General features: G+C 38.5%; 1 long non-coding RNA gene across 1 annotated transcript; it reads right to left on the bottom strand.

Moving 5' to 3' along the window:
* Positions 1-39,314: 39,314 nt before the first annotated feature.
* Positions 39,315-58,099, bottom strand: LOC127061091 (uncharacterized). The gene is made up of 3 exons (XR_007780544.1): positions 57,993-58,099; positions 49,990-50,091; positions 39,315-39,480 (listed from the first exon to the last, which is right to left on the bottom strand). It is a non-coding gene; the product is annotated as an uncharacterized LOC127061091 (long non-coding RNA).
* Between the last annotated feature and the right edge of the window lie 13,990 nt (positions 58,100-72,089).

Raw genomic sequence — 72,089 nt, 5'->3', positions numbered from 1 at the left:
TTGTACCTTCTTCCAAGTGATTTCTTGTCCCTGTTGCACAGTGAGACCAGAATGACCCCAGAGTGAGCAGATCTTCCTTCACAGTGTTGAATGATAAGACAAACTGAACAAATAACTCAGATTAAATTTTGGCTTTGGCAGCTGTTGCAAAAGATAACACTGGATATTGCTGTTCCGTGGTGTTCCTAGAGCAGACTGTTACATGGTGTCCTTCTTGGGGAGAGAATTAGAGGATGGAGGGCTCTGTGCAATCCCTGTAGTCTCTCCCTTCCTCTCATCTGCTTTGACAGTCCTCTGAGCGTGAAACTGTGGCCTGTGCAGGATATTTACACCATGCTGCTGGCTTTGCTCACACCTGAAAATATTTAAAAAGACATCCTGATCTTCTGTAGCTTCTTTCATACAAGTGGGTGTTATAGGACAACTTAGGACCTCTGACCATCATTTTCTGTCCCATTAGAAGATGGAAAGCTGAAGTCTGAGACTTTTTTTTATTGATATATCTGAACCCAAGGAGTAGAGATACATATTTCTCTTTCCATGTGACTGTAATGGAAGGAGACAAAAAGTGACAGCAAAATAATACAAATGGATTATTACCCCTAAAAATAAGGTAAAGTGACCTTTGTTGCTGTGGTATTGAGTGGTCTTTGTTATGGCAGTGTTTGAATCAAGAACCGAGCTGCACAGCAGGTTGTGACAGTTGTGCTGCTGTTACACAGAATCTCACAATTATGTTCCTAGCAGGTTAACAAGCTTGTGACCTTCATAGGAGTGATGGACAATGTGCCACAGTGTGCTAGCAAGTCATGCAGGATGTGTGGGGGAAGATTCTAACATTGTAAATGCTGCTTTTTTAATAACCCCTGCAATGGAGTAAATCACTCCAGTAAAAGGTCTCAGACATGAGATATCATAATGGTGGGGAACAGAGAGCGAGGAGGGAGAATACAACATCTCTGCCTTCAAGCAGAGCTCCCTGGAAACTTCAGTGACTCTTGTCCAACCAGCTTGATATGATACTAGGCAATATTATGAGACTCAATTTGTTATCGTTGCTACCAGGAATTCAAATGGCAGTGCCCCTATCTACTCTGAAGATAAGCTGTATTGTTTTGTTATGCAAAGGTCCTTGAAATAAGCTGTGGCATCCACAAGAACTCCTTTTTTTTTTTTTTTTTCTCTATTTTTTTTTTCTGTTTATCCCTGCATTTGGAAGAGGCTGCTGAGATAGAAAAGTTTCCTGGGAATTAGACATTGCTGTGTGTGGAGACTTTCAAAAAAGGAAATTTCTTCTAATGAGTTTGTGGTTGCCTCCATTACCAGGCTGAAGTGAATGAGTGAATCAAATTAAACTGCAAATATACTTCCAGATCTCTCTCCCACTGATTTTCTCACCTGAGAAAAATAGTCTGCTACATTCAATAACTGAATCTTCACATGGTAGGAGCATGGCACTGGAGGAACCGTTCTGGAGCCAGGACAAAGCTTTCTCCCATAATGCAGGCAGGAAAGAAAGTAGTCCCAAAGCTGCCTGCATAGAAACTTCAGAAGTGCTGTGCTTTGGCCTTCTGCCATTACTTTTGAAGTCAGGGACTTCTCCCGTTGTGTTAGATTTTAACAGAGTCAGAACAATTTCAACCCCTTTAAAAACATCTTACCCACTGTTTTCAGTGCATGGATTTATTGAGTCAGAAGATTTTGGTGCTGGAAAGATATATGGCATTTTATAAATCCAGGAGGTGGCCAGTCTATTTGTTCATGTTAGCGCTGTACTTTTAGGGTCCCCTTGATTCTCTTCCTGACACAGTAAGATGCTGCAGCTAACCCACTGGTATTTCCTTATTCTGAGTCCCACAATGGTAAAATGGAAGGAGGGGCATGTGAGAGAAAGGCAGAAGCAGAATTCCCTCCAGCAGCTGCACTGCCTGCAGGTCTCCTGGTGTGGCTTGCAGTGTGTCATGGAGGAGGGTCCCTTCCTTTGTGCTGCCTCCCTTCTCCTTTCTGACATGAAACACTGTGCTCACAGTGCTGTGAGAGCTTTTCTGGGAAGGTTAGTCATGTAGTACTGGATTTGTTCTTATGCCTGTGTTTCCAAGAACAAACTGCTGTTTGCTCTTCCTCACTGTGTGTGCTGAGTACAGCATCTGGTTTTAGGTCACTGCCTTATGCACAGGTTTTCTTTTTTTAAGAGTAAATATGGGTTCATGTTCAAGGGATTTGGCTGTCACACCTCTACTTAAATTACCAAGCTTTATGAATACTTTGAAACAAATAGGATTTTCTTAAGTCTTACTGGTTTAGTACTCAATATTCAGTCCTGGACTAACTAAATAAATGAAATTTTTGATATATTGAGATCTGCCTGTATTCTGTTCTCTGTTCTGACTGGTATTTTTTGAGACACTAAGCTTTGTTCTGCCCAAGTTATTTTATTTATATAATTTTAATTTTTTTATATTGATATTCTGCAGCTAATTCCAAAGGGATTTGTGCCTGGAAAAATTAGAAAAATGAGCCATGTAATTCCATGAGAGAGGTTATAAAATAAACATTATACCATGTGTGGGGTAACATTTTTTACTGCAAGTGGCTGCTCTCACTTTTCTGGCACTTACACACACGGCCATCTGTTTGAACACTGTTTGAAGTGGCTTTATTCCAGCATTTATGTAACTTTCTTGTAGAAAGGAAATGACATCACTTAGTTTCCTGAAGAATATTACCAATGTCAGAACTGAGGAAATAAAATCTGCAATAAATAGAATATGTATTTAGAATATGTTTTAAAATACCTTTTCCCTTTTACATTAGGAATCTCTCCATGTTGATGAGCACTGTTCTGCTCGTCCCTTCAAAGCCCAGGAAACCCCATTAATTTCATGTGGACTTACACACACACTGCTCTGAGCAGGCTGCAAGCCGCTGTAACTTCCATGTTACATTGAGGAAATGAAATCTGGCAAGACAGGAATGAACTGATACAATGGCAAAGCCTGCAGTGTGCCTTCATGTAAAGATATAGGCATAAAATATCAACAGCAGTTTCATAATTAGACTGTGTGAAGCTCCAGCACTTTCAAGTGACCACTGAAGTGCAGCAGCTGTTTGTCGTGCCTGGGAAAAAGGGAGCTGAACCTGTAATGCAGGTATGAGCCGTAGGTCAGGACCTGAGCAGCTGGCATGAACTGTGTTAGGGGACATTTAGTCTGGATATCAGGAAAGAGCTTTTCTCCCAGAGTGTGTCTGGGCAGGGGAGCAGCTCCTCTGGGCAGGGGTCACAGCACCAGCCTGATGCAGTTCAAGGACTGCATCATTTTTGGACAATGCTCTCAGGGTGTGACTGTCGGTGCAGGACAGGGCTTGGACTCCATAATCCTTGTGGGTCCCTTTCAGATCAGCATTTTCTGTCATTCTGTGTTATTCCCTTTTCTATGGAAAGTTTACCTTATTAGAGTCTTCATAAAGGCTGCATGTGTTCTGAGACATGTACTTTAAATCTTTGCCAAGCTATAAAGTTTCTCTGCTGGCAATTTCGACTGAGCCATGTTGAGTTACATCACACGAGGGCTTCATCCTACTCTGTCCTGCCAGGAACTAGCCAAAAATTGACTTAGCTGATAACTCCTGTTTTGCTGTCTGCTTTTTCTACAGCAAGTTATCAAGTGTATTAAGGACTACTGAAAAACCTAGCTAGCAGCCCAAGTAAAGTAGAAAGGTCTCTTACTTCTTAAAGAGAGTTTTGGCTAGAGTTTGCTTTTTAATTTCTTTGTGTGACAGATGTTGCAAAATAGAAAAGTCGTATTCCTAGAAGGCCAACATTGACTGTTGTCAAGGTTCTTCATATTTAACACAAGTATGAGCTAATGGCAAACAAATTGCAATTTCCAGAAATTGTGTTATTTCCTATGCTTGACTGTTGTTTATATAAATGCTTGTTCAATACTATTCAGACTGTCCCATAAATTGCAGCACAGCTGGACTTTAATCTGTCTTTATTAAACAGATTTGGGCTGCCTATTCTTCACAATCCTATGCTTTTGAAAGTTTTCATAACGAAGTCATTATTCCTCTCAAAAGGAAATGAGAAGAAAGGTTGGCCAATGATGACCCTTAATAATTTATGGAATTCATATAATCTTCTCGTTTATGACTGGCTTTGGATATTCCCCAGAATATGTTGAAATCTGAGAAGCCACTCCTATCCACTTAAAAACAAGACAAAACAGTGCAAAAATATTACTCATCTTTGTGCCTCCACAAGGAAATTAAATATCCCTAATATCAAGGTAGGGATACATTTTAACTAGGATATTGGTTAAAAAACGATGACATTATATTATAATAATAATAATAGGAAAATCTCATGTAGTCAGAGAGGTGAGGAACAAAGAAATTTATTTCCACCTGATTATTTTTACAGATTTTCCAGGCTGAATCAATAAAATCTGAGATTAAATGCTGAATTTAATGATTTTTTTTTTCTTTTAATAGATCAGCTCACAGAAGGAGCTGAGACCTTTTTTTTTGTTGAGTACTCACAAATAAAGTTAATTTTTTCCATGACTTCCTGAATGCCAAAATTTGCCTAAATCAAAGGATAACTGAACGTTACTGGGAGATTATACTGAAACTTGCTATTCATTTAGGCAGCACTTGGGGCAGTGTATTAGAAAGGAACAGTTTAAAATACATTATTTTAGAACCAATGTGAAGAGATGGTGATTGTTATAGTGAGTTTGGTCTTACAGATTCCCATCATGGAATTAATCAGTAAAATTAGCATTCCTTGCAGATGTCCATTGTATTCCCATAAACTAGCAGTAAGCTTCTTAAATCACCGAGTCTCCTAAATCCTTTGGTTTTGAAGGGTGTTCATATTATAGTCTTAAGGGAATGTCTGAAAGTTTGAACTCTGGTTTGACCAAATCCCCAGAAATGAATGCCTGGCTAAATTTAAATCTCTGCATTTCCTCCCAGTTACAAATGTGTGTAGGTTGGCCTACTGAGTCTGAAAAAGCCAAACATGATCAATGAAATAAGATCTAAAAAGTCCTTCAAAGACACTTATGCAAATGAGTGTAATCTGTAGACACACAGGCTTTAATAAAAGTAGTGAGAATTAGAATGAAAACTTTGTTTTTCCACCTAATATTTACACTTTTTTTGCTAATTGTAATTTCTTAAAAATCCTTCTCTTTTTCTAGTGGAAATAATTTGTCCTTAGTCAAAAGATATCTCCTGTGAGTATCCCAGTTGTTAGCTGTTGCTGTGTGTCTGATTTTTAACTGCTCTAAGTACCTATTTTTGTGGAACCACTTGAATGATTCCAACCTAAAATTATGTAGCCCACTGTGACAGCACAGTCATGTTGGGTATCTAAGGGTATCAATGCATCTGCTTTCGTAGGCTTAGCTAATTTTAAATTTTTTCTCAATAACAGAAACAAAAAAATTAAACAAAACAAAATGAAACAAAAGAAACTAAACAAATAAAACCAGTGTAACCACAAACAAAAAAAAATTAAACCAAACCAAACAAAAAAACCCCTCCAAATAAACACAAACAAACCCACAACCAACCTAGCAAACAAAACCCCAAAAATCTGGAGACTTCCCTGAGGTTTAAAAACATATAAACTATGAAGAAGTTAATTAGCATTTCTTGACCCTAGGAAGTTATTGTAATTGGAAATATACACATATAATTTTATTGAAATTGTTATAGTCCCTTCAGAGAGGGAGTTTATAGAAATGCATGAGTTTATAGAAAAATGTAAAACATTTTTGGTCTTTAACTCTTTTTCCCAAAAGGAACCAGGAAGAATTGGTGTTCCTCAGATCTCCCACTGCTTTGGAATCTTGGCTAAATAAGTGACATTAAAATTGAAAGGCCACAGACGAAGGATCTGGTAATGGGAACAGAAGTTTCTAACATGATGAGGGTTCAAACTGAATTCATGAATCTTATGGTTTACTGGGTTGCCAGCTAATGTGTGGGAAGTGTCCAAACCCTAGGGTGCCTGGTTTAGCTCTGCCACAGGGCTTCTGCAGCTTGGTGTGCACCCTGAGAGCCCTCAGTAGCACATGGCTCCAGCTGCCTTGTAATATCAAAAACTGGGCATCCCTAACATTGCTATGATCTTTGCTATAAGTTTGTCTAAGAACAGAGAGCCTCCACAGCCAGCAGATGAGCTGGCAGGAAACAATGCAGGCTTTAAAAAAAGCCTTTCCAATATATTTGGCAGGAAGAATTGATTGTGAAAATTATACCATTTTAAAAAAAGTAAAAAAAACCTAAAGTATAAAAAAAATGTGCACCATTAGTATGTCTTCAAGGCTTCTGTTTGAATTTCTAAATGACTGGTTTTATGTCAAAAGCACACTGAGGATTTTATTGAGGATTTTCTGATGGATTCACCTCTGCTCTCATTATTATGTTTATGGTCACAAGCTAAACAGGCATTTAAGTAAGGCTTTATTCACTCTGAATTCCCAGCATGGATATGTTCAAGACATGAAAGTCTATTCTACAGGAAAAAGCCTTATTCTTAACACTATCAGAGGAGTACTGGTGGAATGAATTAACTGTATATCTGAAAATGGGGAATAAAATATGACAGTAGAGTAGAAAATATTAACTGAAAATATGAATGTCTAGCGTGGTGTGGGGTGTATTTCCAAGCAGCATGAGCTACATTTCTACAATGCTATATAATTTTGAGTTTTCTGTAAGAACATTTGTGGTGTGGAGGACCTAGTATTTTGAAATTTGATTTAATCATGGGATGAAACCCCTAAATGCCAAAACTGTTGGTGAAGGAGAAAGTGCCCTGGAATTCCAGTGCCAATGTCAGTCCCACATGAGGGATCCAGTTATGAGGACATGGAAGTCTCACTTTTTGATCTTGGTCACCTGCAACAATCCAGCTGGAGAAAGCATTGTTATGGGAGGATGCTTGTGTTTGAAGGCCTCAGTTTCCAAAATGCACAGGTCCTTTCCCTGCCCATTTTGTTTGTTTTCTGTGGGATGGGACAGTTTTTGCAAGGCCATGCTCCTGCCTGCCTCACCATCCCCTCAACTCTCCCCTTAGCACAAGGTCACCACCCTGTCCAAGCTGTCCTGGAGAATGAGGGACCTTTTTTGGAAATTTGGCAGCTCTGAGGCTCTGGCAAATGCTTTGCTGGGTTTTTCTGAAGCAGGCAGGTGATGTGCAAGGAGTTGGGTGAAATTCTCAACTACTTGCCCCAAGGGAATGAATCTCTGACGTTCTTATTTGGGTTCCCTTGGAACAGGAACTAAACTGGATTTGTAGCAAACTTTATGAAATCATAAAATCGTTTAGGTGGGGAAAGATCATCAAATCTGCCTGTTCACCCCTAAGCCATGACCCTTAGCACCACATCTACAGGTCTTTTAAATATTTCCAGGGATGGTACCGCCACCATTTCTCTGGGCATCCTGTTCCAATGCTTCTTTCCATGAAGAAATTGTTCATAATATCCAATGTAAATCCACCCTGGAGTAAGTTGATGCTGTTATCCTCCTCACTACAGCCTCCTTTCAGGTAGAGACTGATAAGGTCTCTCCTGAGCTTCCTCTCCTCCAGGCTAAACATCTCCCTCAGCTGCTCCTTATCAAACCTGTGCTCCAGACCCTTCATCAGCACCATTGCCCTTCTCTGGACTTGCTCCAGCACCTCAATGACTTTCTTGAATTGAGGGGCCCAGAAATGAGCACAGTGCTGAAAGTGCAACCTAACCAGTGCCCAGTACAATGGGGACAGTCTCTGCCCTGGTCCTGCTGGCCACACCATTGCTGATCCAGGCATATGTATTTTATACACACACACACACACACACCTACACACACACACACACAGACACTCCTCTATGTATATATATAATAAAATTTTATATATATATATATATATATATGGTTTTATTATATAATATATACACACAGATATATATATATATATATATGCATATAAATATATAAATATCACATACATGTAGGTTCTATTTTGGAACAATTTGGTTGCAGTGAAAAGCAGGTATGTAGCCTTTTTGGTTGTTTTCCTTAGTGACATAGTAATACAAAAGCTTAAAAATAGTGCTTAAGGAAATGTATTGAAGAAGATAAAGAAAAGGAAGGAAGGAAGGAAGGAAGGAAGGAAGGAAGGAAGGAAGGAAGGAAGGAAGGAAGTGGCGGAAGGAAGGAAGGAAGGAAGGAAGGAAGGAAGGAAGGAAGGAAGGAAGGAAGTGGCGGAAGGAAGTGGCGAGGAAGGAGGAAGGAGAGGAAGTGGAGGAAGGAAGTGGCGGAAGGAAGGAAGGAAGGAAGGAAGGAAGGAAGGAAGGAAGGAAGGAAGGAAGGAAGGAAGGAAGGAAGGAAGGAAGGAAGGAAGGAAGGAAAGGAAGGAAGGAAGGAAGGAAGTAAGGAAGGACGGAAGGAAGGAATGAAGGAAGGAAGGAAGGAAGAAGGAAGTGAAGGAAGGAAGGAAGGCAGGAAGGAAGGAACTGGATCAGGAAGGACAGGACGGAAGGAAGTAGGAAGGAAGGAAGCGAATGGAAGGAAGGAAGGAAGGAAGGAAGGTAAGGCTGAAGGAAGGGAAGGAGTAAGGGAGGTATGAGGGAGGGAGGGAGGGAGGGAGGGTAAGACCAGAAATGTACACAGTCACCACGCATGGCTCTAGTGACAAGACTGGGTTGCAGAAATTTCATTGGCCAAAGTGGTGGTCACTGTCTTAGCCCAGTGGTGGTCACTGTCAGCCCAGTGATGGTCACTGTTAGCCCAGTGATGGTCACTGTTAGCCCAGTGATGGTCACTGTCAGCCCAGTGATGGTCACTGTCTTAGCCCAGTGATGGTCACTGTCTTAGCCCATCAGGGGTGGGGGAACCCCAAGAAGCACAGAGTCCAAGGGGTTAATATGTGCTCATGTTCAGGTAGGAATGCCCAGGTACTTCCCCTGGTGAGGGCACCTTTCAGTTCTCTGGTGGAAAGCCTGAAGGATTAATCTGGGGGCACTTTTGGGATTTTTGGTTGCTTAGGACTCCTTCCAGGACATGAAGGCCATCTCTCAAGGGGATGTAGTTAAGCCAGCTATGCCCATCAGAAGGATGAATGTTCTCAGGCCAGCCTGTGATTGTGAATATCTCCAGTGAATGTGGTCCTCCCTGGGGACAGGGTGGGAGTTTTACAACTGAGCCTGAGTTTGTGTGAGGGAAGGCAGCTGGCATGATAAAATGCACCATCCCTTCTCTGCAGGGTCTGCCTCTTTTCTGGCTTGGAACCTCCTCTCTCTCTTGTGTGGACCAGAGACTTGCCTCTACATGCCCAAAATCTTACCTTCACCTCAGGGGCTGCAAACCTGGCGTCAGCAAAGCACCCTGCCACATCCACAAATAGGCAAGGCTTTTGTGTCATTAACCATTAACTTTTCAGTCTCTCACCGTCCATTTCCATCAGACAGCTTTCCAGCTCCTCTTCCTTGTGCAGTTTTGATATCAGAAAGACAATCACAATTTAACATCACCACCACCAACAAACCGTAACCAAAACATAATATTGAGATTTTTCATCTGATCCTTGTCCTTTTTCTCCTTCTTTTTTGACTATTTAGAAAAAAGCAGCAAGAAAATGTGGTAAATAAAAACATAGAAAAAAGCAAGAAATTAAAAACTCTGGTAAATTTCTCGGTTCAATGGGGCTCTCCAGGAAAAACATAAAGAAAGCATTTTAAAATAGTTCTGAAGAATTTTATGCAATTTTCTTGAAGTAGTGTTTCTCTGAAAACAGTTTAGGCAGTACTTACTTCACAGAACATTTTCTGACTTTACACAACATCTGCTCACTTTGGCAACACGTTTTCCATTGTCAGCCTTTCAAAACCAGCAGCACTGGCTTCCCTTTTATGCCTGATCTGGTGTTCTTAGGTCATGAGGTACAATTAAACATTCAAGTGTATTGCTTTGTGATTTAAGTATGTTTCAGGCAGGCAAAGCATGATCAGCTAGACACGGAAGCTCACCTTGTCGTGTTTCTGAGAGGGGTGAGGAATTTCACAGAGCTTTCTGCTGCACTTTCCAAAAGAACAGAGGTTGGTCCACATATAGGGTTGGGAAAGCATTCATGTGACGCCAAAACTTACTGCAAATTCTTATTCAACAGCTTGAAGACTGCTTATAGAGTTGAAATATCCTTTACACTAACACCACAGTTCTTTCTATAAGTAGCTTTCTCTTAGGCTACTGTTGACTTAACCCGTTCCTGCCCTTTCTGCAGCCTACGTTCAAGCCCACTTTGGGCTGTCACTTTGGTAAACCTGACCAAATACTGCATACAGCTGGAAAAATTCACCCCAAACATTAGGGGGAGAACTGTGTGGTGGGTTGTTTTTCAGCAGGATCTACTGAAAAGGGTTATACGGATGTTTCTGAGGGACAAAGGGGCAGGGACTTCTGACAAATTAAACTCCATAAAGACTGGCAGTGAAAATTGGCCTCTAATTTGTATAAAACTCCTTCTACATCAAAGCGCTCTTTCCTAAGGGAAAAGTAGCAGTCTTAGTGGAAAAAAAAAAATATCCCATTAACACAGGTCAAATGGCATTTATAAGTCCCCAGAGGAAGATAGATTGTCACCTCTGGAAGCGTAGGAGTGTTTGGCCGAGCGGCACGTCCCCGTGTTCCTGCTGCCCCCAGCCCAGCAGCGCCGGCAGCGCACACGCCAGGGCCCCTCGGCTTCACAGCACGGCCCAGAAGGGTATTTATTCTTCTGTGGGCTTCAAAAACAGGAAGTGACATTTCAAGTAACTGCAGATTTAATGTGAGCCCGTGGCTGGTCGCTCTGCATTGTCCCTGCTTTCCTGTTTGAGCTTGGAGGAAGTGGCCAGAAGGATAGGGGGAAGGGAAACCTTCCTATGATGCTTCTGCAACTGCAGCCTACTTTACTTAGGGGAAGAGTGACAAAAACATATTCAAACCTTTGCCAAAGGCTTGCAAGAAATATTTGACATCTAACCTTTTACAACAAGTGGGAGTTAAAGGTTAAATCACACACAACCCAAGTGTTTAGGAAAAGGATATGTTTAAGTCATCAGCTTCTGTTGGGTTGTAAAGGAACAGGGGAATGGGCTCTAGCTATCAGGAAAATACACGATGGCTACTTTTTATGAACATAAAAAGAGCCAGTTGGTTCTACCCATTGATGTTTTCACATCCAAATGCCCATTTCAACTCAGATAGCTGAAGTGGAGAGAGTGCAGGGTGGACATCACTGCCTACTTGCTTTGCCTCTGTGCATCTAGACATAAGTTATTCCCCAAATATTTTAATTTCCCAGGTACTATCACTTCTTTTGTGGAACTGCCATGAAAGAATCTGACAATCAGCTTTGCCCATTGCTCACATGTAATTTATGGAGCTAAAAATCCAGACTAGGCATGTGTTTTCTAATATAAGATATTGATATTCTCTAAATTCAGTGACGGAAACACCATTTTTGTTGTGAAGTGCCAAAAGGACTCCATAGGCAATGTCACTCTATGTAATGCTAATGCTTCACTGGTTGTATTTCTGGAAAAGTGATTTCACCAGCCTTTGCTCCTTCAGTCAGCTGAAAAAGCAGCTGAATTCAGGAGGAACTGTTCCATTAACTGAAAAAAGACTTTTTCCCACTTAATTCTAATACTTGGTAGGAATTTACTCTACAAAGACTCATGACCCTCAGGAAAGAAAATCAGTCATCCTCTCCTAAGATAGTGAATATAAATTGGTATGCTGCAGCTTTCTCTGGGTAGAGATTGCCCAGCCATTGTCAGGGATCTGTCTCACCCAACTTTGGCAGTTCAGAACTAGTTCCCTCCTCTACCTACATTGGAGATGCATGGGACCTGTTGGAAGCAACTTCAGCTCATATACCTTTTTAGATGGATAGATCACTGATTACAAAGGAAAACTATACAAGTGTTTCATACTAAATTTCTAATTTGAGATGGCTATTGTAAGGTAAGCAAAATCCTGCTGTGCAAACTTAAGCTCTATATTTTGCAGAAATAAAATTAAAAATAACTTTGGGAGACAAATTAAAGGTTAGTATTAATCCTCTATGAATGTGCCTCATTCATTAAGAAAAAATGCAATACTGCACAGTCATTCCGAGTACTTGGTATTATGTGCCAACAAGTTGTAGCATGAATATAAAAATTGTGCTGGCAGGGCAAGAGTGACTTTTGGAAAATTTCCATTCAGAGCAAGCAAAGCTGCCAATATCACCCACAGAAAAGAAATATAAAGTAGAACAATATATAAAATAAGTGTTCCAGCATGGGCTTTCCTATTCATACTCTGTCAAGCTAGACGTTACTGATGTTTAATTTAGTAAACAGTACGCCTTAGGATGCAGACATTCTGCCAGTAGTCCTCATTTATAAAATGGAACAGTCTGGAAGTTATTCTAGGGTGCTTAATTATTTTATTTTTAGATAAGTCCTTCCTCATTGGTGGTGTTTTGTTCCTTAGATCACTGTTAAAAATATTTCCTCTTGATGATTCTGTTTTTCCTACAGTTAAGCAATTGTGATTTGAGTCTCAAAGGTCAGAGGCAAAGACAGAGCTTAAAGACCAGATCCAGAGGCTGGACAAAAGGAATGAAGATTGTCCTCACTGACCATCTTCTAGACAGCATTCCTTCCCTATAATATTGCCTTTCCCTTATGCCCACTGGGTCAGCTCCTCTGTAACAAGTTTAAGTACATGTGTCAATGTCACCATGGTGTCAGTTGTCACCTTGCAGTTTGAACAGCCAAGTCTTCCACAGAATGGGGTGATTTGAGTTTTTCATACTGGCATTTCCATTTTTTTCTCTCATACCTCTTCTGAATTTCGTCTGTGCTACTTCAGCCTACTATTTTGCTGTCCCTTCAGTAGGGAAGAAAATTTAGGAAGCTTGACTAACAAATATGATATCAAAACTTTCCTCCAAGCTGGTCAAAGGAGTTGTGAATCTACACCCTGGGTGCTGCTTTAACCATTGGATTTATGCAGGGTGGCAGAAGATATTGAAAGAAGATATTGAAAGAAAATGTTTTAGCAATTATGAAAAAAAAAAAACTGAAACCAGCAAACTAATGTACCTGTTGTCAGACAGACCCACTAGTTACTTAGGAATGATCTCCACCTTTTTCATTGTGTCACAAACTGGCCCCTCAGCATCCTTCATTCCAGGTGTTAGTGTTGTTGTTGTGGGTTTTTTTCTTTCCTCTCTTTATTAATCCCTTTCAGCCACTCAGAGGAAATGGGAGCAAGGTGAGAGTGCTTGGCAAAGGACACTGCTCACTGCAGATTTGAGTCTGTGTAGATTGGCATTTAGTGTCTGAGATACGTTGGCTGAACTCAAACTATTCCTGCATGGACCATCTCTATTCACTGCTTACTCTGAGTTTCCTTTGCTCTGAGAGGCCTTGATAAATATTTTATGTTGCCAAGAAAGGAACTATTAATAATCAAATAAATAAGTTTTAAATACCAAATAAATAATTAATACTAAAAAAAAATATTTTTTCTTTTGTGTTAGGTTGGAATGTGTCCCAGGTTAAGAGAATAAGCCTGAATTGAACTTCATCTTTCAGATGTTTGAATGCTGTAAGATAATGAGGTCCTCCCAGGTCTTTGCCCTCTCTTTGCTGGGTTCCAGAAATAATCATGGGTCTTTTGTCCAGGAAGATGTGTCCCAGAGATGTCCACATAAATGAACTCCAGCCCACCAGACATGGATGTTCTGAATATGATGGTTTATTTTCAGCAGAAATATTAAATTTTTTCACTAAATTTCATAGGGAATATACTGTCATGATTTTACTTTGTTATTCAAGAAGATGTTCTATACTATTAACAACCGATGACAACTGATAACACCACATTGTCCTCAGTTTTAATTTTTTAATATATTGTTAAATGACAATTCAGTGTAATCTAAAATCCATTTGGAGGAAATTTTGTGAAATACCTTCCATATTTTTTCCCAATTCTTTTACAGACTGCTACTATTTAAGAACAGTTCTTCAGGTTTTTGTAATGATGACACTTGAAACTATTTTCTTAACATGCTCCATTTGGAAAAGTGGAAATAAATGTCTCTGAGAGTGCTGTCACAACCAGCTGCACAAATGTTGCTCCTTAAAATAATATATTTCAGCTGAAATTTGGGGAAAAGGTAATTATTATTAATAATTTGCTTTCCCTAGAAGACATTTGACATACAAAATGCTTGGTATTTTTCCTTACTCTCGTGGTCTGACCATGCAGCCACACCTTGTCATTGTGGTATAAGTTTAGAGTGTCTTAAAAGTGCAATTCAAGCTCTCAGATTTGATGGGATACAGAAATCAACTGCTCTGTCCCTTGAACTGTGACCTTAAACAACCAGGCCTTTTCCTTCCCCATGGGAATCATGTGATTGCACTCTCAGCGGATAACTTTTACAGATTCTTTTATGGTATTTCCTTCAGAGGAAAACCATCCTGTTATCTCATGTTAAAAGATTACTAATGAGCAGTTTCATCTTCAACTTTTTTTTTAATATATTTCTTCTTCCCTTTCAGCATACCTAAAACCATATGCTTTAGAAGAAGCAAGAAGGGATCACAGATGTATTTTTTCCCCCACAGGACAAAAGATAAACTGCAATAAATATGATAACAAGCTATTAATCAAGAAACTTCACTGTAATATAGAATAAAATATAGTTCAACAAAAAATTTATGACTTTCTACCAAAAAAGAAATAAGTTACAGTTTTAAGTCATCACAGAAAAGGTTCTGTGGTATCAGACAATTGATTCCAACAGGATGCAGTTTTCAGGAAGGATTTATGTTCTTTTGTTCGTGCAATCCCTCACAAGGACACAGCTAATATGCCTTCATAGACTATTACATTTCTACAGCAGCATTTTGTTCAGAAAACAATTCAAGCAGGTTTTCAAAGGCCCATGAGACACAGGAAGTTCAGAGAAACAGAACCACGATGAACTGGACGCTGCTCTGAGCTACTCCGGCTTGTCACTAAAGCAATCAGGAATTTAGGCTGCTGTACCTGACAAAAGACTTTTGACTCACCATCACTCATAATTTTTGCACCATACAAAGCAGGATGCCTTATTGTTGAAAGCAAATCAGTGGCAATGTCAACTCAGATTTTGTCTGAAAAAAGCATGGATGTCTTGTATTCAGAGACACGGTCCGTTTGTCACACATCATATGTACTCTTGAATGACATGACATGTTTTTACAAAGGAGAATATCTTCCCAGTATTGAAAAAAAATCAACTGCATGAGTCAAATATTTATGTAGTGAAAAACAAAGGCTTCCAATAAATAAAAATTCTGGTTCAAGCTAATTTGTTGTTCTGAGGATATGTACTCACTACTCTTTTATTGCTTGTGAAAGTGCTTATTAAATAAGCATCTGCTGACATACATGAGCAAATACAAACCATTAATTCCTGACTTAGCTTTCAGGTTCTGAGAGTGGAAAAATCATGAAAGAAAGTACTTCTCACAAGATTTTCCTTTGTGGCATCCACAAAAGACTGCTTGCTCCTGTTTTCCCTCTGTGGATTATGATTACTTATGTTTCCAGGCATCTGACTGCAATTCCAAGATCCTAGGGCTCCTTTACAAGTTCTAAAATGAGTGACTTCATATTCTTCCTGCATGCCTTTGCAATTCTTTTGCTATAGGCATTTTAATTCTACTCCAGGAAAAATTAAGACATTTTTAGCAATGGAAGTAAATTCAGCTCACCAAAACTCAATGAAGTAATGATACAGGTCAGGTGGGAGAATTTCATCATTACAGGAAAGGTAACAGGACTCACTTAGTAAACAAATGTGCTTTTTTCATCTACTAATGGCATGTTCTGGAGGATCAGAAGATAAGCTATTGCAACTACTTCTCTTTAATTCAGATAATATGGGGCTTTGTATTTAGAAATTAAAGTTCTGAATTTAATATAAAGATATTATATCAGAGTATAAATTGATTTTTATACCCCAACTGTTCATTAAAATTTTCTTCCATTTCTCAAGACATGTGACAGGGAACTTTTCAAATGGTAGAGGGTTGGTAGAATTTTTTGTACTTTAAAATCTATGCCAAAATAAAAAAATACTCTTTCTCTCTACAACAAAGAGGGAAAGAGTATTTTTTTTTTTATTTCCTGAAGTGCAGAGTCACTGTTTGTCAGAAAGCTCTTCCTTTGATATTTGCATGGAATTGAAGAATTTGCCTCCTGATTAGTTCCAGCCAAAAATTCATAGTGGATTTTGAGTGTCCAACAGAAATTTAGAAAGCACTAAATGGTTCAAAAGTCATGTTTTCACAAGTCTGGAGTTCAAGTAATTTTTTCATGTGTCATAAGCCTGGACAGACTGTATCTTTCATGATGTACCATGCCCTCACATGCTCTGATCCTATTGGAAAGTTTTCTGCCCTGCCTATTTTGTAACATCTTTTGAAAAAGCAAAATAAATTGAGGTTCCTCTGTCTCTTATTGTAATTCACTGAATCACTACTGCAGACGTCTATGTAAATTTTCAAAGTTGTCAGCTTCCTTATTAAAAGAAAGTGTTGACACCAGATCTGGAAAGGGTATTGCAGTAAGAGGCTCTGCAATTTCTGTATTAAATTACTTCCCTACTCCCACCTTCAGGTTTCCTGCTGATGCATCTGTGAATTGCATTTAGCTTCTTGCACAGCATCAAAGTTCCAACGCGCTTTCCAGTGTTGCTGCTTTCCAGGATACCAACTCCTACCCTAACACTGTGACTGGCAGCTGTGTTTCTTGGTATCTGGCACAGAATTTAGCTGTGTTAAGGTGATGCTGCTGAAACAAATGTACCTTAGGAAGTCACACAGCCAGCCTCTGTAACTGATGAGCTCAATCTCATTTACACCTCCAGTGAATTATACTGATAAATGCTTGATATTGCTAGGATTTTTTATATTTTCCTCAATAAGGACTAATTGCATTTAGAAACACCCATTTCCTCTCCTCTGATACTTTTTCTGATATTTCAGCTATTCAAGTCTCTCATAAGCCAGGATTTTTTTGCATTCATTGTGTTATAACGTTGCAATACTTTTCTGATGGAACAGATTTTCTTTGATTTTCCTGTGGTTGCTGTTTACTTGACATTTTGGAAGTTCACAGACACGCAATTGCAGTGTGTATAAGACCATTTTGTGAGCAAAAATGATGCAATTTTCACTGGAATAGGAACTTATTCCAGACTCAACTCCATTCCGATTCAAAGCAAAAGATGCTGAATTTATACATCGATGTATAAATTACTTTGTTGCTGGCTATTAGCAGTTATCAAATTAATAACTATTGGCTAAATACTTTTTTTCCTGTAGCAAGTTCAAGTAATTCTATCCTTTAATATTTAATTCTAGTGGCCAGGGAATACCACTGACTTATTTCAATTCCTTCTTCTTTTGTCAGTATTTTTAGCCACTATTGTCCTTTCTAGTGGCCAAGTGTTTTCCATATCACATTCATACTCAACAATTACAAATGAATTAATTCCTCTTAATATTTTTTTTTTATAAGTACAGCCACCTTCAGGAATCATCAGTTTGGAGCATTTAGGAAAGGCTTATTTGGCCAATTTCAAATACTTTTTTTCTTCTGACATCCCAAGAAAAGTTTGAAGGATTCCTGATCAGCATTTGTTCTGGTAATTAAAACAAATTGTATTGGTCCCAGGATTTCTACAGGACTTCTACTGATCACCCTGAGATGTAGGTGACAATTTTTCTTTCTTCATCATTTGTGAGCTGCAGAAAGAGCCAATGAATGCCATCATCTAAATACTTACTAAATGGCTTCGACTTCAGGAGTTAAATTTGGCAAGGTGCAGTTATTATTACAGACCTTATAGATGTTTAATATCTTCTCAAGTACTAAAAATTATTTTTTCCTCCAGGTGGTCAGTTAAGAAAGAATTTCCCTATGTATCAGATTGGCAGTGCATTGGCACTGTCTGCAATATGTAGAGTAGGTGGAGTTGCATTCACAGATGCATTTGTGTGAGTCATGCCCAACTAACTCAAGAATTTGGTTGCTGGAAACACCATGCAACAGCAAAAGTAATTCCTGACTGTTTTTTGTACTTAAGTATCTATTTACATTCAATTTTTGTCTTCAGCTATGAGAGACTGGATTTTTTAGAGGACCCAGTATGTATATTAATCATAACTGTATTCTATTTCCATATGAGGAAAGCATCATTGAAATTACATATGATTGATTTACTTGTATTTGTACTTGTGGAGCACCAAAACCTTCTAAATTGAAGGTCTGTAGCTGAACACATGTTCACTCAATATTTTAACAAGGAAGGGATTGCTATTTTATTTCCTTAGGCTATTCAATAGTCTATTATATTGTCTTAGCATTATCCCATTTTGTGATTTGTACTTCAGTATGTGAATTAGTATACAATCAAGGTTCTGTTTTTCTGAACTCTTTGCAGCTCTAAACCATGTAATATCCCCACTGTCTTTCCTAAATAGTCTGTAACCAATGAGTTTAATATCCGGTCAAGTGAGTCATACCACTGCAGCTGAGTAATACCAAGTAGCTTGAATTTCTTTTCCTAAATTTGTATTTTGAATCTCCTAGATTCTCAGAATGCTGTTAAGAACAGATTGTATTTCTTATTCTTGTCCTTAATATTTCAATCCTTTTATGTTTGTTCATACTTACTTGCAAGGTCTTATGCACAGGCCACATGTTCTTCATTTACAAAAGTGGAAATAGGCCAAAAGCCACCCTTTCTACCTTCCTAGAAGAAGCATCCCTGGTCTCTATCCTTTTCTGGAGTAGTTTCTCTGAAATAAAGATGGTTCTCCTCATTTATGTTACAGCAGAAATGACCCTGTTGCATGAGTGAGTCCAAGAGAGGATTGAATACAGGTAGGGAAGCTACACATGCCTGTGCTTGACCTCTGTGTAATTTCATTTATGGTAGGTAGTATTCAACTGGTGTAAGGATGCAGCTTCCCACCTGGATATACGGTAAGTAAAACTTCCAATTTATGCCTAGAGTAGATGAAGCAGAAACTCCTTGTAAAAACAAAAATTTTGTTATAGTAGCAAGGTGACAAGCTTGTCTTAAAATAGCCAGACTGATGGTTTGGGATTAATAATAGTATTTTCTCACCTGAATTTCAGTGAAATGGAGTTTAAATGTGTGCCTGGTCATGTTTCAAATCTCTTGCTGTTAAATGGATATTTTCAAATGTTGTCCCAAATGAGAATTCAGAAATTACTATTTTTGAACTAACCAGAGAGTGAGAAGCTGACTTGGTCATAGGGAGCTAGTGGAGGGCACAAATAATTACATTTTCTTTGAGAAACCAGTGAGCAAGTTTCTTAAAAGTGGTAACATTAGTACTTTTGCTTCCACAAAAACCTAGATATACTTTACATTTCTTACTGATGTATAAAAAGACTGTGCTTTTACAGAGTTTTACGTTACTTCACTAAGCACAGAACATCACATATGGGATATGGTATGCACTGAGGAGGTTTGACACTTTGGGAAAGAGAACTTTCTCTCCTCCCGCTTGTAAGAGTGGTCAGTCAAAGCCCTTGGGCTTCTTCATTTCCTCCATAGGCTCATTTCATAGGGGCTAATACTGAATTCAGATCTCTTTCTAGATGGGTTATGAATTTAGGTACACTGTTATGAATTTACAAACACTGTTGCAACAGAACTTAAACTGTTCAACCAAAACCTACTCATGGAGGAAATTGCCTTTGGTTTCATACACAGTAAATCATGTATATGTTAAAAACTAAATGCATGCAAACTTGAAACTTTTATTACCCTGCAGCAGGGATTCTGAAGCTGGTGGTGAATAGAAGGAAGAAGTGCTCCTGTGGCATTGTGCAGACTCTGCAGCCTGGGGAGGCAGAATGTGTGTTTGTGAACGTGGTGGGATGACTAAAACGTGGTTTGTCTTCTCTGGAACACCATGCAGAGTAGTTCTGAAGCACTCTAACTGCAGCATCCAGTAGCAGCAAAACAAAAATGTCTTTCTGGTCAGCAGCACAGACCACATGCATGGTGTGTTGTTTGCTGCTCCTGCATAAATGGAAAGGGGAAGGAACTGGATGTGAAACACCTTGTGCATATAACAGCATTTAAGGAAGATATTTATACAATACAGAAGTACAGCACTCTTTTCTGTGTATGTGTTGCTGAATGGAAAGATCTGTTATTTTCAGGAGGAAGCTCTTTGGGTCTTGTATTAGCTTTGAGGGAGAAAAATGTAACTGTAATGGATCACATAGACAGGATGTTAGAGTAAATCCATGATCAGAGCCAGTGCTGAGATCAAAACCTCATCCCATTATGTGCCAGGGGTACCCCAGACATCTGTGCAGTTGTCAAGAGAGCCAAAAGGTTGTAGATATGTTTCCTGGTTCCTTCTGTTTAATGGAGGAGGAGTTTATGGGAGCCCCTAGTAAGACAGCTCAGTAGTGCTTTCTTGGTCATGGAAGTTATTTTTGAACAGAGATGTATTAAAGGCCATCACTTTGTTCTCTGTGCATAAGTGATGTGGCTTTAAAAGCAGGCTTTTCTGCTTTGTTTCACAAAGTAATAGCATCCTTGTAATATAGATGTAATTGCTATACATGAGCCCATTATTTCTTAACAAGGCCTCTTTCTTGCAGAAGGAATCCATAATTTTTAGGAAAAAAATTCTTTTGGATTTACCCTTTAATTTGGTTGAGTAGTAGTTACATCTGACAAGAGATTAATTAAACTGTGATAACTTCATAAATCCAACTGGACTAAGTTGGCCTTTTTATGTGAATGTCATCGTGAGCTTGCATGAAACTTTTCTTTCTTGATTACATGCTTCATAAAAATATAAGCTAACTGTAGTTACAATAAATAGCATTTTTCAGTCTAGGAAGGTCCCAATGAGAACAAAAGTGCCAGTACCTTATATGCAATATAAATACAGAATTCCCATTAATTTGTCTCCTTTGCCTTTTGTTCCATCCCTGAGAACAGTCAAACCCCACCTTCTCTGGAGCTTGGCCTTAGGGTCCTGTGGAGAGCATGAGGAGACAGACTGAGCTTTCTCAAGGCTGGACATCCTTCACACACCTCCTTCAGCCTCTCCTTGGATATCATATATTCTGGGCCCAAACCATCTTGAAGTTGTTTTCCAGACCTTCTCCAAACTTTCAAGTTCCGTCTTGCGCTTCCTCCAGTTTTGGGCTTGTCTGTACTGCATTGTGGCCTGGGGAGGAATCTCCTCCTCATCCTAGTGCCTGTGTGCTTGCTGAGAGAGCCCAGCCTGCAGTCAGCCTTCTCACTGTGAGGGCACACCACTGACCCTGTCCCCCCTGAGAGCCTCTTTTCCATCCAGTCTGATCCTCTGCCATGCCAGCGTGGGGACCATTGCATCCTACCTGCAGGACTTTGCCTTTCACTTTCTTGAACTTAGTGAAGTTTTCATCACCTGCCCTCTCCTGTCTGTCTGGATCCTTCTGAGTAGAAATCATTTCCTTCAGTATGTAAACTGCTCTCCCAAATACTCTGTGAGCATGTCTGAGACTGCTCTTTATCCCACTGTCCAGCTCATTAGAAAAATGCTAAACAGTATCAAATGCTGAGGAGCTAGACTCCTGACTGGACACCAGTTTGTAGGGTGGATCATTCCCAAAAACCTTTGGCCCTAGCATTGCAGGCAGTTACTGACTCACTGTACAATACACTTATTCAAACTGCACCTCCACAGTTTTTGTGATATTCTATGAAAATATGCAGAGCCAGCATATTTAAAATCCCTTCCACTCTGTTTCTGTACATAGTTTAGATGTGTGGGTCTCATGAGGAGTTTCTCAACTTGATCATGCTTTATGCATGAATTGTGTCAGAGTAAAAGACTATGTTTACTCTCTGGTTTTATCAGATTGGTAGGGAAAGCTTTGGTTTAGTGCTTATTCCCAAATTTTCAGGCAATGACTGCAGTCAGACTTGTCTGTTGGCTGCTCACCTAAGACATAATTAGGGCTGGAGTCACAATTTTCAGTGATTTATAGGGCCTGTGAGATGAAACAAATTTGAAGGCCAGATTTGATTCTAACAAATGCTGATTGTGTCCTGAAAAAAGACATCACTGATGACTTGGCCTGCCCAAGCTCTGCTTTTCCAGTCTTTGCTTAAGGTTGCAAAGCCATCCTCAATAATTTCTTTGTGGCTGACTTGCAAGAACCCTCAACTTCTTGCAGGAACAGTGGATTTGCTTTATTTTTAAGGTGTCCAGACTTGAAGAGGTTTTTTTATTAAATAGCCTACATCCTGTTAACTCAGGTGCTTATACAGCAAACTACAAAATATGTGCAAATTGAAGTCAGGCTATTATGTCCTGTATTGATACAGGAGTCACTAAGGTGCTCTGCCAAGAGGATAATAATGCATTTATCTAGACATAACCATCTGCAAGGTGTGGGGTCTCCCGAAAGCTTCAAAAGTGAAGTAACCTGATTATAAAATCAAAGTATTTGACTATTCCACTGGAAATCGGTGCTGAAATTACAATAGGTTTCTTTGTTCTACTGTTTTATTTTCAACCAAGAGTGTGGTTGCTGAGTTTATCTGCTTGCAGCTGGCTGTTAGCAACAAGCACCTGTATGTACACCCACATCACCCGTCTGCCCACAAACTCCAGCTGCCTCCTCTGTGCATTTGCTAAACACTTCAAATGAATGATTTAGGGAACATCCAGTTTCTCAGCAGCAGGCACTTGTCACCAGATGGGATATTTCAGTTCTTTGTCCACTGTGCTAACAATGGGGTGAGCCTAAATTGTCTGGATGCTTGTGCTCAGGGGGAGAGTTTAAGCATCGCTACCTGTCCTTGTCTTTCCAGTGAAAAGATGCTGACCACAAAGTGCCTGTGGAGAGTAGCCAGGAAACCTTGTAACACCTGTTAGCTGCATGGCTCTGTGGCAGACAAGCTGCCCTGATGGTGTGACTGTGGGCTCCATGTCCCCCTTAACCTCTGCACTTCATTCCGTGGTACCTTCAAACCAGTAGGTACCACACTGACCCAGCTCTTGATGTTCCTCCAGCCTTATCTAAAGCAGTGTACAGGAGAGGTCATGGGTGCTGCATCTATCAGTCCTTCCCAGACCAAACATTAGTGTTTGAAGGCCAAAGATTCTCTGCAATGTCCTTGTCTGTCTGCTTGCTGGGAAGGATGAGATATACTACCTCTCTACTTACTCCCTCACATTTGCAGCCCTTAAACAGCCTGTGAGAATTGTGTAGGGGGTGCTCAGTTATCTGGAGGTTTTTGAGAGTTTACCTCATCGTGTATACCTTTATGTAAATGCAATAGTTTCTGTTATTTTGGAGGTTTTCTCACAGTCCCTAAATATTTTTACAAGTCTGGACCACTGTGGCACCTGTGAAATCATTAAAGATTCCAACTGCTGCAGATAGGGATTGTTTTTGTCCTATAATAAAAACACAAAGGCTCCACTAATCTTGCAGTTTTCCCAGGTGATTAAATTCAAGAACGTAATTTATATTATGATTTTTCAAGGATAAAGATGTTTGTGGTCAGGGTTGTTAGTGTCTGAGAAATAACTAGATTACATTGTGTTGAAGGTAGGGTGTTACTTATTCAAGTAGTTGGATTTTGAATATTTATGTAAACATCTTGTTTCTGTTTAACTTTGGCATTCATTAATTTGCAGCAAAAGGAAAGTGTCGATGTGTCACGCAGATGCTGAACTCCCATCTGTTCCATCCAAAGGGAATGCCTGAGGAAAGGCAAGTGTGTTTGATCCACTCTTTTCCCACGTGTGTAAAGCTGCCCGTTTGGAAGTTTGCCACAGCAGGTTCAGTGGGAATGTGTAGGGCAGTGACCCTGTTAAAGCTGTGTATAATAGTAGCCATTGTGAACAAATTTCTTGATGTAGTGAGGTTCAGGTCAGCAACAGTGAACTATGTAATGCTTGTAGTGAATTCAGTCAGCTTTTTTTTTTTTTCTTTTTCTTTTTTTGGTGTGGACTCTGTCACATAAGATTTCATAGATTCTTAGAAGAAATTAGGAACAGCTGCAGTCAAAAGGCCATCTATTATGGATAGAATATTTGAGCTGAAACAACTTTCTGTTTTATACCATCTCTATTAATTTGTTCCAGAGTAGCTGGAATTACTTTAGGACCTGTTTGTAGCAGGTTGTATCAAGCTTTCCTTGCTGAAACAGAGAAGGACAACCTACAGGCTGTGCAAAAACACAAAGAAGCAGTTCTGGTATCCTGGCTGAATCAACCAGGAGCCAGAGGACTGGGACTAGGGAGATTTTGTTGCTTTTCACAGAACCACATTAAAATAAATAAACACAAGTATATGTTCAAAAAGTACCTGGCAGAGCCTCTGAAATACATTCTCCCTGGTTATGCTATAATGGCTACTAAGTTTGGAGATTCAAAAATCAGTTTGTGCTGTGGAGATTCTGGGGAAAGTGGGAGGTTAAATCCAGGTCTTGGGCTTGGCACAATAGCCCATTGAGTTTCTTTTCTGTTTGATATTCTAAGGTATGAGTAGCTCAGGATCTGAACTGAAAAGATTCAGCACTTGGCTCACTTGGAGAAGGTGATGCAAAGGGCTGGAGGGGATACAAGGAGCACGAGCAAGCCTCAATCCATTTAGTTCTGGGTAAGTAAGATACAGAGCAACATTTCCAATTTATTTTTTGATTAGGGGGCACTACTGTAAGTCCAGAATTAAAAGCCTTTTCGAGGACTGATAAATCTCTTTGATATTCCTCAAAGCAAATGTACAGACTGTAAACTGCAGTAAAATTCCTGCCGCTTCTCCAGGGCAGAAGGGAAGGCAGTGCCGGCTCCGCTGCCTCCTGGGTTATCCGCGAGATCCCTCTGTGGGCATCGGCACGCAACTGCAAAACCAGGCACAAAGTGTTAGATCCCTGCAGCCTGACAGAACTCTTTGCGTCCCTCAGATTCAAACGATGCTCCCCAGAAAAGGGCTGGGAGACACATTTTGTCCTTTTACACCTTCAGGTGGGGCTATGAAATCTCACTTCTCTTTATGTGCTTCTGCAGACAGCTCCTACTGCTGTGCAGAAAACAGGTACACTCTGAGCCTGATGTTCCCATAGTAGCAATTAATGTATGCAAAAGAATCACTTTCAAAGAAAAAAAAAATATTGATTATTTTATAAATCAAGCAGTTGTAATGAGAAATGCAAATATTTCTTTTCAGGTTGCATAGTTAATCTTTGTAGGACATGAGAAGAGGAGACTTTTTTCTGCTTCCTTTTGTATAAACCTATCTTGCCAGGGCTCCAGATGTTATGAAATTGCTGTCCTTTAAAACATTTTATAATGATGACACTTGTGTAGTCTGAGATTATTGCCTCCCTGTTTTGGTCACAGTCTGTAAGAAGAATTTTATTGCTAACATGGACATGAAAATCACTAGGACAGATTAATAGTGACCCATAATTTGAATACAACTCACTTCCGTGTCACACGAGCGTAAGGCATGAAGCTCCATGTGAGAACAAAACGAGGGAAGGTTGCTCTGAGCGCAGCTGCAGCAGAGCTGCAGGTTGAGCTCTGCATGGTAGGAGCCAGACGCAAGAGGATGTTCAACTGTTCAGCTAGAACAGCTGAAATATTGCAAAACAGGTACCTGGGACCTGTGGCCCAGCCAGAGCACCAGACACATCAAAAATGTGGCAGAAGCTGAGGAGTTAGCAGGAAGAGACCAGACTATGCAGCACACAGACTGTGAGGGGGCAAAAGCTCAAGCAGTCATTTGTTCAAGGCACAAACTTGAGTTATTCTTTTTTTTTTTTTGCATAATAATGAAATTATTTTAAGTACTTCTGATTCTCTGCTATGGGAACCCGTTAGTCAGTAAGGAAACCTGGTCTGACTGGGAGAGGGAAGTGAGCAGGGAGTGAAAGGAGCACCTACCACCTCACTGGGGTCACCTGTGGTGAAGGGGCCTCAGTGCCAGTAAAGTCTCTGGTGGAGTGAGTGTGGCCCCCTAAGTGCCTTCTGATGTTCCCTCAAGACTGGGAAATTAAATGTGTGAAGAGACACATTTGTATCACCTTACTGAAAAACAGTTCCAGCAGAAATAAAATTCAATGCATTATAAAAACAACTATTACTTGAAAATTAATAAGCAGGGATTAGGAAGCAGGGATTTGTATGCTCACTGTAGGTTCAGTTCAGACACAGGATCTGCAATTGAAATTATGTTGCCCAAGGTGTTGCTTCACAATTCATGGCAAATCTAGGAGGTGAATGAAAGATCTGGAAAAATGACATGAAGAGAAGAGAATTCCTGGATCAGCAGCTCCAACGCCCATCAGTCATGGGCAGATATATTCTGTGAGCACTTCAGAGCTGGTTAGCTTGTTTTTCATTCCACTCTGCAGGCAGGCTATCCTCAGACCCAGGCCTTGGAGGGAGAGACACCTGTACAGCTCATAACATGTTCCTGAGTGGATTATTCCTATTTCATTACTTGCCCTAATTGTACTCCAGTCTTTGATTTAATGTATTTGTTTGTTTGCTTTGTTTTTTGTTGTTCATGCAGTAGTTTTGTTTGTTTGTTTGGGGAGGTTTTTTTTTTTTTTAATTTTGGTGAGTTTTTTGTTTGCTTTTGTTTTTATTTTGCTTTTTTTTTTTTTTAATTGGTCCTTTTTTTCTCTCCCTGGAAGTCCAGTTACCAGATCAGCTTGGCATGATCCTCTTCCAAGCACCATCACTCCACATTGAGCTGTATTCAATTCAGTTTTCAGTTATCTGTTTCAAACAGTGACTTACAGGTCTTAAAACTTCAGATACTGAGCCAGCAGAGCAGGTTATTCTTTCATAATGCATTGCTTGGCATTCACCAGCTCCTTGATGTTTTCAGCAGCATTTTAAAACAAACATTTTTGGGATGCAGGGGGGATGATTGTTTCCTCCCTTCCTTGAAACTGTATTGGTGCCTAACACCACTTTGGTATGGAAACCATCCTTCTCTCAGGTGCCACCAATTTACTGCTGTAGCATGACTGCTGTTAGAGACCCCATGGAGCTTCCAAAATATTTGTGTGCTGGGTGCTTTTCCTTGCTGCATGGATACATTGGCATGGTTAGAGATCCAAACTCTCCTGCTCTTCGACCTGTAGGTTGCAGTTACTGTTTGTAAAACTGTTGTTATTCCACTAGGTGGTACCACAATCATTCCAGACACTGGGATCCGCTTTTTTGTTCTGTGATTTGAGAATAGCTTGCTCATCTTGTAATTTTAGCATTTTCCTTTTAGTCATACAGGGTAAGTAAGAGCAGTTGGGAAAACTGAGGAGGCTATAGAACTAAATCCTGTGGAATCTGTCTGTTGTCTGTATAACAGATTGAGGGTGCTGATATAGTCAGGAATGTCAGAGCTACAAAATGAAGCAAGGAGTCCTCATTTGAGGCTGGGCAAGACTTGTACTCAGTCAGAAACAAACAAGCTTAGATTGACTCAAATATACTCTACCTTTTTGAGCTGGGACCACTAGCTGATGTTAAATCTCATAGATTTTTATCTTACCTGTTAAGGAAATATCACCCACAATCACCAAGCCAAAAAAGAAAACAATTTTAAAAACTATTCTTTGGAGCATAATTGCATAAAGGTGCATAAATGCACTCTGAGGTCCTGGGATTTTGCCTATTTTATTTAATTGGTAATTTCCAGATACAGATTTATTCAGAAAACATATAAGAGGAGTCCTTTTCATGGTAAAAAAAGCTCAAGCAACCAAATCAAAACATCAAACATGTGCCTTACTCTTTAATTTGCTTAAGAGATATAGCATAGATATATGAGATACAGGAGCAAATATATTTTATTCTGGATTTGGGTAATTTTAGAAAAAGTATCAACCTTATACAGAGATGAAGTAGAACTTAAATCAGTAAGAGTAGTTTATGTCAACATTTCCTTCAAATATAGTCTGTGCTCCCTACCTTGACTACCTGTGATTATGTATGTGTGTCAAAACAGTTCTGTGACTACTCACCCTTCAGTCCATCGCTGGCACTCTGAAATACTGTCAATGCACAACAAAGTGTCTGAATAGATCCTCTATTTATGCATAAGACTAGTTAAACTAACCAACCAAAAATCACTTTTGGAAGCTAGCAATACCAACAAATGTTATGTAAAATAGCATTTTACATAACATTTTACATGTTATGTAAAATATGTCCTTTGAGTCAGTATAACAGGTATAAGAAATGCACCAGATTCCAAAACCTTGCATTGAGATTCTTGTCAAGCTTTTTATGGCACCTTTTGACTTCAACTTACACTTTCAACCCTACCAACAATGGGATCTCTTCCTCACCTTGGCCAATCTGGCCATTTGTCACTGCAAAGGGAAGGGAAAGGTGCTTGGACTGGTACAGCTTGGGTCAAAGCTGCACTAGGTGGCATCCAGTGGCTCCACAGTTGGCTTCAGGATTTTCTGTGGGCTTCTGAGGGTGTTCTGTGATGATCCTTTATCCTTTTCCCCCTGCCTCACTCTGCTCTTGTCTCATATCAGGACCTCAATGCACTATTACAAAGCTTCCAGCTGACTTACATTTTTTAGTCAGTAGATCAAAGTGTACTTACCATACCACAACAGACACAGTAGTAAAATGCAATTAAGTCTTACTTAAATTAATTTGTTTTCAAGAATATTTTATTAGGTCTTACCATTTCTGAACATATTTTGTAATCCACAGGGTTTTTTTTTAAAGTGCTGCAATTGATGATTGCGTTTCTTCAGACTTGCATTGTCCTCTGCAGGCCACAGACAAGCAGCAAACCTTAGAGATGTGACTTTTCCTCTGTCAGTGCCTCACACTGAAACGTGGTACTTAGCAGCAGTACCTACAGTAAGTGCTGCCCTTCCACAAGTGGTGGTAAACAGGGATTTAAAGTAAGCTTGAATACCTCTCACAGTGTTACAGTGGTTTTGGTAAAGTAATCTTTCTAAGCTGTTTAGTAACTTCATCCTGCACCATAAATTCTACCTCATCTCTGTGTAAGAATGACTTTTTACCAACAGTCAAGCAAACTCAAATCCAAGGTTTCTTTTCAAGCTTGTTAGTACACCTATTGTGATTTTTTTCCCTCTAGTATGGACACACTTCCTGCACTCTAAGGAACTGCTGGATTCTTTATCCCCTACTATCTCTATCCTCTATTATCCCACTGCAAATGAACCTCTTCTGATAATTAGCCTTTGAAAATGAGTTTTGAAAACTGTTTTTTCTGAAGAAGTATTAATTTTTGTCCACCTGAGTGATTTTTATTGCTTAGGGATTCTTGCAGTTACAGAGTAGCAATTTGGCTAAACACTGTCATTCAGCCACATAGAAATGAAGATAAAGATTAAAAATATCCTCTCATTTCAAAATTGCCCAAGAAATATAGATGAACATAATTTATTTGCCTATTTGTGATCTGGTCATAAAGCAGTGATAAAGTCTTTTGTCATTACACACAAATGGCATTTTATTTCTTATTTTTATAGCATAGATAAGAAAGGATTTTACATCAACATGGATGAAGAAATTAAAAGTGTTCATGAAGGCCATAAACACAGCTCCTTCTTTTGATTTAAAGCAGTTTTGGCAATGACTGCTGAAGTTTATCAAATCAGAAACTCCAGAGTCTCATTGCATTAAATGGCTAATCAGAGGAATCTTTCCACAGTGATTTTTATTATGTCAGTTAACTCTTTATATGCTCTTCAGAGAGGCTAGTGACATCCCAGTGTAATTAGATGCTCAACAATGAAAGCTTAAATCACTAAAATTTAGTCAAATGTGAAGTACTAAGGCTGAGAGGTTTAGTTTGTTCTGACATTAGCTAATTTATCTAATATGTCACTAAATGTCCTCTGCTCAATTCCTTGATTGAGTTGAATGATGGTGATGTGATTCACTGTACTACCTTATGTTTAATCATCTTGACTTGTCTAAATGTCTTTGACATTTACAGATGTCTTTGCTCTAGCATACCTCCTTGTGTTTTCCCAAAAGATATGGCTTGAGAGACATTCTAAAGAGTCTCAGTGATTATTTCTCAGTAGACCTTCAAATGGACTCTGAGAATTAAATACTTTTCCCACCGCTTCATGGTTTTTTCCATTGTGAGTAAGGAAAACGATTTAAATTTAGTCAATTTTCCTCTTTAAGGTCAAGCCTCTTTAGACTCATCATTTTCCATCCAGAACTGATCTTTTATTATCATGGCAAAGGGAATATTATTAGCTTATATGCGCATAATCATAGGATATTCCTGTCAGGTTTCTGGTAGTGGATGTTTGTTTGTAATACAGGCCATTACAGTTAGTTAGAGTCAGTAGGAAGCCTTTATTTTACGTTCCTTCACATTGCCCAACTTTGACCATGTTGACAGAAGCTTTTTCCATTCTTGGTCTCTGTTTTATTCTGGTTTGATTTTGACAGTTGGGGAAAAGCTTTCCACTTGTTCCTGCCCTGAACCCTTATTTTACTGGAGTGAAGGTAGCACAAGCATTTATTTTTTCTCCCTGGTCCTGTGTCAGTCAATTTATATTTGAAAGTTTTGACAAAAGGGTCCTATAATCCAAAATTGGATTGTGGGGATTAGCTAGAAGTAATATGAAGGAATACTTTATATGAGTGCCAGATGATCATGCTAGTCTATAATTTCTTTTTGGAATCCTGTCTGGTTGTTCACACCCTGGACAACACAGTGAAGTAATAGTTTGTTTTTTAGGTGACAGTGGCTTGGTTTGAATCATGCTTTCAACCTCACTTAACATGCATGTGGGAAACTACTATTGTTGGGCATCTAAAAATCCATAATTTACTTAACTATACAATGCTGGATATATGTACTTACAAAAAGTAAGGGCTGCAAAGGAAAATGAGGGTTGAGAAATACTCTTAGTGGGCTTTATCCCAGCTTTTAGAGTGGCAGAATATGAGAATTGCTTCTTGCTTAGTGTGTGAAATGGGAGTTAGTCGAGGCACGTTGAACCTGGGGCTTTGTCTTCCTGGCTCTCTGCAGTGAGAACAGAGAGGAAAGCAGAGAGGAAAGCAGAAGACAGCAACTGGAGGAAGACAGTGTGGAATGGACCCTGGACCACAGGGTCCATTCTCTTGTGGTTTTTCAGGCACTCTCCTTGTATTTTTAATCCCTAACCTGTTGTGCTTTAATTGACCAAAGAAAAGTGTTGTATATGGTGTATTTTTTTCTGCCATCCTCTGGACACAAGGCTTATTTACGGTAGTTTTGTTTTGGAACATCGTGTTATGCTTATTGCTTTGTCTTAGGGAATGTTGGTCAAAGATGTTTGCCCTTTGCTCTGGCTTTGAGTTGGGCTTTACAGTAATTATTAATTTTATGGGAAAAACTCAGTTCTCTGTGTCTGATTTTTGAAATGTCAGCCTAAGCTTCCTATGTGAGGTAATTTGTTTGTAAGACAATAAAAATCAGGTGAAAATGCAAAGTCAAAACCATTTTCTTGAGATGCAATTGAGAGTACTAGGCAAAATGTCCAGAATAATGTGAAAAACAGTGTGATGAACATTAATAATCTAACAGTCCAGTGCTCTCTTTTCACTAGCTTTATGTTTTAGCTTTTTTAAACAGTTTTAAATAATCTGCTTAATTTCTTTTTTCTGTGAAATCTGATGAAGAAATTAATTTCAAGTAATTCTGCCTCAGTGAGTCTCAAGAGAGAGAAAATTATTTTTGATAGTAATTTTAAGGGAGCAAACATTTCTAGGGAAGCAAAGTTTGTAATTTATATCCTGTTAGACTTGTTGGCGGCAGTAGGAGAAAAGTTCAGGATCATGTCATGGTCAGTGAGAGAAAGAAGCACCCAGAGCTAATGAATGGAGTAATATTGAAATCTTACAACAGTTTTAATGCATAAAATAGTAAAAAAAAAAAGTGTCATGTGTTTAATTTTGGACTGTATGTATTGGCAGTCAGAGCATGGAGAAAATATACTGGGTTTTATGTGTGTTTATGAACATGGTTTCCATATTATATAGGGTTTGTAATATTTGACTTTATTTTAGCTGGTAATTTGATACTTTGAATCATTCTTTGCAATTTGTTGTAGTATTGCAGAGACTGGGTTGTCCCTGAGGATTGCAGAAGGTGGCAGTCTGGGCTCCTACCTCAGTTTGTGGTCTCTTATCCTTTTATCTGCTGTGCAATTCTGAGAAGAATCTGGTTCTGTCTTCATTTGTTCCAATCAGGCATTTATAGATAGTGGCATTGTCTCTCCTTTCCCTTTACTTATCAAGGCTGAATAAACACTATTCTCTCCACTTCTGGTATTTTCTGTGCTTTAGCCTTTGACTATCTTAGTCCTTTACTGGGCTGGTTTCTTTATATCCTTGTGTTGGAGAGGACAGTACAACATAAAATCTCTTCAATGACTTCCAGATCTTCCAGTTAACAGCAGGTTTATGCCCTAATCAACATTCTGTTCAGTCATAATTTCTGTATATATTTCTGTAATTTTCTATAGATACCTACAAGCTACAATATAAAATGGAACCACATGACTAGGAGAGACTGACTACATCTGAATGCTAGATAGCCTAAAAAGCTACATCACTTTTCCTATTTATGGGGAAAATTAAGGTTAAATGACTGTCCTACTTAGGAAAGGATAATTTGAATATGTTTCTTTCCTATGGAGATGATTACAGGAGTTACTCTGCTGTTGAGTAAAAGGTGGATTATAGCTATTACTTTTTCCACTAACAAGTTGATATTTGCAAGAAGCGTAAGTCAGTGTATTATTGCACCCTGAGAAGATTGTTGATCTCAGGATTTGACATCACTGCTGCCTGAGCCTTTAAATTTAAATTAGGGTGGTTTTGTATCAAGTGAATAAATGTTCAGGTAATTTAGGTTCTTTCCATACTGAATGACAACTGCGCGGCAAGTCTGAGGACTGAAGCTTTAGGCACGGGTTCTAAAACAGAGGTTGGGCACACCTTTATGCACATGCCCAAATCTGATCTTCATTTCACAGCACAAGCATTCGCCAGCTGGGAGAATGCTTGTGAGAAGGGGAGCCTGGAGGCCACAGATGAACAGATTGCTCAGTATGTTCCATTATGGCAAACCTCAGTGTCTTCACAGTGATCTATGCCATGGTGGCTGGCACAGCTATTTGTTTTGAAGGTGGCCATGACAGCAAAGCTATAAACACCAATAGATTGTGGTGTTTTTTAAATATCTTATCCATGAAAAACTGGGCAAGAAATGACTAGTACAGAACAGGTGGTAGGTGCAGAGTTAAGTGTTCTCATGCCAAAAACATTTAGTGCCAGTTAGTGCCATAACATTTTGGGTTTTGTTTTGGTATCAAGTAAGCTTAAGGAGAAGCTCTTTTCCAGAAACAAGCACAGAATTGACTTTGGATTCATGCATAAGTATTAACTGTGTGTTGAGAGTTCTGTACTTGAATTGCATCAGAACCCTATTTTGCATTTAAGAAAATGCAAATCTAAAGTTGTTATGTTTTGCTGTGAGAACAAACAAGTCTAGTGTGAGCAAACATTTACATGCCTGCATCTGTAGACAGCTCTGAAAAAGCACAGATCTGTTTCACCTGGGAAGGTTAATAATAAACACATTCATATTCACAAAATGGATTGAGTTTTTCAAGCATTCTACAGATAAAACACGCTTTGTGGGAGAAGAAGTGAATAGAAATATTGGAGCTTTTTTTTGTACCATAATTTTATGTTTAGAACAGATTCTTGGTGTCAGTCTTCTTTGGGACCCATGCCATTGTTGCTTCTTCTGAAGACCAGGTGACTCTCCTTTACCAATGAGGTCTCTAGATCCTGGATTGGTGGCCAGTACTACTTGAACCAAGACAGGATGAAGTGACATGTTCTCCTTTTCCATGGCTCAACCCTTCTCAGCAGGTAAAGTCTATCAAAACGGAGTGTTGGTCTGCTGGAGGGCAGGAAGTCTCTGCAGAGGAGTCTGGACAGGCTGGACTGATGAGCCAAGGCCCGTTGTGTCAGGTTCAGCAAGTACAAGTGCCTGTTCCTGCTTTTGGGTCACTGCTCCAGACAGCACCACAGGCTGGGGGAAGAGTGGCTGGAAAGGGGCTCTGGGAGCACAGGAAAGGAGCTGGCATGCTGATTGACAGTGGCTGCACCTCAGCGTGTGACCAGGGGCACCTCGAGTGCTCTGCCCAGCACTGCCTCCAAGGATGACACTGAGGTGCTGGAGCATGTCCAGAGAAGACCAATGCATCTGGGGCAGGGTCTGGAGAACAACTCTGATGAGGAGCAGTTGAAGAAGCTGGCAGTGTTTAGCCTGGAGAAAATGATGCTCAGGGGGGACCTTATTGCTGTCTACAGCTCCCTGAATGAAGGATATAGTGAGGTGAAGGTTGGTCCCTTCTCCCAGGGAACAAATGACAAAACAAAAAGGAAATGGTCAAGTTGTACCAGTGGATGCTTAGGTTGGATAGCAGGGAAATTTCTTCACAGAAATTTTTTTCAGGCATAGGAACAGGCTGGCCAAAGAAAGTGATGGGGTCAGCATCCCTGGAACTGTTAAAAAATGGTGGATATGGCACATAAAGTATACTTTGATGGTGAACATAATGATAGCCTGATAATTTGGCTTGATGATCTTAGAGGTCTTTTCCAGCCTTGAGGATTCTATGGTTCTGTGAGTCTATGAATCCTATGCTTCTGCCATGGTGTATTTTGTTGAAGAGACTGAGGAGCCTGAGCTAAAGGACTACAAGACAGTCATTAGAGATCTGGAATGTATTGGGTGATATCAGAGATCCCTGAGAGGAAGGAAAGCGCTGTGAGTCTCTCTCTTTTCAGTGAATCTCTTGCTTCTGCTGCTTCACTGCCCGTGTCCCCATTTTTCCTATATTTGAAATTCACAGATACCTCATAGCTGCCTACATTCTCCCCTTCCTTCTTCAGCAGGTTTTCCTGCTGTTTTTGTGGAACAGGAAAGAGGACTGCCCTGGGGACAGCTGGAGGGGAATCCTGGAGAATCAAACATTCTTATCCTACCCTTGCCTTGCAGATGACAGCTGCTGTCTCTCCTGGGAGCTGAAGGAATGCTGCAAGTTCTGCTGTCTGGCCAAGAGAGCAAGAACAGGAGCTGTGCATGTGGGCAGCTGGTCAGGCTGGACACCCAAACATGCAGAGTTCTGTGGTACATTGCTCTTTGCTCTGCAAAGAAGTCTCCAGTTCTTTGTGCCCTGGTAGTGAAACTGTGGTGGGATACTAGGACAAATCAGCTTACATGCGACCAGACAGAAGTCATGATTGTCTTGGTGGTGATTGTTTGACAATATGATTTTGCCAGAGAAGTTGGGTTTTGAAAAATGTTAATTTTTAAAACTGTAGAGAAGTGTAAGAGGACTTCTTTCTAGGAAAAAAAACTAACCACTCCACGGAATTGTTTAAGCAGCAGAATTACAGAGGATTTGGGAAGGTTCACCTTAAACAAGAAATGGGATTTGCCATAAAAAATATATCATGTAAGAGGAAGAAATATTACATGAAACAAATGAGAACTGGATTAAACTGAAAAAAAAATCCATTGTCAAAATCCTAAAAAGACTTGGTTTTTTATTGCTAGCACAGAGTAACTTAACTTCTATAATATTAATTAGTTGAAAAGGGAAACCTTTCTTTTTCTAAATAGCACCACACATTGATTCTTATACCATATTCCTTCTGTACAAAAACATAATAATTCAAACAAAAAAGATACTGAAATTCAGAAGGGTGTTTGTCTGGATGGGTGACATGGTGCAGACACAGGTGTTTGTCAGGATCAGCAGGATTTTTCTGAGTGCTATTTATTTATAGAAAAATGCAGTTTTACTCCACTAAAAGTATATATGTACTTGGATTGATATTTGGTAGTGATTTGGTACTAACAGCCACCCTGGAGTTTCAGCATTCCTGAAATATTTTTCTTCCATTTAGATTCTTGGTACTTGGCTGTTAGGAAGGGTCATGGCAGCTGACAAAGAAGAAGCAAAAAGAAGAGGTTTCTCTAACCAACCTTGAGCTCTAGAATACTTGTGGTTAACATTGTCCTCAGTTTGGGGTCCAAGAGACCTCATTCAAAGCTTCTGATCAGAAAAGGCTTTAAAATTATAAATCCCACTGCTGTAACCTCTAGGCTACGAGTTGAATAAGGCCAATATATCCTCCCAGGGCCTGCTGGAGACTGAAATTTCATGCAGAAAATCTCAAAGTGGGATTACTTGTTTCATATAAATTGCATCCAGTAAACCTCTTATTTCTCTATCATAATTTCTGTTAGAAAAGAGTTTTAGACATAATAAGAACATTTAAGTAATGTAAGAAAATGAAAAAAATGATAAATGGTTTACAAGGTTCATGATGCTTAATAGTGAAAGTGGGAGATTTTGAATCACTTTTAGTTCCAGCTGTCTCTGCTTTGGTTTGCTAGAGAATGTTCTCTCACTAGAACTTGCTCTAATACAGTCAGAGAGAATAAGTAGGACATTTCATATTAAAAAATTGTGCATCAGTAAATTCATTGTACATTGAAAGATTAAACATTTAGGCAGAAAGCATTGCTTGATTCTTACTTTCTTTGGCAAGCACTAACAGGCATTGGTTTGGACTCAGTAGTAACAAGTTAAATAAATGAAATGGTGGCACATATTATTCAGTGTCTTTACTAGAAATCATGGCCTAAGGATGAATATGCATTATTCCCCTTGGTAGCTTCAAGACCAAGGAAATAGACTCTTATCACATCAGCAAATCTCAATGGGTATCACTTAAAAGAACAGAAAGATATACACACACTATGTCAAATGTAACCAGAGTTCAGTAAATATGTGTGAAATCTGCTGGAAAGTTTAAAATAGAGTAATTTGAGTCACTAGATGAGGGGAAAAGTAAAAAAAAAAAAATAAAAGAAAACTGTGAAATGGTCATGCTTAAAAACCAGAGAAATCCTGATTTACAATACTAATAGGGATGAACATGTTTACAGATTAATAAGGATAGACAGAATCTTTTAGATAGCCCTTATTTTTGAGTCCTATAAGAAGTCAAATCTTGCCTTCCTTTATAGTATTTGTTGATTTTAACTAGCGTAAGAAAGAAGAGGGTTTGGCCATGTGTTTTGTACTATAAGTAAAGGTAATGATTCAGGCTTTGAAACTTGGTTTCAAAGCTTGAATGTCAGATTAATTTGGTGTTCTCACACTCTTGGGTCCCACTGAAAAAAACCCAATACATTAAAAATACATTTTCTTTAAAAAGACGAGGAACTGAAAAACTGAAGTTCACAGCAAGACTTCCAGGGACTCACATGACAAACGTAGCCTTGTCTACTTTGACTTTTAGTGGGCCAACAGTCACTAGATTCTCATTGAGGTGTATAGCTAGTCAGTGTAAGCAGCTGTACAGCATAGAGATGGGTATCTGATTTTGCTCTAATACTTTTGGAGTGTCTAATGTCAAGGTGCTCCAATTTGGGTATTGATGCTTGGAATTTATTTCTGCCTTTACTTCTGATTTTCTTTCTTCCCCAGCTCTTTTACTTGATGTTAACTAGGTGTGAATGATATCACTTGTTTAAACAGGCAAGTGGCCACTTCTACTGACACATCTGACTTGCTAAATGAATTAAATGTTCATTTAGTGTGCAGGTTACAACTTATATTGACTTGCTTTCTTCTTTTCTTCAGGGGTTTAGGTTTGTAAATCTGTGACTGAGCTACAGCTTGTATTAATTGTGAAGCTAATCTCTTGGTTTACTGATGTCATCACAGAGACAAAACCAGCTAAAGCTTTGTAATTTTTCAGTTGTTCTGTCAAGACAGTGAACTATAGCACAGTTCCAGTGCAATGTTTACTGGAGCCACCACTGAACTGAAACTGGACACTAGCATGAAGGAATCGGGTATCAGACCAGAAACCAGAATCTTTTTTCCAGGTAGTGAAGTGCACCAACTGCATTTAGTTTCCAAAAACAATCTGGATAGCACATTAGGATAATAGTGCTTTTGGACAAGCTCACACCCCTTAAATTTATCAGAACTGCCATTCAAATATACCTACTCAGTCCATAGCCCAGTCTTTTTATTTCAGACAATAGTAACAGACATATTTTATTGAAAACTGTAGCTTGCTTCTCAATAATATTAAACTAGTTTATGCCTGGGTCTAGCGCCACATATGATTTGATTAATCAGAGTAGCAAAAGATTATTATTCCTAACCATCAGGAATACTGAGAAGATGCTTAGATGAGGAAGTTCCTATTGATGTTTCACTCTGTTCTTTGAGTTACAGTAAAGGAAGTGGTCACATCTGGGTGGGCTTTATTTGGATTGTGATGGGAACTCTGCCAGGTCACAAGATCTGTTTCTGTTAAAGATGCTGTGTTCATCTAATTCATTTCAGAGAAGTCTTTCATAATTAGCTGACTCATACACTAACATGATCCAATCCAGATGAAGGGAGTGGAGGGGAAATGGTGAAATAGCTTGCAAAGCTACAGCTCCCCTATCTGATCTCTATATTAACCCTTGAAAGCCCTTTATTCATTATGTCTCTGGAAATGAATGAAGAAGCTAACTTTAGTATTTTATTTACTTTATTTAAATAGTACATTTATATTTTAATTTACTTTATTTAAATATTTAAATAGACGACTTAGTGTTGTCACTTGTAAAGGATTATAACTATTAATTGATTAATGTTAAAGAAATTGTTTGCAATTGCTTTAAGTGTTTTAAGAATGAGATGACATCAGAGCAGTGGATATTGGGAGCTTGAATGATTACTTTGTTTGCTTTATGACCGAGTAATACAAACGTGTGTGATATGTGATGTAGATCTGCATTTTATCTCAACTTTTTTACTTTACTCAAAATTCACACAAACTAAAATTATTTGAATGAATACATCAGACTTCTAAAACTAATCTGATTGATCTGAATGTGAAGTGAAAAACCTTGACTACTAGGTGTCTCTTATCTTCCAAATGGTATGCTCTCATTAGTATACTGGTGGCCTGGCTGGCTCATCTGGTGTTTCTGTTTTCAAAGACATAGCTTCAGTGTAGCTAAATCTGTAAAAAAAAAAGAAAAAAAAGAAAAAAATAGAAAAAAATATATGATTGGCTTATTCTCCCCCAACCTAGTAGAAGCATAAGGCAATAAGGTATGTCCTTGGAGCACAACTGATTCACACTTCCTGCCAGGTCAGTCCTGATTTGGAAGATCCTGTTGCTCATAGAGAGAAGCAATGCCACAGGGAGAGTTCTTGTGTGAGCAGAGGCTGTCTCTTGGATCCAGGAGTGTGGGCTCCTGGAAGAATGGAGAAATGTTTCATACACAGTCATTAGAAACTTCAACAACCACTGTTTTTTTAGTTGTGGTCCTCATGACGCCTGAATAATATATTTATTTTTTTCATTCCTGATACAACAGTTCTGATGCTGAGCATAAATTAATCAATTATGCTTCATGCCATACCTGTGATGCTAGTAGCTAAGAAGAATATAGTGCACCTCTTAGTTTAAAGACATCTTGCTTTCTAGAAAGGAAATGAAAACCGAGATGTCTAAGTAGTTGAAGTTCTGCTAGGAAGGAAACTGAGTGAAGCAGCAATGTTTAGGGATAAAGGAATAAGAGAAACATTTTAATGTTTAATTGTTAACATATTTGTAAATATTACTGTTGAATTTGTCACAAATTAAACTGTTAAAACCAGTTTAATTTGTGGCCTTTAGAAGAAAAGACATTGGCCAGCCTTGGGCCAAATAACTACCAGATATTTGGTTGCTCATGGATAAAAGAGAGGCTGATGACTTGAGAAGGTGGAACTATGTGGAATCTATCCCACTAGGGTATTAGCTTCAATCTTGGTGAATTTTCTAAGGGTTCTGCTCCTTGGATAGCCTAGATTCAGTGGCTGAGAGTGAAGAAAAGAAGAAGGGGTAAGTAAGAGTCATTGCAACAAAAAAGCAAAAGCAGAACACAAAGTCCTCTATATCACAACTCTTGTGAAAGAAACTCAAAAAGGTAATTTCTAGAAGCTTAAATCTAGAAGGTATGCAATTTTTCAGGAGTGATGTCATTTTTGTACATCTAAGATTAGCAGATGGTATCCAGCCTTTTCCTGCTTTCTATACTACCTAAAGATTAAGTGCCACTCTTCCAAACATAGAGAAGGGAGAAACTCTTCTTTTATCTCTCTCTCATGCTGTTTGTACCTTCTGTGTTATTTAATTTTAGGAGAACTAAGATAAAAATTTTTGATGCTTTTAATAACTCAATAAAATTTTTTTTTCACAAAGCCTTTTCTAACTCCTGCATCGATCTACTGCACTACCTGTGTTGGAGAAAGGTACATTTTTCAACACAATTAACAAGTTGCGTCTAAGCTGAAGTATCCTGCTTGTAAAGTATTGCAAAGCCTTGTGTCAGAATAAAGACACATTTTGAAGTTCCCTAGATTACTCTTCCTTAGGCAACAGTCTGTGAATGACTGTCAAACCTATATGCTTTCCAAGTAAACAGAAGAGCAGGACAGCTGTCAGGCAGATGTGGAACTCCCATCCCCGAAGTTCCCAAAGCAAGTGTTCCAATTGTTTGGGTCCTAATAGTTGCTACATGTATCCTTTTTTCTCTTTTTTTCTTAAAAGTTAGTCTTAAATATATAAGACTATATAAGATTGTCTGTCCTTGGACAATCCGTAAGCATAAATATATTTATGCTTACGGATTGTCCAAGGACAGACGACACTCTCAGAGAGGAGACAACAAATGTCATACAGTCAGGCATTGTCTAAAACAGCTGCTCCTGTTTAGGCTTCGGAGCATCCTACATCTATTTTACACACTTTTTAAAGTAATTGTTTCCCTTATTCAGTCACAAGTAGAATTTCTGACTTTTGTCTATACTACCTAAAAAAGAATTCAAATTGGTACTAATGTAGTAAACCAGAAGATTTTCAGAGATCTTGAATCTAAAACCTTGCCATCTTGGATCATAAAATAGTATTTTTGGATTTTCAGGTTCTTGACTCATGAAAATTAATCAATTTCTCAAGCTGTTCTGCATTTTTAGGGATATGAGAGCCATACTGGACAAGAAAGTGAGTTTTGTACAACTACATGAGGTCAGGTAGTGGGATTTTAAGAAAATTGTCCATTAAAACAGTATTTTAACAGAATGAAAAAATTTTTGAAGTATAAGAGGTCTTTGAAAGACTGTCTTGTACAACCTTCTCTTGCTCAAAGCAGGGTCAGCTAAACCACGTTGCTCAGGTCTGTGTCCTGTCAGGTTTTTCGTATCTCCAAGGATACTGTAAGTATCCAAAAAGGAGCATTTCAGTGTTGGAGCCAATACTTTGTTCTGTGGGACTTACAAAAGGCAGTCTGTATTTGGTACCTCATCCCAGTTAGAGAAGACCAAGACTGTACTTTTTACTTTAGCATTGCTTCCTCCCCCTAAGACATGACATCACATAATTCCTGTTTCTAATTTTTCTCTGAAGGCAACCAGTTTAAAACTGATTTTTCATGTCAGTTTAAAACTCAATAAAAATGATGAACAGCTATCTTGCCATGGCCTTTTTTTTTCCAGCAGCAGAAAATATGAACGATTCCAGATTTATATTAGTGTAAAAGAAGCTCTAAAGTAGAGCTTCTTTTACACTAAAAGAAAATTTATTGCCTGGGAATATATTTTTTAAAGGGTTGGTGAAGACATCCTTTCTAATCACTGGTAAGCAGAATGCCTTAGTAACCACTAAATCTCTGAATGTGATGTTGTTCTGGTATTGATTCAGGCTGTTGCCCTGAAGAAGCACATTCACTACCTGACCTGCTAATATTGTGTCTTGTCTTTTTTTATGCTTTTAATTTTACAGTGAAGTTCTATTGCATGTGCTGGAGAGTTGCATTTTTTTTTTTTTAAGATACTTGAGTAGAAGTATAGCCATGCAGTAAATATTTCATAAAAAGGTACAAGGTACTTTATGTTTCTAACCACCATCTCTTGTCCTAGACAGATATTAGGGGATAAAATACCATAAAGACTCAAGGAAGTACTTCCACTCAAGTACTTGCTCCAAAATAGAGTTCATGCCTGTCAATCAGGTAAGTTTCTATAATTTTGTCAGCCAGTGTGTCAAGTAAGACTGAGTGTATCTCTCTGGGATTTTTATCCCATGCCGTCATGACTCTCCTTGATGGGAGTTGAATAGTCCTGTGGTCCTGTAAGCCTCCTTAGATTTGTTTTCTTTGCATGGAAATTGCTGCCTTTCACCTCTGCCCCTCCCATGTAAGAAAGAGGGATATTCATGGCCAAGTGTGCAATCCATCACACATCCCCTTTTTTCCTGCCCTATCTGTGGTAAACTGACACATCAATGCCACATTGCTGGATAAACCCCCCAAAGTCTGTGTGAATTATGTTCACAGATTAAGTGAATTGGGTTTCTGCACATCATCATAGTTCATGGTTTTTCCTTGCAGCCAAAGTAGCCAGAAACTTGCATTTTAGATGAGATGAGTTTTTGATGAAAGGAGATGGGAGAATCAGTGGGATGCTGATATGGGACATTGCCAGTGCCAACCGTCTAGGAATTTGGTTTGTTAGATTTAAGATTATTCATACACATCCAGAGCTGGTGAGAACTCACAGGGATACTGTGGTTGCTGTAACCAGCTCAACAACTCCCAGGTTCATTTAATTTGCTAGCTCTTCTGGCAGGTAATTTTTCCAAAGCAAAGAATTTTGAAAACTGTCCTTAGTAAGGAGGTACTCAGAATTATATATCTAATGATTTCTCATTGCTTTTAGGAATTATGCTGTATAAAGATGACTAAATTAACTTTATGAATTGAAAATGCCAGATGAAATATTTTTTTAACAGCTATGACGCAATAATTCAAATACACCAATAGCACCGGTGAAAAGTTCTATTGCATTTGATTAAACTGTATTTTCTTATAGATTTTGCTCAGTTTCTATGTCAGTAATAAATATATTTAAATACTGGGGAGAGAGCATGAGAACAACAGTTTACCTTACTTGTATTTATTTTCCTATGCCTACAGTATTTTGTCTTCTAAGAGACAAAAGCTGTATTTCTCTTACAATCAAAATCCAGAATTTCATGGGACAGTGTGTGCTCCACAAGACCATGTGGTCTGTTAGGATATTTAAAACACTGGCCTAAAATGGTTGCCAACAGTGTTTTTCACTATGCTGCCTGTGGGCTGTAGCCAAATTTCCTACTGGACCATTATTTCTGGTCCCTGCTCTCTCCTGAGGTCGTCATGGAAATTGTGTGGGGAAAAGCAAACTGGCACAGGTGTGAACCCTGGTCTTTGGGCACATACAGGAGGTGCAAAGATTGCAGGCATTAAACAGCACAGGGACCTCAAAATTTCCGAGATTCCAGGAGACCAGGAGGAACTGGCTTCTAAACTGCAGCCTCAATGAGACTTCACAGAGGGAATCTGTTCCATAGAAACGGAGCCCCTGAGTCATCACAGACATTCAGAACCTGCTGAGACAGGAGCAGCAGTGGCTTTCTGTCCCTGCTGCAGGAATATGGGGACATGTTTTGAGAATGCAGGGCTGCCAAGGTAACAATACGGCAGCACAGATTTCCAGACATATGATCATGAAAACCTCTCTTTTCTTGGTAAGCCTTATAAAGGCTTTCTTGAAGTAACTACTTTTTTACTTTTGTCATAAGAATCTCATCTGGACTAGCTGGTGTTGCTCTATTGGATTGTTCTCATCCAGCTGCAGTCTGTTTCTATTTGTGTGTCTTCAATACAATCCTTTTGCTTTTTTCTCCTGGGCCTCAGGTTTAAGTTGTTGATGAAGCTACCTTGTTTCCAAGAGGGTTTGTTAGTTGTTCTGTCAGTGCTTATAGAGAAGTGCAGAAATCTGAAATGTAGCTTGCTATGCAAGGAAGTAGAGGCAGAGTATTCACCTGTTCTGGGATGAGCACTGAGAGTACCTCAGATTCAGCACAGAGGAAGAGATGGGTGTGATACCTATTTACCTACATGACCTGTAATAAATCAATTTACCTCCTTCTGGAGGAGGAGTGGCTACGGGCACTTAATCACAAGAGTTTTCATCAGCTCTCACATACAGCTCCAGAACATTAGATTAGGTCTGAGACAACACAGATAAAACATAGATATATGAACATACAAAAGAAAAAAAAATTACACAACAAGCACTTCTGAACTCATTATAGAGGCAGAAGCATTGAATAATTTTATTTTGTTATGTTTAAACGAAAACAAACATACCAGTTGGTACACATTTAAATAAATATTTTCTCATTATTTTTGAGTGAATAAAACAATCAAATAGATTTCAATAAGCTTTAATTTTACTGAAGCAAACAGGCAAACAAAACCAATTAACAACCCAAACCAAACCTCCAACACCCCTCCCCTCCAATTTATTACCATTTTAAGTCCCTTGTTCATATCCTTATTTATAATCTTCAGAGATAGACTGCTTTTCCTTCATTTTTTACCTATATGCTCAGTCATGGCTTGGCAGCAGATGTTTGCTTCTTTTCTGAGTTAGACTTCAAAAGTTTCCACATGAAACTAGTGTATAAATTTTCTAGTAGTTGCGTGATGAGGTGAAGCCATAGTTTGGGGGTGGTAGTCATAAACAGCTGGAATAATCAGCTAGTTCCTACTGGACATGTGTTAGAGCTTCTTGGTTTACAAGATGTTTTTTCAGCCTTCTTGTGCTCAAGAGAAGAGAAAATGAAATTGCGGGTGTACAGTATTGCTGCCTGCCCTGCTTTATGGAAGTTGCTCTGCTGCCATTGCTGCACAGCACTTGCAGCACTGTTTTTCCACAGATTTTGTGACAAGGGAATGTGCTAGAATGAACTGTAAGGTTGCTTACATCCTTGAGGGATGAGGCAGGCTTGCTCTGATGCTTGCACATGCCACCTCTCTGCTTCCAGCAGGATTGTTGGTTACCCGTTCATTGACCTCAAGTTTAAACTCTTTGTTTTGTGTTCAAGGCTTTGTCTCTACAATCTGGTTTACATCCTGGGTGAGATCACTAGAGGAGGATGAGGACTGTTGTACTTCCCTTGACTGCAATGTGATTGTATATTTTTTCAGTGACTGAAGAACTGGTCTGTTATCTTCCTTTGTTCCCAAGCCATCCCGTATCGCCTGCGAACACAACCATGATGTTCTCACTGACTTTCCTCTTTTCATGTCTTCCTTTGTGTGTCTCATGTTGTGTGTTCTTCATGGTGCTGTAATGCATTGCAACCATAACACATTACCCTGACTCCAAGTGTTTCACCTCTGAAAGGGCAGTTTGTGTTCCAAAACCCTGCTGAGGTGCTGATGGAAAGCCTGCTGCACCACTGCCCTCCATGAACGAGTCATGGAGAGGCTGTACCCAGTGCAGCAGAAATCAGTCCACAGACTGCCCTGGTTTTGAACTGATTTGCACTCTACTTTGTGCCATTCTCCCATTATTATCTTCTAATTTTTTTATCACTGGAAGAGTCATCCTTAATTTTTCAAACATTTTAGCAGCAAATGTATATATGTATAGGAAAACATCAGAAGTATGCCATTCAACACCCATGGTTTCAGACCAATCTGCTTTTAATACATCTTAGGACCAGGCTGAGAAATAAAAATGTTCTGGTTCTACTAAGGACAGCTTGTCATTCTCCAGCGGTGAGAGGGAAAAGCATTCTTCTAAAATTTGTGCTCAACCTGCCAGACTATTCAAATGATACAATTGTTTTCCGTAAAAGGTGTGACTGATTGAAGTCAGTCCTTTACACTAGTCCTGCTGATCTCTGTCTCAAGATTATTGCTACACAAAGAAAGCAGATTTGGGAGAAAACTAGCCAGTGCTGAAGAGATGACATCCCCTCACCAGTAACTCTTGAAATGATACAGTCATTAAAGAACAATTGCAGAAGAATAACTACCATGTAGTGGTAGGAAAATGCTGTAAATATTTGTCCAGAGAGTGGTGCTCTGATCTCAGCTAATGAAATGTGTTCTTGTTTGTTCAACCCTGCTGCCTTAGGGGCCAGGCAAATTCCTGTCTTAATCTTCAGCCTCACCTGGAGACACACCCCAATATGTGGAGCTTTGCAGGCAAGGAGTGGAATTTACTCATGGAGAAACAACTTAAAACATCCTGTTTTAAAGTGAATGCGAAAGGGGCCCAGGAGAATGGAATCTACCTTACTATCACAGCTAAGGATCAGATGACTGAAAATATGTTGCAAAGATAACCTTACTGGTCTAGTAAGAGTGGGAGTATAGTTATGAATGAGCACTGAGTTACTCCTGCTTTTGCTGAATATTATCTTGAGAGGCTTGACAAGTGTTATATATAAAATTGTCTTAATTCAGCCATCTGCAATGGAAATCACAAATGGGTGCAATTCAGAGATCAGTGTAGTCCAGCTAGAAGAGTTTAAAGGTAAAAATTGAAATATTAATCAGAAGATTACTTGACTTTTGTCTATAAAGAATTGTGTGTGAACTCAGATCCTTTAAATATTTTTGTTTATATTATACTGTTCCTCACTTGCTTTTTTTAATTTGCAGCTGTTGTTGCCTCAGATCTGGAGTAGTGAGCTCTTTAGGAAAGGCTCATTTCTTTGCTCCCTTCTTCAGGCAGGTTTCTTGGCAAATTTATGGTCTTGACAAAATATTAAAAATTTTTGAAATAACGACATTAAACCTCATGAGTAATTCGATAGCACCTTTTCTCAAGTAACAGAATAATAGTTATTATTAGACTCCTATACGTGTTCTTTAAAATGAAAAGGCCTAGTTTTCAAGGGCAGTGAGAATAAGAGCTCTTTTCCTGCCTTGAAAGAATCTCGGAAATATTAAGCCTTTTGTTCAGGGCCTAATACTTGAAAAGAGTCTAATTTGTACTTCAGAATTAGCTGTTGTTAATCATGGGGTCGTAACCCTCAAATACTGTGCCTGCTACAGTTTGCTGGACTCAGTTATGTGCCAGTGACAAGGTGCTGTGTACTTATTTTCTGCTTAGAAACTGCTATTTCCCAAGACTTATTTTGAATTTTGGCTCAGATTTTATTTGAGACAGGTAGTGTGAGTGTGTATAATATGGTAGGATCTTTTTCAGTCCTAATTTCTGCTTGAAGGCAGGAGACCTGTTTCATGGAAGAGACAGAGGTGTTTAATTGAGCAATGATACTTGGATATGAGACAGAACTGGGAATCATATGGCTCTGGTATTTGTTCTTTTTTGGAAGAAATACCCATGACAACGTCATTTGTTCCCACCATTCTGCCTGATTCCTCAGCTAGTTAAGCCTACTGCATTACATGACAGTGGTGGAGCATGGGTTTAAGGTCTAAAAATATTGATTGACTCATAACACTAATTGTTTTAAGTCTGAAGTAATGTTCTGTTATGCCATAATGACAATGACTCAACAGAGTTTGTCCATGGAGAGGATAAACTTTTACGCTTAAGAAAGTTTTTCATACTTATTTCTTATTTCTTAGTTTAATTTCAATGATATAAAAGGCATGGAATTTAACTCAGTGTTAGTGTTTATGGTTTTCTTCTCATCCCTCTATCTAAAAGGCAAAAAGAGCAAATCAATGCACCAGAAATGCTGGCCCTAATCCTAGGAGCACCTTACATTTCCATACTGGGAAATCACATTAAACCGCTCAGATTGCCAGTTTCCTTAGAGTCCAAATTAAATCAAGAGCAAAATATTATTATCTTATGTTTGATAGGTAGCCAAATCCAACCCTCATTCTGTCTTTCAGAGAACCAGAGATTTTAACTATAGACTGTTTGTTTTGTCAAATGGGAAGGGGGAAAAGCAACTTTAGGTTAGAGAAAGACTGGAGAGCAACATTTATTATGCTGATAATTACTTTTATTACTGGGGGGTTTCAGATGTGTCAGCTGATATTAAGCACTCAGTTTCTAAGAAAGACAGCAGCTCCTGCAAATCTTTGCTTCCAGAGTTCAATCCAAGCCCTTGGTTTGCTCCCCGTGGCTCATGGTAGCGACACAGCACCTCGTATCTGACAGGAGATGGACAGCAAAAGCCTTGTTATTCCTAAAACCCTCACTCTGGACTCAGACTCAAACTGCAGGCCATTCTCCTAGCTCCTTTGAAAAATCTTATAATCTGTGAGAGTCATATCACTGGAACTTAATTTTGGGCTTCCTTCTGCTTTCTAATTAATATGGTGCCCTTGTTGGTATGAGTTCTTTCCTGCCCCCAAAGGATAGGACGAGGACAGAGTCTTTATGCTGCGTTAAAGGAATCCTTCACACTAACCTAATTGTTCGGTGGAAGAACTATTAAAAACCTAGAGGAATCCAGATGGACATCCCCAGAGGGTTTTGTTTTCAAAAGGTTCATTCCACAACTTCTACTAGAATAAATCTTCACTATGTAAGACAGCCTTTAAAAACTTAAAACTGCTGTGTAATTTCTCTTACAGCTTGCTTGAGTTCTTGATGAGAAAATCGGTTTTCCCACCGACTTTTCTTTTTACTTGCAGCTACATTATGTTGTGTAGTGTTAGCTTTATCACCATGCTGCTCTCAAGTGGTCTCCTCACCTTGGTTACCATTAGGTGCTCCTGACACCAGCTGATGTTTCCCTGTGGCTCCCAGCTAAACTTTTCCCACCTATAGCATTGTCAGAATAAAACACCTGTGGACTATGCACATTAAAGGCCAAGTATGCCTCTGGCATTAACAGGTAAGTCCCCTTTTATTCAACTTTTCCCTGCCTCTGCCATCCCTTGGGGCACAGTGTCTCTCTACTGTTGTTTAGACTGTTCAAGCACCAGGAATAATATTTTTTCTTGGCACAGAAGAGAGTAGGCTGAGCCCCTAAATGGCTGTAACAGCCTGCAAGATGCAGCTACCAATACACAGGATTCTGTTGGTAGCTGTTGTGATAAATAAGTTAGTTGTAATGAAAAAGCAGAACTGTGAAGGTACACCTGTGATGCCATCAGAAAGAGAAGAATGAGCACAAAGATTCTGCAGCAAATGGAGCTTGGCAGAATGAGCAGGACTAGTGATATTAGGGCACAAACAGCCTTGACATGCAGGGAACAGCTGTCCTTAGTTTGGTTTCTGATGTAGACACAACTCTGTGGCATGAAGGTTTTGGACCATAACTGTAGTTTGTGTAGTATTAGCTAAAGATTGTCATAGAGTCTTGTAGTACAAAGTCTGTTTTGCCTAATAAGAAATTTTCTACTATTGGAATGTATTTATCATAATCTTCAGTTAAAATTCATTTAATGCACCTGTCTGCCCATGTTATCTTTCAGACAGACAGAGATACCAACAGGGGTTTGTTTTGTCATGAAGTACATTGTTTTACTTGAACACAACAATTAATATGGGAACTTGGAAATTTCTATTTTGATTATTTTTCTGCAATATCTTTGGCTCATCTTTCAGTTATTTTGTACATTTCTTAATGTTATAGCATGAATCTTACACTCTGTTGTACAGCATTTAAAATGTGTTCATTGAAGAAAGTAGGAAAAGTTAAACTTCCTTTCACTTTAGCTGCTGCAATTTCTCACAGGGTGCACTTGATTTAGCATGCCTGCTTCGGCATTGTTGGATAATTTCTTTTCACATTTAACCCACAGCCCCCAAAAAGTGTCATTTCATGGGGATTAGAAGATATTTTCATAGAGTATGAAAATGGTACTGGGGTTATTCCACAGTTAGCAGAGAAGCTCAAGGCAGCAGTCTGGTTCACAAGTATTAACAACTATGTTGTAATGGCTCACCTGTCCCTAATCTTTACTTTTTTTGCTATGTGCATACAGCTTCCAGACCATGTGATGAGATGACTGTCAGGAATACATGCCCTGATTTTCCATCTAGCCCATCTGCAAAAGAATTGTGGTTATTTTTGATAAGCTAACATGGAGCAATCCAAGAGTAAGAACAAAATACATTTATTTCAGATAATCTGTTGGGAAACTATCTTTTTATTTCCCTTTGAACTAAACAGAAAGTGTACTAGTGACCAGTGCAGCTGCTTTTCATGGTTCACCTTAGAGTTTACAGAATGCTTTGTGCTTTATAACTAGAATGGGCTCTTGCTTCTAGCAACTTATCTTAAGTCAGACAGATATGATAGGGGTAATTAAAAAAAAGGGCAGGACAACATGGAGCTGAAAGGAAAACCTTGCAGAGACATGCTTAGCACAGTCTCCCCAGGATTGCTACACATGCTGCACTTCTGATTACTCAGTGTTCAGACCTGTTTTTCTCCAACAAAAACATTATGATTTGGTGCCAGCTGTGGTTCTGTGGTTCTGGGATGTGCACAACACAGAGAAAGCCAACTGAATTCAGACGGGCTGTGAAAGATCACACAGATTATGAAAAATTTGGTTTGCTACATATCCATTTTCTCTACTTAGTATATATTTAATATGTTGGCCTGGCTGGTTCCCTTCATTATCTCTTTTTTAAGCATTACCATTTTTCCCAAGTAGATTAAAACACAGATGTAGAAGAGTTCAGAACCACCAGATAACTGCTTCACCAGAACCATCTCCTTAAATGTAATAACTCTAAATTAACAATAATGAATGCTATACACATTCAGCATTCAAACTGCCTGACTTGGCTGCTTATGCCCTTTGCATCTTTTAAAAGCTAGAATTTGTAGCATACCCACAAGATTTATGATTTCTACTTCTGATAGAATTATGTAAGAAGTGAATTTCAGAAACCAAGACACCAGAAGAGTGATATCATATCTTTAGAAAGAAAAACATTCAATAAAAGCTGCTGTCTAATAGTAATAATAATAGCAATAATAACAACAGAAAAATATTTTTAATAATTTAAATGTCTTTAATAATACATTAAATAACTTAAAACTTGTTTATATAGGTAAGTATTTGAAACCTTGAATACATTGTCAGAATTCCAATTTTAAAGATATCTAAGCTGGTATTTCCTTTCCTCTGCACTGTAATGTGAAAAATTAAGAGTAAGTGTGATGAATTTCTGCTGCAGTGAATTCTGGAACTCATAATCCAAAAACCACATACAGCTAGAGTTCTTCACCAAAAGTAGTAAGAAGTGCATTTAAACTCATGATTTTTTCTCCCAAAGATGAAAGATATGCAAGTAATCACAATCTCTTTATGGTGTGCATGGTCCATAACATTTAGTTCAAGTGCTGAAGGAATTAATATTTATACTTTGACCTCTTTCTAGTTCTTGAAAATAATTTTTTTTTGTTTTTTTCCAGTGTGCAAGTATGGCCAGGCTCTGAGGAATTTTAAATATTGAGCCCATCTAGAAACCTCATTCTGATATACATAATAAACTTGCAGCTGTATAAAATTCTAATTATTGTAGTTATACTTGAGAAAATTGTGCTTTTGTCTTCATAGACTATTATCCACTTTGTATAATTGTCTAAAATACATCAGAAAACTGATGCAGAGAAAGATGCCAGCTGTCCAAGAAGTGGAACTGTGCCAGAATGAAAAAAAGTCAGTTCAGGTGAAACACCTGCCAGGTGTAGAGAGATCCCTGATCTATATGGTGTACTATTTATATTGAGAATTTTGTTCTCAAGGAGAGATATTCCATCCATTCTGCTTTAGAAATCCATGTGAAATGGAAAGAAGTAATAAGTTGAATAAGCTGAAAAATATTAGTGAAAATAAAATAAGACAAGCTATAAAAGCAGCAGCAAACTAGCCTGGGCTAATTCATACTTGTCTGCTTTTCAGTGCATTAAAACCAGTGCATTTCAGAGCATTTCAGAGCATTTCAGTGCATTCTAAGTTCTGTGTTTATTTGACAGATTTCTAGAGCAGTCAACCTGACTTCTGTGCTTCATTTTACCACTAAATGGGCGTAAGTTAATTTGGAAGTCACAGGAAAGTTCAGTGGCCCAGTTCTGCTTTTGTGAAGGCAGTGGGGGCACAACACAGTGTGGAGAATTCCAGAAAGCACAGTTTCACCCTGGTAGTGCCTCCCTCTTAAGCTCTTAAACTTCCTTTTCCTCGGCATTTTCTGTCATGTCTCTGCACTAGGAGTGCAGTGATACTAACATTAGCCTTTGTGGGTGTTCCTGGAGCAAGCAAGTGTCCTGCCTACTGATCGGGGCAGGTATTCTCACCTGTGCCTCCTGCGTGCATGCCTCATGCTATTTATAACTCTTGTGTTTCACTTTGCAGAGGACTGAAGCACACCCATGAAAACTCAGCACTGCTATGGACAGATACATTTGTCTGGATATGGTTTTACATACATCTCAATAAAATTTGTATCAGAAAAAATGTTCTCTGACTTCATTTCTTATAGCAGGTTTTTATACGATTAAAATACAAGGGATGGGTCGTGTTTTTAGACTTGGTTGTATGTGGAGATAAATTCATAATCAGTGTGATTAAGCTACTAGAAATAATGACTGGTTAAAATATTACAGATGTTCACAGAAATCCCGCTCATCAGGACACTTACTGGTTTTATTTATCTTCCCAAGGGAAAGAAAAGATTCTCAAGAGTGGTCTGGAGCATGGAGAGCTGCCAAGGGTGCAGGCTGATGAAAGACCTTTAAATTCTATAGGAGATTATAAATGAGAATAAAATGACGCACAGTGAAAATGCCTTATTCCACCAGTGCCAAAGATCTGCAACACTGCAACCTCGACCAGGCCAGTTTAGTGGAACAAAGTGAGCAAAGCATTTCTGGACAGCTGTCCTGAGGATCTTCAAGAGGAAATGGTGTGGCTGGCACTGCACAACTGGCAGGGCACCAGTTCTGAAAGCCATCTTTCAGGTAAGGGACATGGGGGGCACAGTAAATTAGCTTGGGTGAGGGATAACAGCTGAAAGAAAGTAAATCCTTGTGAATCTGGGTATATTTTGGAAAACCCATAAAGGTTTTTCATATTGTACCCTATCTAGTTTATTGAACTGTCCTAAAGAGAGAGTGGAGCAGCAGATGAGCTTGAAAAAAGTGTTTGAGAAGTAGTTGACATCTTTTGCTACTTCTTCCCTCATGACCTCACATATTTTTCTGTTTTTGTCAAATGAATAACCTGTCTCAAGACATTGAATTTAATGACAAAACCCATGCAGCTGATAACAGGATCAAGATTTTATTCCTGGGATGTTTTCCATGCTAACACTACTTATTTGAGGTCTTATTTTCCGCTTCCAGGAAAATAAGACATCAAAAAACCTTATAAAAATCTTGACAAATCTTACCTGTATTTCCTTCTCTCTTTCTTATGTGTTAACCCACTAACTGAGTTCAGCAGAGCAGTCATCAGAACTTGCTACTTTCAGCAGATTGTGTTATGGTCATAAATGCAGCCTTGAACTCACCAGGTTCTTGAATGTGTCTATTTTCTTCTGTTCAAACACCAGTGCCGGTTTTGAAATGCAAGACAAAAAAGCAAGACTGGCCGCCCAGCTTTGTTCTGTAGCAGTAAGAATGCAAGAAGTGATAATATTCCATCTGTGCTTCCCAAAATGTCCTCTCAGAATGCTGTTAATGTGGTCTGAGTACCAAAAGGTACAGAAAGTTGGTGAGAAATGCATAGAATGAGAACACAATTCTGTGGCAGAAGAGAAATCTGATATTCCATGTAAATGGAAAGCTCACACTGACCTCCTAACAGCTTTATTTCAAGTAGGTTTCTTTTGAAGAATATTTAGATGTTGACTGAGACTTTTTTGGCTGTGTTATTTGGAAATTATCTGAAAGGGTACTTGTCTACAGCTGAGAATCACCAGGTGCCACATCCTTATTGAATGGAAGCACTGATGGTGTGGTACATGGGAAAGACTCCCCATAATTGCTATGCTGTAGTATAAAGGATAAAGCCTGTTAATGAGATTTATTTTGCATAACCTATTTCAACTTTTCAAGCATCAGAATTGATATTTTCTCTGATAAAATAGCGAAGACATAAATTTTGCAAAATGTTATCAACTGACAGAAATTATTCTTTATTGGAGCAGATTCAGCAGTAAAAATATCTGGGGGACATCAGTAGAAGCCCAGAAGACTAGGGGGTAATGTATATGTCCCTGACAGCCAGATGGCTCTGGACCCAACCAAGCATAGTTGTTAAGGACACACAGTGAAAAAGAGCAGGAATCAGGAGAGGAGACCATGTAGGTCTCTGTAGATTTCTGCAGGAGGTAGGGCAGCATTTTTTGGGACAAATGTCCTTGTTCTGGCTCCTGCAGATATGCAGCCCAACCCAGCACAGCAGGAAGTGGATATGGACTGTAGTGGGTATCAAGACCACCCAAGACCCCCAAAGCCTCTGACCCATTTCCAGAAGGGTCTGACAGAATGGACAGCCCATGAGAACCAATTTGCACAGAAAGAGAGAAATTTATCTCCAAGGTGGGAAAAACTTCTCTGTGAAAAGGCACCCCCAGCAACCCGGGTCACAGGACACCTTATCAGCGGGATCAGCTCTGGAGCCAGGATTGACAAGCTCTCTCCTTCTCCCATTATGCCTTTTCTTCACTCTTTAACCCATCTGTTTCTCTTCCCCTCTTTAATCCATCTCTCTCTCTCTCTGTCCCCTTTCACCTTAACCTTTTGCTCCAAACCCACCTCTGTGTGCTTGGACAGGGAGATCAGGGACTGACTTATGCCAATGCCCATGCCCAGTGTGTAATTTACTAATGAAACATTGTAAGCTTTTGCAGAACCTCTGACTTCTGTCATCCCTTTCTACCCCAAACATCAATGAATCTCGGGTTGCTTTTCCCCTCGAGGATGGGACACCCCAACATTTTAGCATGTTTCACTCAAGCCACCAATCTATTAAAAAAAATATTGCTGCAAGACCACAATAAAAGAAGAGGAAATAGTGTAATAATTTAAATGTTGCAATATATATTCACACTGTCCTCAACCCTTTAATAAAAGGTTTCTAGAGCATTACACACCCTGTTGACATGATCTAATTCAAAGGAAGAGCCATTGCTTAAAGAAGAGTTGCATAGCAGGAGCAGATGGGTCACTACTGCATCAACAAATGGCTAAATAATGCTGTGCTGGGTTCACCCCTCTTTCTATGCTTCTTTCAGAAAAGGAGCAAACTGTGTAGGTAAGTTATGTATTCCTTAGAGTGTTACATCTGGAAGAATATAATTTAAAGTATATATGTTTCAATTTGCCAGAAAGTGGATGAGTTTATTCTCCCCTAGCTTGGAATACCAGGCACTTGTACATCCACTGGGTTTTAGCTGCAAATATAAAAGATTTCAAAAGGAAGAAACTTTAGTAATAAATGATCAAGGAGTATGGGAAAGATGCAATGTCAAGCATCAAGACTCTTAATAAAGATATATCTCTTTTTTTTTTTTTTGCTTCTAAGGGATGTATTTTTCCTTTATTAATCAGGATGATCTACAAAATCAAAGACTTGACCAAGACTTAGTTTGGTATTTCCCATATCCATCCATGTAAACCTTCAGTACAAAATCAGGGAAGATAGCAAGTTTTTTTTGATAGGTTCATCTACTAGTGAACAGTATAAATGACTTTTGTTTAATGACCAAGGCATGAATCTATTGTGAAAAGTCAAAAGTATTTTCACTATTTCACACAAAAAGCCAGATTTTTTTTCAATCTTATTTTCATAAGATGGCAAAAAAATCAAGTTCCCCTGGTCATTTTGTCCACCAAGATAGCCAGAAGCTATCTTGGTGGACAAATAACCTAAATAACCAGGTCTCAGGTCTCCAATAATTTGCATTTTTATGGAAATGTTTTCTCACTTTGGAAGTTTTTAACAAGTTCTAGTGTTCACCCCATAGACTGTGTTTTGTGCAGTTTCCTGTTTATAGCTGTTAGCTTTCTCCTTAAGTGAGGAATTGCTTTTAAGGCATTGTATAGACATAAGAGATGTATGGTCAAATGCAGGGAATGTTGGGAACTAGAACTGGTCTTGTCTTGAGAGGTGTGAAGGACCTGTTGCACTGTAATGCCAAGAGGAAGTAGCAGGTGATGTGTTTCACACAGCAGGTGCTGATATATTGCACCCACCAGGTGCTGCTCCCCATAATTCATGTTCATGCAAGCATGGCCACTGGAAGTGTGTTCAGTCCTGCTCCAGGCTCTGTCTGCCACGCAGTAACACCCCTGTGGAGGCAGCCCAGGGTTTGATTTGCCTTTGCACTGACACCAGACCAGCTTGCTGTCCACCAGATTCCTTTCAGCAAAGTGCTGCCCAGCCACACAGACCCCATGCTGCTCTGGGATCTTCGGTCAGGCCATCCCAGGAGCAGGACTTTGTACAAATCTTTGTTAAAATTGGTAAAATTCTAGTCCACCCACTCTTCCAGCCTGCCCAAATCTCTCCTTGTAAGATGGCTCTCCCTTCTAACAGGTTCATCTCACCAGACAGCTTGGTGTTATCAACAAACTAGGTCACTCATGGAGGTGCTGGACAGCGTATCCCGGTGCTGACCACTGGGAGACCCTGCTTGTGACCAATAGCTCTGATGTGCAGACATGCCTCATGTGTGCACTGGTATGCTAATAGTCACCTGAATATTTGTGTGAGTTGCAGATACATTGAAAATCCCCAATAATAAACACTTTCAAGATTTATCTTTACGTCCGTATGTTAAAAAGAAATGTATTGCAGCTGTTAGTCTGTCTGTTGATCTGATAATCGGAAGAAATGAACTTGGAAGGATTTTTGAGAAGATTCTTAGGAAAGATTTATTTACTCTTAATTGTTTTGGACTTTACTTTTCCGTGCTAATCTATTAAATAACTTTTCCTATATTTGGATGTGTATATTGTGAGACACTGATGTACAGGTGTCTCTTTTTCTCTTCCGTTTTCATTTGATAATGATCAATAATTTTCAACTATGAAAATTAAGTTCTTTTATTTTGTTTTGAAACTTCCAACGAAGTGAAATATTTTACCTCCCCAGGAAGCTATTAGAAATCAATAATTACTATGAAAATTAGCATGATACATTTAATTTCAAAGTCCAGTATATTCATCCTCAGTTTGACTCTGAGTTTTGTTTTCAGTAACAAGTTTCCAAGCTTATACTTCTCATTAGGTTAATGAATCATTCATTACATTTGATTATAAGTGCAACACTTAGTTCTTTCAAAAAAAAAGAACTGTACTCTCAAACATTAATTCTAATTTCATGTCCATAACATTCAGTATCATGCAGTCTACAGCGACAACTTGAAATTCAGGCACATTTCAAGATTTTTTTTTAAGTCTTTAAAATCAGTTCTTTTTACCCTCAGCTGAGTTTTTTCCTCTCACACCTAACATGATCTCTTGTTCCTCCCTGATCTAGCATGTTTCTCTTCAGCATAGCCTTCCTCCTTTTTGAAACTTAGTACTCATTGCAGGCACTAATTTTTCATTATTTAAACCAAGTAATTGTGAAGAAAGGTGAATGAGAACAGCAGAAGTACAAGAAAACTTTCTTCAGCCAGGAGTCTCTTTCATTACCAGCAATAGTATGTTTTAGTGCTCCAGTGGTGTAAAACTGTGCAAGTCCCAACAAAGTGCTCTTTATCATTGTAAGAGAATTTCATATGGATTGTATGCTGGATTATGCTGCCTGTAAGGTCCTTGTTACATCTAGAAAATCTTGTCCAAAATACAGAACTGTTTTCCCTGCCAGCTAGCCCACACACAGTCAGTGACCACAAACACACACAGAGCCTGCTATAATCAGAAATACGAATCTCACATTCCAACATTTGTTACTCACGCTTCTCCAGCATCCTTGCCTACCTTTGTGAGGCTTAGAAAAATCTCATGCAAAAGGCTGGCAACCAGGAGGTGATAACTTGATTCTGTAGGTAAACCATTGTGATCAAAGCTTTGCTGTACATTTCAATGAGCAGGTATGTTACCATAAGGCAGAGTGGTTATCATAAGGTGGATGCAATATTGGGAGTTGCATCATAGATGAATCACGCTATCTATGGGTGTTGCTTTCATGCAGAACAGGGAAGAATGATCTTGTCAATATCTTCCATGAAAAGTGATAGCAGCAAGGTGGCTACCAAGAGAATTTATTCCCTGTGATGACTTCAACTTGCTCTACAGAACAATAATAAGATGCATTCCCTAAAACACCAATACCTTATATAGAAATTATTTTGTAAAGTTTGAAAAATCAAAAGTGATAGGTAACTTGGAGTAGGAAAAATTGTATTTCATTTGCTCCCCCATCACTTGAATGTTAATTTTTAATTTTAAAATCTGTGAATGTATCCAGTTAACAAGCCTTTAGACTACAGTGTGGAAAACAGAGTGGATAAAGTGAAGAAGAGGTATTTTCTCTCTCTTCCTAATAATGCTATCCCTGTTCTTTTTGAAAGTCATCTAAGCCAATTTTTAGAACCAAGTTTCTTCCTGGAAAGGAAGCAGATTACATAAAATCTATAATACTTGAAATTTCTTTGTTATGATTGATATGCCTACTTGCTGAGTGAAGTGTACTGTGCTATTTGCCTTTTAAAAATGGATTTAAAAGATCTATTAATTAATGCTAGGGAGATTAGCAGAAATTAATTTTTAAAGATTGTTGAAGTCTTAGGGCATTGTATAAAAAGGAAAAAAATTAGGCACTGACTAAGAGTTCTGGCAAACATTTCATATCATGAAGGCTGTGATGTTCTATGCCTCCATTTTCAGTTTTATTCCCTGCTAACTTTATTTCATTTAAAAGGAGCAGCAGACTCCTGAGGCAATAGTTTCAAATGCAGCTGTACCATCCTGCCATAACATCCATTATTGAATGACGCAGAACAGAAGTTAAAACAAATGGATAATTACTTTGTATTGTAAAATACAATTAATCTATATTCAGACTATGATGTGGCAATTAACTTGAAGGAAGTAAAGAAATGCCAATTTCACTTATTGAAATTGCATTTCAGTTTGTAACATGTGAGGTAAAAAGAAATCCACACACGGGTCTGTTTTCTACAAACAATGGGACACAGAGAGCAATTGGATATGCTTGATAAACCAAAGCTATCATTCTCATTAGCTGATGTAAAGCATTGCATTTTTTAAAGATCTGTCAATTAGGAAGTTTGGTGTTACAAATAATTAGCAAAGACTCATGCCAAATTCTTGTGTTTATAGAGCAAAAGCCAAACTACTTCCTTGCAGGGAGGAGGCATAGCCTCTGGGAGAGGATGCAGTCTGACTTTTCAGCAGGAGGCAGTCAGTCAGAAAACACACCTGAGAGCAAAGTCTAGAAAAGTATGTTTATCTTTAGTTTTATTGACCTCTCAGGAGTAAAACACGTGGCTTGGTTTTTTTCCTCCCATAATGCCTTTTCTCTTCTAGAACTAAAAGGCACTTTATCTGCAATCTTCCATCTCAGGAGGGGTGCTTATAAAAAGTGCCAGCTGTTTTGGGGTAATGAAACTGTGCCCTTAAACTCTGACAGTGCTTAATTGCAGGCCTAAAGATCATCCTGATTATAGGATAGTTGCAGATTGAAATCTGAAAGTTCAGAATGTAGATAAAAAGATATAGACAGCTAATGTGCAGTAACTTGTTACCCTTTGAAATAATTTCTTTGTGTGTTGATCTTCTGGATTTTCAAAACAGTCTGGAATTTTAATGGAAGTGATATAGGAAATTTCTTAGACTGATCTGAGGAGGGATAGTGGACTGCCAGGTATTTTTCCTATATGACAGTGTGAAAAGCAGCTTTACTTACATTACCTTCTCCTGCCCTAAAAAGTCAAATTACAGGGATGGAGACATGTGGCTTGATACATGTTGCTGTGTGGAATAGTTTGCAGGATAACATCCTGGTGACAGAGCAAACTTGCAGAGCTGCAGAATAAATTCTTCTGACCTGTATCCTGTTAATCTCATTCCAAGACTCTTTATGTTTGTGGTCTCAGGGTGGCACAATGGTTTGCACTTTGGCAAGCAGAGAAAAACTTTACTGGGTTGTAGTTAACATTATCACCAGTGCACCCACCTTTAGGAACACATGCTTTTATTGGCAGAAGCATTTTTATTTACATCCGGGCTATTAACAAAGTTATGATTATCATTGGAGAGCCACAGTCCCTGTAGTCACCTAAAAACATCCCCATTCCATATTTGCTTTGTCAGTGGCATATACTTTGATGTCTATCAGTCAGCTTTATGAAACTGCTTGTTTGGCATGCTAAGGATATTGCATAGTGTTATTTTTAACCAGAATGTTGTGCAGCACCAAGTCAAAAGCTGATTGTAACTGCAGGCGTGTTGCCTCTCTTGTACCTCCAACAAACATGCAGCCTGATTGGCAAAAGCAGTTTCATTTGACAAGATCCAATTTCTATAACACGATGTTAACGAGTATTAATTATATTCCCATCCTTTCATCTTTTATCTCTTGCATTCCATGTTAATTCATCTCCTGCTTCACCTGGATTGAGTGATAAGTACTTAAGTCCTTTTCCTGCTGTTGTCAATAATTGATTGGTAACTGTCAACCTGTCCCTAGTTTTCTAAGATATACATAAAAGTAGTATTAGCGTGATATTCTTGTCTATCTCTTTTAGGGTTCTGGAGTGGAAGTCCTCATGATTAAAAACTGTATCTGCAAAGATGATGCTAGATACAGTATCCTCCTTAATAACACATGAGCTGGACAGGAAATTCTTTCTTTCCTGTACACTGCTGCTTTGTAAACACACAAAGAGACAAAAAATTCACAGAGTACATATAAGCAGTCCTGCCTTTTTATGTATAATTCCAGCTCAGTGTACTGGACTGTTACTACTACTACTGCTTCTACTTTTTCCCTTCACCAGGAATTTTTCACCTGCTTCTTATCCCTCTGAGTTAGGGTTTTACACTTGATTTTTGAACTTTTTGAACACTTCTCCTGCATTATCACTTCTGAATTTTCAGTGCTATGCACTCCTTGTTTCAGTTCTAATTTCTTCTTTCAATTTCCTGATTTGTTTCCTTACGAGGGGACAGTACTTTCTTTCCCTTCATTTTTGTTGCATTTCATTTTGAAACATATGCCTTTAATCGTTACTCAGTTTTATTATTTTTCTTCAGCTTTAGGCATTTGATTTCTGACTTTTCAGTGTTTCTTTATCTACATAGTCTATTACACTTAGGCTGGAATCCAAACAACCAAGTTCCAAGCTAGATTTTGTGTTTCAACTCTTTATGTGAAGAAAAAAGAGTTGGGATCAAGATTCAGGTGTAAAGGTCATCAACGTTTTCATGGATCCATGTCATACATTGTAGTAATCTATTTGCCATTATTGAGTAGACACACCCCAGACAGAAATACTTTGGAACAAACATGACCAGACAGTGAGTGACTCTGTGTCTCTCCAAATGCCAGTCTCACAGCACTTCTGGTCAATGCCATCACCTGAATTCCCGCTGTCCTATCTCCTCTTTGGCACACAAAACAGTAAAAGAGGCCATGAAACTTTTGACATGGTCAAAAGATGTTTTAAGGCTCTTCTTGTCCTTGAAATGAACTTTGTTTTAAACTTTTTGCCTTAGTATTTACATTTTTGTGTCTTTTTATTTGACAGAAGCTATGTTGTCTCATCTCCAGGCGTCCGAGCCTTCTGGTGTATGGTATGTCCAAAGAATGTATTCATAGGTGTTATTACTGCTTTCCTTTTTGCAAGTGGTTTCCAGTTCAATATTGGCACTATCAGGATAAAACATAGACTTAAATAATAGAATTTTATCTATCAAATTACAATTGAGTGTAAGAATAAAGGATAAATTGTGAGATTTAGCTCCTAGATTGAGTTACCAGCAGTGCTCTGATCACTGCCTTATCGCATTATTAAACCTTGGAAAACTGAGTGCAAATAAAAATAAATTTTCCTGGAAGAATTTATCAACAAAGAACAAAACAGTGATTTGCTCAGCCTGGTTGATCAGATTTAGGAAAACTACTTTAGCATATGAAAGCTAAAATGAATAATTTTTCTTATATGAGTCCTTTCACAATCCAGTTTTCCTGTCAGAATATCAGTTTAACTCTGATGATGTTCTGTTGCTTTCTTTAGTGCAGGATTTGTCAGCTGACAGGTTGTGCTGCCCATTTCTAGCTGAGGTCTCTTGAGAAGCTGTGCAACGCTTCAAGTTTCTTCTTGGTGACTCAGTTCTTTTCCCATGATCTTTTCAGAGAAAAGACTCTGGATGGAAAAGGAGAGCTTGATCATCCTTTTTGTTTTGCTATTACATGTAGCCCTCTGGCTCTTGGTGAGCTGCCAGTGGTGGATGTTTGGTTCTTCTTGCCTTAGCAGGTATCAGGACTTTTTAATGTAGATGGGGAGGTCTTAAAAGTCTTTCTGTGTGAGTCAGGGCCACTCAGCTAGACATAAACTCAGTGGGAGCCTCACATTCAGCAGAGAACATTGCCCTCCCAGAATTTCAGGTTTATTCACAGAGATTTTTATTCAGCCATGACAAAAACAAGCAGGAAGAGTGTACCTCCTTCACTTTTTCCTCCAGAAGCTTCACAGTCTGTAAACAGGACAAATCATCAGGCTGCAGGCTGCCTTCCTCTCTCTCAGTAGTGCTTACAACCCAGTTTCTAGTTAACAAATCCCTGTTTCCTGATTTCACTGCTCTGGCCCAATGAGATAAGCATGGATGGAGGGAGCAGAGCCACCTCCTTGTATTTCCATGGAAGCTTTTCTAAATGGGACAGAACATCTAATTCAAATCTACGTTTGAAATCAACTTCCAAGTAGGTATTACTGTTGCCAGAGGTATACCCACATCCAGCTTTAAGATCTGTTTCTGTCAGACTTCCCTGATTCCATTTCTTTTCCTAGCTGGTAGTCAGGGCCTAGTAATAGCTTGCCCCAAGCATTTTATTAAGTCCTCCAGATCCTAAGACCAATCCCCAAAATTCTCAGTAATGTTTAAAAATAGTTATTTGTGTAGCTAAATTTGGTTTGATGGATTTTTTATTTATTTGATTAATTGGTTGGTTTTTATTTTAACTTGAGGGTACTAGTGAATCATATGTTCAAGACTTTCCCTAAACTTGCGTAAATTTGAAATCTATCCTAGAAACAACATCCTAATCTATCCTTACCTAAGCATCTGCTCACGAGTCTTTTAGAAATTTTGATTCTCTTTACTTCAGATCAGGAGCCAGAAAAAGAAAAAAAAAAAAAAAGCAAAACTGAGCAATTTATTTAGAGATATGCTGGACAGTTTCTATGTCAATTGCACATTGACATGTTTGTTGACTCCTGACTGATCTAGGAGATGCAAAAAACTGCAAGCCATCTATGTAGGCTTGATTTCTCTTTGCTGTGTTTCCACTTAGCTTGCTTTTGTAATTGTGAGTTCTTTATAGCGTATTGACATCATAAGCTAGGTCAGGGACACCCTCATATTAAAGAGAATTGCACAGACTAAAAAATGCATCTATCTGTAGCCATAAATGCTGTTTTTCCACATCAGCAATAGTGTCAAGGGTCTGAAAGAGCTCTCAGAATAAACCAAATTTATTTATTAAACATAGTTCATGTTATCTTAACATTTACTCAAAATTTCCACTGCGTTAAAAGCTCTTGTACTCTTCTTGAGGCCTTCCATTGCATGTAGACCCTATTGCTCACCTTCTGGCAACAAAATGAACAGAAGTCTTATATTAAATTAACCATCAACCTTCTCCACTGATGTGGATTAACCCTTTTCTATCTTTTACACCTGGTAAGTGCTGACTTAAGCACTTGATCAGAAAGTTCAGATTTGTTTTATATTGCTGTAGTTTTACTGTAAATTATTTTTAATAATTTAGTTGAAAATTTACTGTTCTCTTACAGTGAGAAATTAGATAAAAAACTCATTTTCTTAAATAAATCCTCAACACAGTGATGAAGCCTGAAAATATTGCTAACACCCAAAAATGGCAGTGCAATTTTAACTGCTCTGTGGTGGTCTTGAACTCCATGCCTTTCCAGTTTTGGCACAAGCAAATAAAATCCACATTTATTAATTTAACAACAGATAACTATGCATTTAACAACAGATAACTATGCATTTATGCATTCACTTGCATCTGTGAATGAGACCCCAGTCTCTGTCTTCTTTTATTCTGGGTTATGCAAACTTTACTTTGAAGACAAATGTTCAATTCTTCTTATGTAGGATTTCCAATTGTTCCCTCTGGAAATACTTTTTACTTAATAATAGCACTGCAAATAGGCAGAGGAACAGGAGAACTTTTGGTGAATTCTGCTTATGACAAAAAAGTCAGCAAAGTAGTAAAGTACTGTCTTTGCTATCATCCACATGTGCAAAAGCAGCACTAAAGCTGAATTTTGGGACCATGGACAACTACGAATCACATGGATCTCCTGAAATGGAGATGAAATATTGTATATGTCTTGTCCTTACAAAAAAAAATCATTGAAAGCTGTAGACTTGCAACTATTACTCTGTATCAAAGTCAGTACTTTAGTTTGCACTGTAAACTGAATTTCATGATGTCTGAACACCTTTGGAATAAACAACTGTTCCCAATCTTCTCACCCAGCCAATAATTGTCTTGTGAAAGAGACAATTATTCTTCCCTCAAAATTATTTGTTTAAATATGAAAGGAAGTGGAGCTTATCTGCTGCCTCTAATACTAGTAGGAATTCCTTGACCATATCATCTCTACAGTGGAATTGTTTAGCATAGTATAAAATTTGATTTTAACTATTTTGGAAAATGGGAATGATAAAAAATTCAGCTTTAGTAGGAAAAAGGTGAATCTTTATCCTTATAGCCAAAATACAGGCCATTTTAATAACAATTCTGAAACTTAATTTGGTTTAGACTAGTGCCATCCTATCATATACCATGGTTTAGACTAATGCCATACTATCACCTTCCATGGTTTGTGGAAGTTCTAACACAGCACAGCAAAATATCTCTGGAAATTTATGTTTCCCTTATATTTGGAAAGAAAAATTTGCTAGTTACCTTTCAAGGTAAAACACTCAGATCATACTTCTCTGAAAGTCTTATTTAAAGATGGTGTTGTTAATGAAGAGCTTTCCCCTGAAGTGTTACCTTTCTGCATAATCAACTGAAGGAGTAGAAATATCCTTTCTTCTTCTAGAAGTCATGCAACAAGCAATGCTGGGGTAAAACTGTGAATAAGATAAAAGAGTGAATAGTAGGTTTGGAAAGCTGAACACTACTGAAAAACCAGAAAATCAGACCAGTTTTGTGGATGAAGGAACAGTGCTGCACCAAGCCTTCCATCTCGTCTGAAATCAGCTTCACACAGATATGCACAAAAAATGTGCCTTCTCGTGGCTGCCTTCAAGACATTTCTTACAAGGAAGGGAAGTTTTAGAAAGTCAGGGTTTTGGTCTAGAGTTAAGTCTTCCTGAGATGGTCAGCTTTAATCCTACACTTCAGTTTATCATGACGAGAAATAGTCTTTTGTCCTACACTTAAAAATGCATCCATGAAATATTGACATGACCACAGCAATGTTTATTCTGTTCCACCCACTGCTAAAAGTCATAAGGAAATAAAGTCCCTTGAAAAGGACCTCCCATGTTTACAAAAACTATTGCAGATTCACATAATAAAGAAACCTGAGCAAAATAAAAAGGGAAGCAGTTGGTACCAAATAACCTGAATGTCAAATCCTATGAATTTACACAATTCAGCAATTTTTTTTACGATCAAAGTTGCCTTACCCCTGTGGGAAAAAAAACCACTCCAGAAGTTGAAATGATAGTTTTCAGGGCAGAAAATACTAAATACACATTGGAAATAGACTACATTGTTGTCACACCAGGTCAAAAGTTTTTTTGATCTGAGAACAAAATCCCTCCTCTGACTTTTCAAGAATGTGTTAACAGTCTAAAGAGCAAGTCAAAGTTTGCTGTTTTAAACGATTTACACTTTAACTCAAAAATATTTTTTTACAGATGTGAATAGAGTATCATGAAAACAAAACCTTGTTTTAGAGGGTTTAGGAAACACAGTTTGTACAGGAATTATATAAACTTAAACTGGAAAAGCATTAAATGACTAGTGTTATGATTTTTCAAAAATGTTTGGTTTTTTTTACCCTCTTTCTCCCTGACAGTTGCAGTTACTATCCTCATGAGGAGACATATAGAGGTACAGTGTGCCAAGACATGAAAAAGCTGGGCTCAGCTGACTGGAGGGGGAAAATTTGGCACCTATTAGAACTGAAATTTCTCCTTCCTCATCTCTTCATTTTTAAAGCCATAGCGTTAATTGATTACTTTTGTGCCTGCATATACTTGTAATTCATTAAAGTCTGTTCATAACAGACATTTCATTCAGTCTAGTTCCAAACACAAAATTCTTTACCCAAAGAAATTCTCTCTTTGAGGCTTCTTTACCTCCCAGTTTGGCTTTTACTTAGAAGAAAATATGTTGCTGAAGACTTTTTTTGATATTAATTTTTTTTTTCTGGCATTTATTGTATCTATATGTATACCTCCCTGAAGTCCAGTGCCCTGAACAAAATCAGACCATCTGTCTCCAGAGCTCATTATACTGTATACAAACATAAATATCAGATGTTCCATGTTTTTAGTGTGAACACATTCGTCTTCAAGTTGGCCGAGTAGCGTTTTCACCTCCATGATGTGTGATTTTTTTATTTTTTTTGATTACAGCCAGACATAATTATGTTAATGAAATATCCTCAGGGAATGTACTATTTCAAACAGAACATTTAGTTAAGGTGTCTTTGTATTTTATTATTATCCTGGGTCAGTGGTTTCTAGAGCTCATTTTGCCACCAGAGTACCTACAGGTTTCAACATATTCCTTAGTTCGGTACCAAGAATGTTAATTGAACTAATAAAGGGATTATTACATGTTTCATAGATTTTTTTTTTTTTTTAATGTTTAAAATACAAGATGCCCTAAACTCACCCTATTGTAGACTTACTTTTTTTTTTTTTCTTTAAAAATCTGTAAGACCTGCTTCTGGGCTATTTTTATCTATATTATCTTGGTAGGATTTTTTTTGTTTTTTGACATGTGTATATCTATAGTCCAGGTTTGCAAAAATCATATTGATATGGGAGCACTGGATCCTAACTTATTTGAGTAGTAGAGATCTAAACCTACATCTGCCTTTCTCCAACCAAGTTGTGTAACCCCAAGCACACTCTGCAGCAGAGTTGTTCTCTTCCTCCTCAGAACTCAGCACACCAAATCCCAAATCAGTGATGCATATCATCTGCTGTTTCCCAGAGGGCATCTCTGGGCTGCTCCCTGTAAGCACACTGAATTGCTTGCCTTTTTTTATAGTCAAAAAAGGGGTAGTGCTTTCAGCATAGTAGTCTTTACCATGGATATAAAGGGCTTAGTCTCCTAATGAAAGTCTTTCATTCAGGTCAGTGACCTCTGCTTAGCCTTAGATTTTCTAAGTTTAGAGCTTAAACAAAGCCCCATTATAACAATAATTCCACCACCAAAACCTGCAAAGGCCATCTGAAGGCCTCTAAAATTATATTCTGCATGCATTCAACATGGTGAATCAGACATCCATTTGCTGCTAGTCCTTCAAACTGCTCAGACAGCCAGCAATGCCAGCCCTGGTTCCATACTGCTGGAAACAAACTACACCAGTACTGCTGCAGCCTTATGGCTGTGAGTGCAGTGTGTATCTCCCAGGAAATCCCTTCATGGTGAATGTTCTTCTTTAACAAGCAATATTTTCCTGTTACTCCAACAAAACTCACTGTGTGTTATTTTCATTCATCTGCAAACCCAAGAAAACTTAAACACTCCTGCTTCTGTGCTCACAGTGTTTATATTCCATACTCATGCCATCACAAAGTAGAAAACAAGAACTCACATGTCTTTGGTAGCAGCAATCTCTCCTGTGCTGTTTGTATCACAGGCTCCTTCAGCTTTAAAGAACTAACAGAGTTAAAATTGGTGCTCACTGTAGAACTGAATGAAGATATTCCAGCTGTCAGACGGTGACACTTGCATCAGCCATCAGAGGTAAAGAGTCCCTTGACTTGGGTTGCATAAAACACATTCAGGGAGCAAAGGGAACAGAATTGCCTGTGAAGGATTAGATTACCTCAGGTCACCTGTGACCCCATTTACTGTTTAAATTGCAATCCTAGTACTCAATTCCTAAAGATGTCTTCTAATAGTACATCAGCACCATTTTCTATATTGTATAAAAATAGATTTTTACAAGGAAAGGGTGTTGTATGCAGCAGTAATTTCAGTGATGAGTGTGCACAGTTCTGAAGTAAAAGAAAAAAACCACTACTTTTAGTATATTCCAAATATATATGTCTCAATAAAAATTTATATATTTTGAGTTATATTGTGGTTTTTGTTAGCTTTGGCTGTTTCAGCTGATGACCAAAGGAAAAAAAAAAAAAAGAAATTTATTTAAAAAAATGAAAAAATAATATTTTACAGAAGGAAAGAAACTTTTTTTCCTGTAAAATTCACATTAAGGTTAGCTCATTTTCACCAGTTTAAATGCAGACGAAATTCATCATGTCTAAAGAGTAATGGAGTAAATACAACATAATCTGTTTACAGTAGATGAAGATCATCTGGCACAGGTTTATGCCAGTTTTGTATGGTTTTGGCTTTGATCTGAACTGGGCCATTTTGCTTCTGTTGTGATATTCATGCTAACTTTTATAGTGATGGAAAGAACAGCCAAAAACAATCATAAAGCTGGTAATTCTCCAGTGACATCAGAGTCCAAACCTGCATTAACATGAGTTCTTTATCCTCTTGTCCTCTTGCAGTTACTCACTGCACGAGATGGGAGTGTGTAGGCATTGAAGAAGGAGCTGGCTGTGTGCAAATACTTGCTTCCAAAGCCCTCAAGCACTTTCTGGTTCCAAATCTTTTGCATTTTACCAGATGTATATAAATATCACTCCTCTGTTTAATAAAAGAAAATTAGCTCAATTCCAAACCTCAAAGACACATTCATCTATGAAAACATTGCAATAATAAGGTATGTCTTTTCTTTCATCTTTCAGGTATCCACTAATTTCCTAAATATCATGTCCATTAATGAAAGTTACCATCCCCACTTCACAGCCAGAGAGAATGTGTCAAACATGGACTGAGAGCACAACAGTTTATAGATGACTAGAGAAAAAGCCAGGAACTTTTAAAAGTATTCAGATAGCAGCAATGAAGAAGAAAAGAGTACTTACACTTTTTCTTTTAAGAAAAGAGCACTTAAAACCTTCAGAAACATCCACAGCATGTGTGGAGATTGTTGTAAAAGGTTATTTTGGTTTGACCTAGGCTTGATGACTGCAGAAGAGCATTTCAAATAGTCTGAAACAAACTTGCTATGTCCAGTAACCAGTGCCCAGGGACTGGATGAGAGTGGCCTCTTGTTCCCTTTGTGCTTATATAAATGGGGACACCTCTGCACTTCAAAGGTATTAATGGAACTTCCATATTGACTGGTTAATGGGACTGCTTGAACTTGCCTCCAAATGAGGTAATATTTGCCTTTATTTAATTGTGTAACACCTTTCTTCAGCCACTGTGCAATTCTGTGACCATAGGGCTGAGCACCAAGCAGCCACTTAAAACAAGAAAAACACTCTTGTTGTCTTCCTTTATTTTGGATTAGATCAAAAACTGTCCTAGTGGACAAGCTGGTGTAGTGTGACCTAATGTATAGACTACTGGCTTCAGACTGAAGAGATCAATGTCAGGTCTTGACTGAAAGATGTTTTTTGGAACATTTGGGATAAATATGTTAATCATCATGAGTACTATCTTCCCTAGTCAAGGAATTATTAGAGCAGATGGAGTGTAGAGTTTCCCTCCCTTCTCTTTTCCAGCACTAACCCTTTTGGAATCCTTTTGGATAACATGGATGGAAGGAAAACTCAGTGCCATTATTTTCTTTCCATTGCCCAGTTTTGGTTGTCTTGTCCTGTTCTCTGCACTCTTCAAAGGTTTCTTTAAAGAAACTTCTGCCCCTAAGAAGTAAAAACCTTTTACTCGGAGTCTCACCTGGTTGTAAGTATAGGCTTGGCTAGTTGTTAAGCAGTGGGTGGAGGCTTTCATTCTTACACAGGCACCCTCTCCTGCTGTACACCACCAAACACCACTGAAAGCCAGTGCATTGTCAGCAGACACACTGGGCAAATCCTTTCCACTGATGATGGGAAAGAGGGCAGGTCAAAAGGAGACCCTATGGACAGGACAACCCTATGGGTTGCTAGAGGAAGTTTTGAAAAGAAATTAATGAGCCTCAAGATAAAACAATACTAAGGAGAAAGGAATGAAGTGGGTTTTTTACTTGGTCATTTTAGGTGACTGCCCTGTCAGAATCTGGTGATAATTTTACCTAACCCAAGTTCTTAGTTCTGTTGTATTCACAGGACCACTGTTAGCATAGTAAATGTGAGTATGTTATCTACTGCAACTTACATTCAGCAATAAGATTGAGTTGACTGCTGAAAACTGAGTCAATAAGAATGCACAGGAAAACAAAGAGAATATTATCTTTCCTTGACAGCATATTTAAGGCACAATAATACATAATAAATAATATTACCTATCTTTCATTAAGTGTTTGTCCTCATATGAACAAAGATGATCATGTACATAAATAAGTCAGTTCCTTAATTGATAGGGAGACACTTAGAAAGACAGGAGGTTTGTGTTTGCTCTAAAAGTAGCAAGCTGAAAATTGGGAATAACCAAATTTGGTTAATCTGAAGTTGACATACACTTTTTCAACCATCAGTGCCCTTAACAGAGTGTTCAGTAAGAAACTGTCAGGTTGTTAGGAGCACTAGCAGCAGTATATATATATGTGCATGGGAAGGTATTCATAATGTGTTTGCTTTTTTATTATGTATTTCCTAGAAATCTGCTTCTGGAGGCTGTCCAGTTTGATCCAGTACAGCTGTTTACAGGATTTAGTCTGTGGCAATGAGAGTGGCAATGCATCTGTTTCAGTTTGGAAATAAAGCATCTGTTCTTCAGACCTGATGGCTCTACATAAATGTGACTCTCTGCAATGTGACTTCTAGTCACATTTTACAACCTCCTGTAGTAGCTGTGAGTTTGAGAACAGGACTCTGCCATCCTCATTATGAAGAATCATGGTCATGTAAGATGATGAGAAAATGGTTCCAAATATAAAAACACTTGTGAAAATTTATCATCAAAATTCTCTCCAGCAGCTTTTTTATGTCTTAGTTTACCAGCTGAAAATTAAATATAAAGTGCCTGTGAGTTCAGTTAGATATTACTGAAGTGTGTCATGTAGGCAAAATAGATGAGTCTGTGTTTACTATTGTTTGACTTTTCATTATGTTCTCATGCTTTACTCCAGAGCTGCTCTTTATCTGGAATGATATTTGATGAGATTGCTCTAGGAATGAGGAGTGGCACAGAGGAGAAGCTGGGTAGTGCCTGGAATATTGGTATCTACAAAGTTTGCTTAACTTCAGACTGTGCTGCTAATGGTTAACCAATCCCTCTTTTCTTTCTCAGATCCATGATTTTTGTTGCACAATTGTCAGATCTTTTCTCTTGATTTTAGTTGTCTCCTTTCTGCTTTCTTCCTTGTTTCATGTTATTTCTTGTCTCCTCCTTTCAATGGTCATCTTTACTGATGATTTTTCCCACTCCCAGAAATGAGCCAAGAGTATTTTATTAAGAGCTGGCTGGGTATGTAGGCATAGGATGTGGTACCCTATTAGATCCTGTGATGTTTTGGATCATAATTATGAATTAAGATTTTAAAAAAAAAAGTTTTATATTAATTGAAACAAAGATTGAATTTACATAATAAAAAATCTATAATATAACATTTTTTCCTCAGTATAGGGCTGGAAATA

Source organism: Serinus canaria, chromosome Z (genome assembly GCF_022539315.1).
Source record: "Serinus canaria isolate serCan28SL12 chromosome Z, serCan2020, whole genome shotgun sequence".
NCBI lineage: Eukaryota > Metazoa > Chordata > Aves > Passeriformes > Fringillidae > Serinus > Serinus canaria.
This window is presented reverse-complemented; position numbering and strand designations above follow the sequence as displayed.